This window comes from Saccopteryx bilineata, chromosome 1 (assembly GCF_036850765.1).
Source record: "Saccopteryx bilineata isolate mSacBil1 chromosome 1, mSacBil1_pri_phased_curated, whole genome shotgun sequence".
In the NCBI taxonomy this organism is placed as follows: domain Eukaryota; kingdom Metazoa; phylum Chordata; class Mammalia; order Chiroptera; family Emballonuridae; genus Saccopteryx; species Saccopteryx bilineata.
In genome coordinates, this window is record NC_089490.1 from 352,134,479 (window position 1) to 352,206,567 (window position 72,089).

General features: G+C 37.8%; 2 protein-coding genes and 2 pseudogenes across 2 annotated transcripts; 2 read left to right on the forward strand and 2 right to left on the reverse strand.

The window, feature by feature from the left end:
- Nucleotides 1-15,619: 15,619 nt before the first annotated feature.
- Nucleotides 15,620-16,997, forward strand: LOC136320641 (olfactory receptor 56A4). Its single transcript, XM_066253800.1, has one exon. The coding sequence runs from the start codon at nt 15,632-15,634 to the stop codon at nt 16,571-16,573; it is 942 nt and encodes a 313-aa protein (XP_066109897.1). The 5' UTR covers nt 15,620-15,631; the 3' UTR covers nt 16,574-16,997.
- Nucleotides 16,998-24,364: 7,367 nt separating this feature from the next.
- LOC136319630 (olfactory receptor 56A3-like) lies at nt 24,365-28,531 on the forward strand (annotated as a pseudogene).
- Nucleotides 28,532-32,029: 3,498 nt separating this feature from the next.
- Nucleotides 32,030-32,533, reverse strand: LOC136319631 (olfactory receptor 56A3-like; annotated as a pseudogene).
- Nucleotides 32,534-42,180: 9,647 nt separating this feature from the next.
- On the reverse strand, nt 42,181-43,128 carry LOC136320642 (olfactory receptor 56A3). Its single transcript, XM_066253801.1, has one exon. The coding sequence runs from the start codon at nt 43,126-43,128 to the stop codon at nt 42,181-42,183; it is 948 nt and encodes a 315-aa protein (XP_066109898.1).
- Between the last annotated feature and the right edge of the window lie 28,961 nt (nt 43,129-72,089).

The window sequence follows — 72,089 nt, forward strand, 5'->3', positions numbered from 1 at the left end:
CCCACCTTTTCTTTTTTTTTCTTCTTATTCTTTCTCATTTTTGAATTTCAATTTTTTTTATTTTTATTCTTATTTTCTGTTTAGCTTTGTTTTTATTTTTTTTCTTGCTTTTGATTTTGTTCCTGTGGTCTTTTTTCTTTATAGTCGTAATTTAATAATTTTTTATATATTTGATTGCATTTTTTCAATTTATTTAATTAATTTTTCTTAGGGTTATTTTTTTATTAATTTTAATGGGGTGACATTAATAAATCAGGATAAATATGTTCAGAGAAAACATCTCCAGGTTATTTTGACATTTAATTATGTTGCATACCCATCACCCAAAGTCAAATTGTCTTCCGTCACCTTCTATCTGGTTTCTTTGTGCCCCTCCCCTCCTCCCTCTCCATTCCTCTCCTCCCTCCCCCGCCCTGTAACCATCACACTCTTGTCCATGTCTCTTAGTCTTGTTTTGTTTCTCACCTATGTATGGAATCATGCAGTTCTTAGTTTTTTCTGATTTACTTATTTCACTCTGTATAATGTTATCAAGATCCATCCATGTTGTTGTAAATGATCCGATGGCATCAGTTCTTATGGCTGAGTAGTATTTCATAGTGTATATGTACCACATCTTCTTTGTCCAATCATCAATTGAAGGGCTTTTTAGTTGTTTTCATGTCTTGGCCACTGTGAACAATGCTGCAATGAACATGGGGCTGCATGTATCTTTACGTACCAGTGTGTTTGAATTATGGGTGAATATTCCCAGTAGAAGATTTGCTGGGTCATAAGGTAGTTCTATTTTTAATCTTTTGAGGAACTACCATAATTTCTTCCATAATGGTTGTACTACTTTACATTCCCTCCAACAGTGGATGAAGGTTCCTTTTTCTCCACAACCTCTCCAACACTTGTTATTACCTGTCTTGTTGATGATAGCCAATCTAACAGGTGTGAGGTGGTTGGTATCTCATAGTTTTGATTTGCATTTCTCTAATAACTAATGAAGATGAGCATCTTTTCATATATCTGTTGGCCATTTGTATTTCTTCCTGGGAGAAGTGTCTGTTCATGTCCTCTTCCCATTTTTTTATTGGATTGTTTGCTTGTTTGTTGTTGAGTTTTATGAGTTCTTTGAATATTTTAGATATTAGGACCTTATCTGTGCTGTTGTTTGAAAATATCATTATCCTCTTAGTTGGCTGTCTGTTTTGTTGTCAGTTTCTTTTGCTGTGCAAAAGCTTCTTAGTCTAATGTAGTCCCATTCATTAATTTTTGCCTTTACTTCCCTTGCCTTTAGAGTCAAATTCATAAAGTATTCTTTGTAACTAAGGTCCAGAGTTTAGTACCTATGTTTTCTTCTATGCAATTTACTGTTTCAGGTCTTATATTTAGGTCTTTGATCCATTTTTAGTTAATTTTAGTACAAGGGCACAAACTGTAGTCAAGTTTCATTCTTTTGCATGTGGTTTTCCAGTTTTCCCAGCACCATTTGTTGAAGAGGCTTTTTTTTCTCCATTGTGTATTGTTGGCCCCTTTAGTAAAAATTATTTGACCATATACATGTGGTTTTAATTCTGGGCTTTCTATTCTATTCCATTGGTCTGAGTGTCTATTTTTCTGCCAATACCATGCTGTTTTGATTATCATGGCTCTATAGTATAATTTGAAGTTAGCTATTGTAATGCCCCCAGCTTCGTTCTTTTTCCTTTGGATTGCTCTGGCTATTTGAGAGTTTTTATAGTTTCATATAAACCTGATGAATTTTTGTTCCATTTCTTTAAAAAATGACATTGGAATTTTGATGGGAATTGCATTAAATTTGTATATCACTTTGGGTAATATAGTCATTTTGACTATATTTTTCTTCTTATCCAAGAACAAGAAATACTTTTTCATTTCATTATATCTTTTTCAATTTCCTTTAACAATGCTTTGTAGTTTTCATTTAATAGATTCTTTACATTCTTTGTTATGTTTATTCATAGGTATTTTAATTTTTTTGTTGCAACCATGAAGGGGATTGTTTTTTTGAGCTTGTTTTCTGATGTTTAATTGTTGGCATATAGGAAGCAATGGACTTTTGTATATTAATTTTGTATCTTGTGACCTTACTGTATTTGTTTATTGTTTATGGTAGTCTTTTTGTGGAGTCTTTGAGGTTTTCGATGTATAGGATCATATCATCTGCAGAAAGTGAAACCTTTATTTCATTCCCAATATGAATGCCTTTTATTTCTTTCTCTTGTTTGATTGCTCTAGCTAGAACTTCCAGCACTACGTTGAATAAGAGGGGAGTGAGTGGACAACTTTGTCTTGTTCCTGATTTTAGGAGAATAGTCCTCATTTTTATGCCATTTAATATTATGTTACTGATGGTTTACCATAGATGGCCTTTATTATGTTGAGATATTTTCCTTCTATACCCATTTTGTTAAGTGTTTTAAACATAAAAGATGTTGTATTTTATCTAATGTCTTTTCTGCATCTATTAATAAGATCATATGGTTTTTGTCCTTTGTTTTGTTGATATGGTGTATTATGTTAACTGTTTTATGTATGTTGAATCATCTTTGTGATTCTGGGATGAATCCCATTTGATCATGATGAATTATTTTTTTTAATGTGTTGTTGTATTCGATTTGCTAGTATTTTGTTTAGTATTTTAGCATCTGTATTCATTAGAGATATTGGTCTGTAGTTTTTGTGTGTGTGTGTTGTTCTTGACAAGTTTTGGTATGTGGGTTATGTTGGCCTCAGAAAATGTGTTTGGCAGTATTGCTTCTTCTTCAGTTTTTTGGAAGACTTTGAGTAGAATAAGAACCAAGTCTTCTTTGAATGTTTGATAGAATTCACTAGTATAACCGTCTGGGCCTGGACTTTTATTTTTGGGGAGGTTTTTAATAGTTGTTTCTATTTTCTCCCTGCTTATGGATCTGTTTAGACTTTCTGCTTCTTCATGACTGAATATAGAATGATTGTATTGTTCTAGGAATTTATTCACTTCTTCTATATTGTTAAATTTGGTGGATTATAGTTTTCATTAGTAATCTACAGTAATTCTTTGTATATCTATGATATCTGTGGTGATTTCTCCTCTTTCATTTTGAATTTTGTTTATATTAGTTCTTTCTCTTTTTTTCTTGGTGAGTCTTGCCAAGAGATTGTCAATTTTGTTGATCTTTTCAAAGAACCAGCTCCTTGTTTTATTAATTTTTTAAATAATTTTTCTGTTCTTTATTTTATCTATTTCTGTTCTGATTTATATTATTTCCTTTCTTCTGCTGGTTTTGGGATGTCTTAGTTCTTCTTTTCCTAGTTTCTTAAAATGTGAAGTTAAGTGGTTTACTTGGGCTCTCTCTTGTTTGTTCATATAGGTCTGTAGTAATATGAACTTCCCTCTTGTTTTGTTTTTTTTGTTGTTGTTGTTTTTTACAGAGACAAAGAGTGAGTCAGAGAGAAGGATAGACAGGAACAAACAAACAGGAATGGAGAGAGATGAGAAGCATCAATCATTAGTTTTTCATTGCACCTTGCGACACCTTAGTTGTTCATTGATTGTTTTCTCATATGTGCCTTGACCATGAGTCTTCAGCTGACTGAGTATTCCCTTGCTGGAGCCAGCAACCTTGAGTTCAAGCTGGTGGGCTTTTGCTCAAACCAGATGAGCTCGAGCTCAAGCTGGCAAGCTCGGGGTCTCAAACCTGGGTCCTCTGCATTCCAGTTTGATGCTCTAGCCACTGTGCCTGCACCTGGTCAAGCTGAACTTCCCTCTTATTATTGCTTTTGCTGCATCCCAGAGATTCTGATATGTTGTATTGTTATTTTTGTTTGTCTGTATGTATCTTTTGATGTCTGTTTTTATTGCTTCTTTGACCCACTCATTTTTTAAATGTATGTTGTTTAGTTTTCACATTTTTGTGGGTTTGTTTACCTCTTTTTGCAGTTGAATTCTAGTTTCAAGGCTTTATGATCAGACAATATGCTTGGTAAAATTTCAATCTTTCTAAATTTGTTGATGTTATTTTTGAGGCCCAACATATGGTCAATTCTTGAGAATGTTCCATGTACAGTAGAGAAAAATGTATACTCTGGCCTTTGGGATGAAATGTTCTGTAGATGTCTATCATATCCAATTGCTCTAGTGTTTCATTTAAGACCAATATCTCTTTATTGACTTTCTGTTTGTATGAATGATCTAGAGCCATCATCAGTATATTGAGATCTCCAAGTATGATTGTATTTTTGTTGGATTTTGTTTTTAGGTCAGTCAGTAGCTGTCTTATATATTTTGATGCTCCTTGGTTTGGTGCATATATATTAAGAAGTGTTATGTTGGCCCTGGCTGATTGGCTCAGCGGTAGAGCGTCGGCCTGGCATGCGGGGGACCCGGGTTCGATTCCCGGCCAGGGCACATAGGAGAAGCACCCATTTGCTTCTCCATCCCCCCTCCTTCCTCTCTGTCTCTCTCTTCCCCTCCTGCAGCCAAGGCTCCATTGGAGCAAAGATGGCCCAGGCGCTGGGGATGGCTCCTTGGCCTCTGCCCCTGGCGCTAGAGTGGCTCTGGTCACAACAGAGTGATGCCCCAGAGGGGCAGAGCATCGCTCCCTGGTGGGCAGAGCGTCGCCCCTGGTATGCATGCCGGGTGGATCCCGGTCGGGCACATGCGGGAGTCTGTCTGACTCTCTCTCCCCATTTCCAGCTTCAGGAAAAAAAAAAAAAAAAAAGAAGCGTTATGTCTTAGTTCAGTGTTCCCTTAATCATTATGAAATGACCATTTTTATCTCTGATTACAATTCCTGTCTTGTAGTCAGCATTGCTAGATATGAGTATTGCTACACCTGCTGTTTTGGGGATGTTATTTGCTTAGAGTGTTGTTTTCCAGCCTTTCACTTTGAATTTGTTTTTATCCTTGTTGCTTAGATGTGTTTTATGTAGGCAGCATACAGTTGGATTTTTTTTAATCCATTCTGCTACTCTGTGTCTTTTTATTGGTGAGTTCAATGCATTTACATTTAGTGCAATTATTGACATTTTATATATTGCTTTCTGATAGTTTTGTATCTTGTTTGGTTCTTCTTTTTTATTTTTCTATCAGTTGTTTTTGTTTGGTTGTAATCCATACTTCTTTTCTCTGTTACTTCTTCTTTCAAGTCAAGTGCTTCTGTGGTGGTTTTTTCAGGGGTGGTTACCATTAAGTAATGGAGAGTATACATATCATGTTCATTGTAATACATTATTTCATAAGTGCTTCTGCACTCCATCCTCCTTTGCTACTGTTAATCTTTGTCCTCTCCCCTTTTTTGTTTCTTTGTCACAGATTAATCTTGCTTTTATTGCAATCTTGATGGAGCTTTTATTTGTAGTTTTGTTTTTCTTTACTTTTTGTGTCTGGTTGGAAAACCACCTTTAGTATTGCCTGACATAGGGGTTTTCTGGTGATAAATTTCATCATCTTTTCTCTATCTGTGAATGTTTTTTATTTCTCCTTCATATTTGAAGGATAGCTTTGATGGGTATAGTATTCTTGACTGGAAGTTCCTCTCTTTAAGAACTTTAAATATTGGGGTCCATTCTCTTCTAGCTTGTAGAGTTTCTGCTGAGAAATCTGTAGATAATCTAATGGGTCTTTGTTTATATGTTGTATTCTTCTTTTCCCTGGCTGCCTTGAGAATTTTTTCTTTGTCATTGGTTTTTGCCAATTTCATGATGATGTGCCTTGGAATAGGTCTGTTAAGGTTAAGATAACTTGGTGTTCTGTTTGCTTCTTGAATTTGAGGCTTTAGTTCTTTCAACAGGCTTGGGAACTTCTCATCTATTATTTGTTTGAATATGTTCTCTATTCCATTTTCTCTCTCTTCTCCTGATATACTTATTATTCTTATGTTGCTCTTTCTGATGGAGTCAGACAATTCCTGTATGGCTATCTCATTTTTTTTTAATTCGTGAGTCTCTCTCCTCTTCTCTCTGTAGTGCCTCTAGTTGCCTGTCTTCTATGTCACTAATTCTCTCCTCTATCTGGCCTGTTTTATTGGCTAAATTGTTACCTCATTTTTCAGTTCATGAATTGAGTTTTTCATCTCTGTTTGATTTGTTTTCATAGTTTCAATTTCCTTGGTGATGTATTCTTTCTTTTTATTGAATTGTTTTTTAAGCTCCCTCAATTACCTTTCTGTGCTTTCTTGTATATCCCTGAATATTTTTAGGACTTTAATTTTAAATTCTTTATCATTTAACTCCAAGGTTTCTAAGCTATTGAAATTTTTCTCTATAGATTTTTTTCTCATGTATCTGAGCTACATCTATGTCTTTTCTGCTATCCATGATATTTTTTTTTCTTTAATGGCATTTGAAAGTGGTATTGTTAATAATACTAATAAGAGTTGATAAAAAAATTTTTTGAGAAAATGCAGTGAAAAACTGAAAATTCTATTGTGCTAAGTTGAACAAAAATACATAGACTGGAGGGCCTGGTTTAGGGGGAGTGACAAAGAGGCAAAAAAAACGAGGCAAGAACCCACAAAATGCCACAAGGAAAAAAAATGGATCAACAGTAAAATAATTTGTTTGTAAATGATGGTCAAATGAGAGAAATAATGTAAGAGAAAAGAAAAATAAAGAAAAAAGAGAAATAAAAAAGAAAAAATACAGTGAAATATAAAAATTCTATTATATTAAGTGGCACAAAAACTATAGAATGGAGAGCCAGAGTTGGGGAAAATGCTAAAGAGATATAAAGTGAGGTAAAAAGCAGACAAAATGCCACAAAGAAAATATTTGAATCCAGAATAAAATAATTTGTGGACAAGATTCGATGTGAGAAAAAGTAAAAGAGAAAAGAAGAAACAAAAAGAGAGAGGAAAAAATTGACTTTAGTTTTTTGGAATGTAATACTCAGAGAAAAAAATGGAAAATGTAATACTTATGGGTAATAAAATTCAAAATGCAAAGAAAAGAATAAAATGGAAAGGGGATAAAATGACCAAGGTGGATGGAAAAAGAAACAGATAAAAAATACAAGAAAAAAAGGAAAAAGTTATAAAGACTGTGGATTTTTTTTTTTTTTTTGGTTTTGAGAAGTTATCTTCTTCCTTATTCTTTCTTTTCTCTTTTTGGCTGGTGGTGCTGTACCCCAGGTTCTGCCCCTATGGCACTCGTAGGTAGAGATTTGCTGTTGTGTCGCTATAGTAATGACATGAACTAGGGCTCAGTCCCATTGGTAGGCAGAGATTGTTAGCATTTGCAGGCTCCGACAATGGGAAAGTCCATTTTCCTGGAGCCTCTTCTTAAATCTCTCCTTCCTGAACCAGTAGCCTGGGACCCAGCTGTGAAGTTGCCTGAACCACTGCCTGGAGAGCAAGAGGCTCTAAGAGCTGCCAAATCCCTTCTCTATCTCCACTTAATGCATGGTTCTGGGTAAGGCTTTGCTAGCCAGAGCCGCCAGAATAATCAGGCAGGGCTGGGAGCCAATTGCCTTTCAGATGTCTTTCTATGAGCCTCTGGGCATGTCTAGTATGCCTCAGTACTCCGCAGATCTATTCTCCAGAGGCTGTCTATAAGCTGCCTGTGCACCCTTTTCCCCACTACTTCTGCAGTTATCTTCCCCGGAGTGTGGAGTGTTCTTTGTTAGCCTATATGGCTGACAAGGCACTGAGCCTAGACAGGTCTCATTGTAGGGAAGCTGGCTTTCGTTCTCTTCCTGCACCACTGTTGTTTGGGAAGCCGGGATTATTCAGTAATTCTGGTCATATCCCATGCAGAGGGCCACTACTGACAGTCTCTGACACAGCCCCTCTCTCCAGCACCCACGCCCAAAGCGCCAAGTGGATCCACTCGCACACTGCTTGTGCTTGCTGACTGAGATACTGGGAGTAAACAAGGCAACTGCTCGCCCACCTCAGCTGGGGTCTGCTGTTGGTGTTAGCTCTCCGTGGGCTGAGCCACGGGCATAATCTCTCCTTGGCTTAAACATCTCTGCCCTAGCCCAGCTTTTTCCACTCCCCCAGCCCTCGCTTTCTCTCAGTTCTTGTTCAGGTCAGTAAGGAAACCAGAATACTTCATTCTCCATCTTATTTCCTTCAGAGTGAATTATATATTCAGCACCTTTTCACCCAATCGTACCTTTGTTTGATGTATTTCAGATGCTCCTGAGATTGTTTTTCTGTCTAGTTGTTGAATTTGTTGAAGTTTCAGGGAGAGGTATCGGGAGCACTCCTCATGGTGCCATTTTTGTTATGTCACTCCCCTGGAGTTAAGTTCTTATGGCATATTTCTGGTCACAAAAATATCACCCAACTTCTAATTAAAAACCCCAAACACTTCTTATACTAAACATTGAAATAAATGTGAGCTATATAACATTTTAGAAAGATTAATAGAAACAGATATAGTAATTATTTTCCAAGCCACTTATTTCAGTTCAAGACTGGAGGTGGCTAGAGCTTATCCCAGCAGCTCAGGTTGTACTGTGGAAACCACACTTGACAGGATATCCTTTTATTGTGGGCACACACACACACACACACTCAAAAGGGACAATTTGGACACACCAATTCATCTAACATGCACATCTTTGGCATGTGGGCGGCAGCTGACAAACCTGAGAAAACCTATGCAGACATGGGAGAATGTGCAAACTCCACACACACAATAGCCCAAACCAGAGTCAATTTTTTCTTCATCAACATTATGATGAAACAACATTGAACAAAATGACACTATTTGAGGATCTGATATATGTAATATATATATAATATGTGTGTAATATGTAATGCATAGATATGTATATACACATGTATTTGTATATGTGTGCATATGTATACATAGCTTCACAACTTTCTCATATCTTATGTTGCTGTTGAGAAGTATACTATCAGTAAAATTTCTGTTTCTTTGTAAGTAATGTATCACATCTCTGGATCTAGTCAGAACATTTTGTTTTGGGGGTTTTAGAAATGTGTCTGAATTTAAAAAAATTATTCTGGTTATAATTAGTTAAAGGTTTTTGAATCTGAATATAACTTAACTATTAACCCTTTGAGTATTCCTCCTCCCTTATTTCCTATGTATTTTGTTTTACAAATTCAGTGAGGGGCATAATAGGCCTTCTTATTCACTTTTTATCTTTTCATAGTTACTTCACATTCCATTGTCTTTTAAAATGTACTGCTTTTAGCTCTGGCTAGTTGGTTCAGTGGTAGAGCATCGGCCTGGCATGCAAGAGTCCCAGGTTCGATTCCCGGCCAGGGCACACAGGAGAAGCACCCATCTGCTTCTCCATCCCTCCCCCTTTCCTTCCTCTCCATTTCTCTCTTCACCTCCCGCAGCCAAGGCTCCACTGGAGTAAAGTTGGCCCGGGCACTGAAGATGGCTCTATGGCCTCTGCCTCAGGCACTAGAATGGCTCTGGTTGCAATAGAGCAATGCCCCAGATGGGCAGAGCATTGTCCTCTGGTGGGCATGCCGGGTGGATCCTGCTCAGGCGCATGCGGGAGTCTGTCTGACTGCCTCCCCATTTCCAACTTCAGAAAAATACAAAAAAAAATAAAAAATAATAAAATGTACTCTTTTAGATTAAGCCCTACAACTTTAGTCCATTTGACCAATTTGTCAACTCAGCTTTGTCAAGCTTTTGTAATATGTTATTCTTTTATTTATATCAGTTTCTTGTAACTAAGAAACCTTTGCCTAATTCAAGGTCATGAAGATTTACCACCATGTTTTCTCCTAAAAGTATTATAGTTTCATCTTTTATATTTAGGTTTTTGATACATCTTAAATTAATTTTTCTATGTAGTGTGATTTTATTTTTTTTTACTATAGCAAACACTTTATAGATTTGAACTGTTATTTCCTGTTTCTCATAATTTTGGTGATAGAGTTACTTATTCAAGAGCACCCCTTTCGGGCCATTTTCATGAAGACTAGTTTACTTAAAAATAATAACATTGCAGGGAGAGCAGGGAGGGAGAAGTTGAAAACATAGGTACTAAACTCATGGACCTTGGTTACAAAGAGCACTTTATGAATTTGACTCCAAAGGCAAGGGAAGTAAAGGAAAAGATAAATGAATGGAACTACATCAGACTAAGAAGCTTTGGCACAGCAAGAGAAACTGACAACATAACAGACAGCCAACTAAATGGATAATGATATTTTCAAACAATAGCACAGATAAGGTCTTAATATCCAAAATATTCAAAGAACTCATAAAACTCAACAACAAACAAGCAAACAATCCAATAAAAATATGGGAAGAGGACATGAACAGACACTTCTCCCAGGAAGAAATACAAATGGCCAAAGATATATGAAAAGATACTCATCTTCATTAGTTATTAGAGAAATGCAAATCAAAACTATGAGATACCAACCACCTCACACCTGTTAGATTGGCTATCATCAACAAGACAGGTAATAATAAGTGTTGGGGAAGCAGTCAAGAAAAAGGAACCTTCATCCACTGTTGGTAGGAATGTAAAGTAGTACAACCATTATGGAAGAAATTATGGTGGTTCCTCAAAAGATTAAAAATAGAACTACCAAATGACCCAACAATCCCTCTACTGGGAATATTCCCCCATAACTCAAACACACTGGATGTAAAGATACATGCAGCCTTATGTTCATCGCAGCATTGTTCACAGTGGCCAAGACATGAAAACAACCAAAAAGCCCTTCATAGATGATTGGATAAAGAAGATGTGGTACATATATACTATGAAATACTACTCAGCCATAAGAAATGATGCCATCGGATCATTTACAACAACATGGATGGACCTTGATAACATTATACTGAGCAAAATAAGTAAATCAGAAAAAACTAAGAACTATGTGATTCTATACATAGATGGGACATAAGAATGAGACTCAGGGACATGGACAAGAGTGTGGTGGTTACCAGGGGAGGGAGGAGGGGATAGAAGGTGGTGGAGGGAGGAGAGGGGCACAAAGAAAACCAGATAGAAGATGAAAGAAGACTATATGACTTTGGGTGATGGGTATGCAACATAATCAAATGTCAGAATAACCTGGATATGTTTTCTCTGAACCTATGTACTCTGATTGATCAATGTCACCCCATTAAAATAAAAAAAAAGAACTTAACTCCAGTTTATATCAATTAGTCTATGAAAAAATTAGTTTCATATATGTCATTTTGCTTAAAGTCACAGTTCCCAAGCAACTATCAATGACATTAAGTAAAGACTTACTGTATATTTTATATTATATATTACTCAGTTAATATGCAAAAAAAATTTGTCAATATTAAAATTTCATTCAGCTAAATTGCACTTTAAAAAGCTGACTGAATTAATAGAGAAATATTTTTGAACACCGTAAAGAGTTTAAAACAAAAGATAAAATCTAGGAAAAGGTAAAAATTGAGATAAAAACAGAATTTAAAGCTACTTCTGCTCTGAGGACTTCTGTCAATCAGGCAGAAATCAGTTTAAAAGGGAGCAAACATCTGGCAATCTCTGGGGATAAAATGACAAAAGCTAAAACCTGAGACTCAGCAAGAATAGAGTCTACTAATTATACTCCCTCATACGTATTTTAAACTGAAATCATGAGATATATAATTAGGGTATAGATGACATGGAGTTCTTCAATATTTTTGGTAACTAATAACTCCTAATTTGATTATATTATCAATGACCTTATTTGTAAATATAGTCACATTTACAGGTACCTGGGGTTAGGACTTCAACATAACATTTGGGAGGCACATCTCAACTCATAACATGTATATATTTTATTCTTAATCAAGAGTTTCTAACTATCGTTGGTGACTAAAATAATATATATCTCATTAATTTGCTATAAAAATTAATGAAATATCAAGTAGCAATAGAAATAATGTGACACATTAAGCACTCAATGAAGATGTATTATAATTATTATTATTATTACTGTTATTATTACCAGTGTATAATCCTTGGTGTGATTTAAGGTTTGGTCTCCTTCTCCAGGGTGGCAGAAACCATTCTTTAATGTATGGCATGTATAACCTGTCACACAGTGCTTTGTACAAAATAGGGTCATAATGTTTGTTCAGTGATAAAGTAAATTTTATTCTCTCAAAAAGCCTCTGTCAGAAAATTCAATATTCCCAAACTTAGGATGAGAAAATTGTGGTTCTGAGTGCTCATGAAAGTGTCCAAGGAGAGAGAATCAGGGAATGTGGACAAGTGTTCAAACTTAAGTCTCCAGATGTCTCTTTGACATATCCCCATGATTTGAGAGTGGACAAGGATTATTTATTTATAAGAAACCCTGAGGACCAGGATGTTTTGCCTAGGGTAAACTGCATGCTTTAGCAGCATACTTTCATTGAATTATGATTGACTCGTGTAATAGTTTTTGCCACTGAAAAATAAAGATCAATTTTATTTGATGCTACCAAGGTCTTTACTGCCCCACTCAGGCTTCCAGGTAGGACAGGAGAGGAGTTAGTGTGTAGAGGGAATGGGATTACATTTTCCCTACGTCTCTGCCCTGCAGTTGTCAGTAGGTAAGTGTAAGGCCTAGACACAGACCTTACTTGCTCTACTCTCTCCATGATTCCTGTGCTCAACCTTTAATATCATAGGAAGCCTGAGTACCCCTATCCTAAGAAGCATCTGGAAACCTTAACAGAAAAGGCTACTTTTCAGGTCCTGGTGTGCATCAATTCAGAGTGGTGGCTGTACTGGGGAAAATTTGACTCTTTTCCCAAAGAATTAATGCTAAGTAGAAGGTGAATATTATTAACAGTTGCATTTCCTACAAATATAAATAAGAAACAGAGTAAATAAGGCCACTCTAGGTTTTTTGTTGGGTTTTTTTTTTATTGGTCCAGACCACTAATGTTCCTATTGCAGGAGAAGGGCTCACAGGGAAAGTCCTCCCATTTTCCCCTCAGTTGCCCACGGTTTATGCTTCTTTGAGGTTCATGCTCCTTTTATTTTTGTCCCTTGTCACCTTCATCCACAGGGTTCTAGTGCTGAGAATAGTGTATTTAGCATTTCTCCACAGATGTATCCATACAAATTTTTCCTGAGAAGATTCTTATCAATTCATTTTCTTAATCTCCTTTTCCAAAAGTTTTTCTGTTTGTTTAGACTACCCAAGAAACTTTGATCTCTTCTCCCTCCCTCTTTTAACACCATTAAATTAAGCTTTTTTTTCAATGCACTCCCCTGAGAAGTACATTACAGGGCCTCAGGGTCCAAGTGCCTAATAAAGGCACATGCCCTGTGAACAATGGGGAGGGAAGGGGCATAGTGGAACCAAGGCCATTAAAGCAGCCTCTAGAGCCCCTGGAGGGGCCAGTATAGGTTCTTTCTCCATAGCCAGAAACAGCAGTGGTGCAGCCTTCTGAAGATGGTGAGTCTCCAGTTAGGATCAGGAAAATTTTGATTAAAAAAGTAATTATGAGAGGTAAAACCTCATCTGTTTAGGAAATAAAATTTTCACCAGGTCCTGGTATCGCTGTCAAAGCTACCAAACTGTTTAGAACCTGGTACAAGGGTGAGGGAGATAGACTGACCTAAAGTAGCTATTTCAGTCAGAGGTGAAGCTGACTTATTCTGTGACCATAAAATGTAGTGGCTCAACACTTCTGTAGGCTCAAAGAGTGCCACCCATATCACGGCTAGAAAGTCAAGGCTCTGGTACTGGTTGTGTCAGTATCTTCTCACTGCACTCGTTTAAATTTATCTATGAGCTATGAGCCTAGGTGGTCGTTCCTTTCCTAGGCAATCAGAGCTGGTTTAGACCTTCTGTTCTGATTTGGATTAACTGGGTAATTGTCTGGCCTTCCCAGAGTATCAATCACCCTATGTTATAGACTATACTTTGTTCATTAGCACTTAGAACAAGGAACCTCTATAACAATTCTTTTATGGATATTAGTCTATAAATACAAACAGATAGATTTGAAGTTTTGAAGATTAAAACATGCCCAAATTTCCAACAATTCCTCATTTCTCAGACCAGGAGGCCTGTTTCATTGAGTAGACTATAGAAAGAGTAAAAACAACCCCAGCTATTGAGAAATTTAAAAGCTACTCTAAAACAAAGGAGAAGGCATATTACTACCTCAGAGAATAAATCTGTGCTATAGGAGGTCTGAAAAAATATATTTCTTCCCTGTATCAATTTAAATATCCTCAGTGAAATTCTTGACTTTGGTCCTTACTGTCCCTCAACTTTTCTTACACTAATTTTTGCAGTTCTCCCACCCCTCAAATGCATCCTTTCCTCTCTAGTTGCATGGCCTTTGTTCAGATCTTAATCACTTCTCCTCTGGACTGTTCAGAACTCTCCCAAAAAGAGAGTCCTACCTTCTGTTTGATGCCCTTCTGTCCCATCTATAAGTCATCACTTCCTTGTTTCAAAGTGTCTGTGGTTTCTTACAGTGTACAAAATAGGCTGCTACCAAGTGGACTTCACATACCTGCAGGTATCACTGCATCCCTTAGATCATTGTCTCCTGACACTCTGGTATTCTACCTCCTTCCTCCAAAGAACTCAGGATCTACCAGCCCTACACCTCATCACCTATCATTACTAAACATTCACAAATGCAGGCATTTTTTTTTCTTACCATTGCCTACAAGAACAGTTCTCCTGCCTCAGGTTAATGTTGTCTCTTTTTTCTTTCTCTCTGATTATCTCAGCTTGCTTGATCTCTGGGCCTAACAGGACCTCAAGAAATAATAGCCCCTATCCCTCCCCACAGCAACATCTGAAGTTAAATATCATTTATTTATTTCATAAATGAAAAAACTATGTACCATGGAGTTTAAACAGAACTCAGGGATGTAGAATGAGTTTAAGAGCAAGATTTGGAAATTATCTGAGGCCAACGTTTTAACCATAACAAATGGCTTTATTCGTGTGTGCTTCTGTCCTTTTCCCACTGTTTGTATGTTCACCTTTATTAGAGCCACAACTATACTGCCTTGTAAGTGCTCTTTTTCAATTTTCTTTTATTAATTAAGTTCACAGATTTTTTTCTAAACACACACAGCACATTAATATTCCTACCATGAAGATCAGCTACAGTGAAGGTGCTGACTATTTTCTGGCTTCTTTGATAGATGGGGTCATTCTGAAGCCTCATAAATGAGGTTGGGAAGAAAAAGCCTTTTCAGGAAATATGGATATGTTGTCTATTCTTATTTCTCTGGTTCATACTGAGGGTCATTTCTTAATCACATATGAAACTAAAAGACAGAGCTAATACATAATTGTCCCTATCCAAGTTTTAATTCCTGAATCCTTGGTTTCTTAAAGCCCCACAATGGGTGGAAAGTTGTGAGTGTCTGTGTATTTCTACTGTGTTTGGAAAGTATGAGATATTCAAATCGAAAGTCTTTGGATCTTACCTTCTCTAGCAGCTGGAGTCTGATATCTTCTCACACACATTTCATCTTCCTGAAGGAGACTATCAGATGGGATACTGATCAGGATCAGCAACCCCAACTCTACTGATTATATGTCTCTTGGGCTCTCTATCTTTCCGTCATGATTTCTTGGCTTTTTCCTGCTTCATTGCTGTGACATTCATTACTGTTATCCTTTCTAGCATTTGGACACCATTCTGTTCTATGTTTTAAGGAACTGTGAATACCTAACTTGTCAAGATTCTGTACATGGCATCCCCCAGCAACTATTCCACTGCTCCAGCCTCCGAATTTTTCCTCATCTGCTTTCCTAACTATCAGAGCTGGCAGCACTGGCTCTCCCTGCCCCTCAGCCTCCTCTTCCTCCTGGCCATGGGAGCCAACACCACCCTCCTGATCACCATCCGGCTGGAAGTCTCTCTGCATGAGCCCATGTACTACCTGCTCAGCCTCCTCTCTCTGCTGGACATCGTGCTCTGCCTCACTGTCATCCCCAAGGTCCTGGCCATCTTCTGGTTTGACTTCAGGTCCATCAGCTTCTCTGCCTGCTTTGTTCAGATGTTCATCATGAATTGCTTCCTTGCTATGGAGTCCTGCACATTCATGGTCATGGCCTATGACCGTTATGTGGCCATCTGCCACCCACTACGATACTCATCCATCATCACTGATAAATTTGTGGCTAGGGCTACCATGTTTGTTATATTCAGGAATACTCTTTTCATTCTTCCTGTTCCAATCCTTTCTGCCAGACTCAGGTACTGTGCAAAGAATATCATCAAGAACTGCATCTGCACTAACCTATCTGTGTCCAAACTCTCCTGTGATGATATCACCCTCAATCAGTTCTATCAGCTTGTGACAGCCTGGACCTTACTGGGCTCTGACCTCATTCTTATAATTGTCTCCTACTCCTTCATCCTGAAAGTTGTGTTAAAGATCAAGGCTGAAGGTGCTGCGGCCAAGGCCCTGAGCACGTGTGGTTCCCACTTCATCCTCATCCTCTTCTTCAGCACAGTCCTGCTGGTTCTGGTCATCACTAACCTGGCCAGGAGGAGAATCCCCCCAGATGTCCCTATCCTACTCAACATCCTGCACCATCTAATCCCCCCAGCTCTCAACCCAATTGTTTATGGTGTGAGAACCAATGAGATCAAGCAAGGAATCCTGAAGCTACTTGGGAAGTTGTAAGAGGTAAAACAGACCATGTCCATTTCTGGAATTGTTAATAAAAGTCAGGAGAAAAAATTTCACTTTTAATTGTGGAATGAGTTCTGATTCCCCTTTTTCTTAATAAGTCAGACAACAACGGAAACATCCCTCTGTGAATCTTTGTTTCCTATTGCTTCAAAGCAAACTTCTCCTTCCTGGATTCTGTGGCTACTCAGGAATTTTTCCTGACCAAATCCTTCACCAAGTTCTTGTCAAGCCTTAGCAAAATGGAGTTAGATTAAAGTAGTAGTGTTTGGCTACTAATGAAACAAACTTCATACAATGACTTTAAGATTATTGCCTGTTCCCTGATTTGCAAAAGATATAGATGCCTGTCAGAGCTCTATATGATTTTGTGTTGTAAGAGGTTGATTGTTGGAAATATAGACATTTACCCCATAACATTATCTCTTGGGCTCTAGTGCCTTACCTAAACATCTTTGACTTTCTTCTGGGTACCTGTCTGTGGTAGATATGCTGTCTTCTGGCTCCTCAGATTCTTTCAGTCCCTGTTAAGATTTTCCACCTGTACAAGCTCTTCTCATTGTTTATTGTTGTGTTGAAGAGTGAATAAACTAAGTGTAAAAATTTTGTTCAGTATCTTCAATATATACACATTAAAATACATACACATGAATGTGTCTTCCTTCTCTTTCTCCTCATTCTTTCTTCTCCTCCTCATGCTTCTCATTATTTTTTAAATCATGGTGTTATCCCCATTACCCTCTGAATAGGAACATATTGTAATCTCACATCACATTTGGAGTAAAATGTGTCCCTGACATTTTAGTGTTCTTCCATCCTTAGAGTTTTTTTTATTACTTTGAGAAATTTTTTTACCTGTGTGTAGATTGTCACTTTAGAACCCTACACTCTAGGGTGCCCTATCTCATATAATTGGAGGAGCAAGACAGGCTCTGACACAACAGCTATAAGACAGCAATCTGCTTTCACCACACCACACTTTCTGCAGTTGTCTTAGTAAATTGCCTAATAAATTGTCTAATTAACTTATGACCACATAGTGTGCAGATATTTGACTACTTGGCAACCCTTGTGCAAGGCAGTACAGAGGATATTACTCTTAGTTTACCTGTAAAATATCAAAAGAAATAAATAGAACCCTGAATGCTGCATTACTTATTTTCTTCAGATCCCATGAGAGTCATTATTTTAGCCCATATTTTCCTTCTGAGGCTTGAATAGCTCCTGCAACTTCTCTCAGAACCAGATATGACTTGGCGTTTCACCTGAGAAAACTTGCTAAGCTATTATTTTCTGTTCTTTGAAGGATTTTCAATAGAAAAGAGCAATGATAATTTTTGTTCTCATCACTTTTTTCACCTCTTTCTTGTCCACCACAATTTCCCCTTTCTTTAATTTATTTTCCTTTCCTAAATCTGGGCAGAACACAGGTGGCAGCTAAACATTGCCAGCACCTCCCAAAAGACTGTAGACTCACCTTTCCCAACGCACTCAAATGGGCAGACTTAGTAGGCCCCAGAGCCCTTTAGAATTAAATTCTGCTCCATAGGGTGGACCCCTGCATTTATGATCCTCCATGGTAGTCACAGACAGTTTTTGCAGCTAATTGACCTGGGATGAATTTATCCCATTGACATGCCAACAACAAACAAGGCTCAACTAGAAAGGTGTATGTACACAGCCTATAAGCAAGAGGATGGGAGCACTTAGAATTCCCACCATGGTTGAACATGGAGGCTGTGCCACTGGGTCTTGCAGAACACTTAGGATGGAGAAGCCTGTGTAGTACAATTTTTTAACAACCCCTTCTAAAATGTTCATAAATGACAAATCTAAACACAATTAGACTGCCTAAAGGTGATAGCAATTTTTCCAGTAAGACTTTATTTAAAATTTAAAAAATTTTAAGGCACAATCAGGCAGGACAAGCAAAGGTGGTGGAGGAGAGCCAGGTAAGCTGCAGGCACCAGCAAAGGAGGAATTCCAGGTTTTGCATGGAACTGGCCACTGTAAGTGGTTCAATGTGTGAATGGGTTTTCGATTCATCTCCATTATAAACTATGAGGGAAGCCCTCTGGATATTCCAGTTGATGTATTCATACACCAATATTCTTTTATATACAAAATTCCTGACGATGTCAGGGTAATGGTGGTGTGAGAGATATTCCTGAGCTCTCCCCTTGACATATCAACAAAATAAACAACTGTAATGCAGAAAAGGAACCCCAGCTGGGCTCAAAGGTGTGCCTGAAAGATCTGTGCACCAAATGGACTAAAGCCTGCACTTGGCAGCAACGGAGAAAGCTCAAGTGTTGGCCCCCAGCCTCCCAGATCTTGCCTCTCTCATCTTACGATATGGAAAGTGGCAGAGATACTCCCCCAACTGACTCTCCAGAGCTGCTCTCCCTCTTGAAGAATAGAAGTTCCCCCAGAGGCCTGAAATCGCAATTGCTAGAGCCATAAAGCCATCACAACACTCCCCACCCACCAACGCGACTAAAGCCCTGCCTACATCTCCGACATGACATCTCAGCAGACAGCCCAGGACCTTCACAGTGCTAAGAACTGTAATACAGCAACACCTAACAGAAGAAACCTGTCAAAACCGAAATTTATTTCTCCTTTTCCACTCTTTTTTCTTCTTATTCTTTTTTCTTTTTCATTTTTGAATTTCATTTTTTTTAATTTTTAGCCTTATTTTTGTGAGTGTTTTGTTTTTAATTTTTTTCTTTCTTTTGATCTTTTTTCCTGTGGTATTTCCTCTTTATGTCATAATTTTATAAATTTTTATATATTTTATTGTATTTTTTATTTATTTAATTATTTTTTGTTAGGATTTTTAACAATACCACTCTCAAATGTTATTAAGGAAGAAGAAATCAAATAAAATGGCTACACAAGACAGAGATGTAATTCAGAAAGAAAATAAAAAATCTTCAGAAAAAAAATCTCGATCACATAAAAGCCTTGTAGTTAAACAATAAAGAATTCAAAATTGAAGTTCTGAAAATACTGAATGAGATGTGAGAAGACACCAACAGGCAATTAAATGAGCTCAAGAAACAAATTAATGAACAAAATAAATACCTCATCAAGGAGATTGAAACTTTAAAAACATAGATAAAGAACTCAATACATGAATTCAAGATTGAGGTAGCAAGTTTAGTTAATATAATAAGCCAAATAGAAGAAAAATCAATGACATCAAAGACAAGCAACTAGAGATGCTACAGAGAGAAGAGGAGAAAGACTCATAAATTAAAAACAACTGAGAGACCTCTATAAGAATTGTTTGACTCCATCCGAAAGAACAATATAAGCATAATGGGCTTATCAAAAGAAGAAAAGAAGGAGAAAGGAATGGAGATACTATTCAAACAAATAATTGATGAGAATTTCCCAAACCAATGGAAAGAATTAGAGCCTCGAATCCAGGAAGCAAACAGAATGCCAAGTTGCAGCAACCTAAACAGACCTACTCCAAGGCACATTGTAATAAAATTGCCAAAAATCAATGACAAAGAAAGAATCCTCAAGGAATCTGGGGAAAAGAAGACCATAACATATAAAGGAAAGCCCTTTAGGTTATCAGACTTCTCAGCAGAAATTCTACAAGCCAGAAGAGAGTGGATTCAAACATTCAAAGTACTGAAATGAGGAATTACCATCCAACAATACCTATATCCATAAAAGTTATCCTTTAAATATGAAGGAGAAATAAAATCTCTTACAGAAACACAGAAGCCGAGAGGATTTATCACCAGAAAACCCCACTGCAGGAAATACTCAAGGGAGTTTTTCAACCAGACACAAAGAACAAAACAAATCAAAATTACAAGTAAAAGCTCCAACAAGGTCACAATAAAAACAAGGATAATCTGTGACAACAATAACATAAAAGGGGAGAGAATAAAGATCTGCAGTAGCAAAAAAGGATGGCGTACAGAAGCACTCATATGACAAAGAATATATATATATATATGAACATGTTTTTTAACCTAATGGTAACCACCCACAAAAAAGCCACTACTGAAACACATAGCTTAAAAAAAAACAAACAAACAGGGAAAATAAGTATGGAATACTGCCAAACTAACACAACTGATGGAAACACAAAAGAGAAGAACCAAACAAGACACACAGCTACCAGAAAACAAAACATAAAATGGTTATAGGAAATCCTTAAGTGTCAATAATTACCCTAAATGTAAATGGACTGAATTCACTGATAAAGAGGCACAGAGTTGCAGATTGGATTAAAATACAAAACCCAATCATATGTAGCCTGCAAGAAACACAGCTAAGCTTCAAGGTCAAAAGTAGATGCAAAGTGAAAGATTGGAAAATGATTCTTCAAGCAAATAATATCCAAAGAAAAGCAAAGGTAGCCATATTCATATCTGACAATACTGACTTCAAGACAACAAAAGTAACCCAAGGCAAAGAGGGACATTTTATAATGATAAAGTGGACATTCTATCAAGAAGACATAACACTTCTTAATATATATGTACCGAACCAAGGAACATCAAAATATATAAGACTCTACTAACTGATCTAAAAATAGAAGCAGACAGAAACATGATCTTGCTTGGAGATTTTAACACACCATTGACAGCTTTAGATAGTTCATTCAAACAGAAAATCAATAAAGAAATATCGGTCTTAAATGACACACTGGACCAAATGGACATAATAGACATTTATAGGACATTTTATCCCCAAACATCACATTATACATTCTTCTCCAGTGTACATAGAACATTCTCAAGGATAGACCATAGTTTTGGGCCACAAAACTAACAGCAACAAATTCAAGAAGATTGGCATTATACCAAGCATATTTTCAGATCATAAGGCTTTGAAATTAGAATTCAACTGTAAAAAGGAAGAAAATAAACCCATAAAAATGTGGAAATTAAACATCATTCCATTAAAAAAAATGACTGGGTCAAAAAAGAAATAAAAGCAGAGATCAAAAGATATATACAGACAAATGAAAATGACAACACAACATATCAAAATTTCTGGGATACAGCAAAGGTAGTAATAAGAGGGAAGTTTATATCATTACAGGCTTATATCAAGAAACAAGAGAGATCCCAAGTAAAAACCTAACATCACACCTTAAGGAACTAGAAAAAGAAGAACAAAGGCAACCAAAAGGCAGAAGAAAGGAAATAGTAAAAATTAGGCCAGAACTAAATGAAATAGAGAAGAAAAAAACTATAGAAAAAATAATATAATAAAGAGATGGTTCTTTGAAAAGATCAATAAAATTAACAAACCACTGGATAGACTCATTAAGGAAAAAAGAAGAAGGACTCATATAAACAAAATCCAAAATGAACAAGGAGAAATTACCACAGATACCATAGATATACAAAAGATCATAGTAGACTATTATGAAAGATTATATGCCACCAAATTTAACAACCTAGAGGAAATGGATAAATTTCTAGAACTATACATGCTTCCTATATTGAGCCACGAAAAAGTGAAAATCCTAAATAGACCTATAAGAAAGGAAGAAATAAAAACAACTATCTGAAACCTCACCAAAAACAAAAGTCCAGGAACAGATGATTACACTAGCAAATTTTACCAAACATTCAAAGAATATTTGGTACCTATCCTTCTCAAAGTCTTCAAAACAATAGAAGCAATACTCCCCAACAAATTTTATGAGGCCAACATAGCCCTCATACCAAAACCTGGCTTGGACAACACACACACACACAAAAACAACAGACAAAAATCTCTAATGAATACAGATGCAAAGATCCTAAACATAATACTAGCAAATTATATACAGCACCATATTAAAAAAATAATACATCATGATCAAGTGAGACTTATTCCAGGAGCACAAGGATGGTTCAACATACAAAACTGATCAACATAATACACCACATCAACAAAACAAACAAAAATCATATAATACTCTCAAGAGATGCAGAGAAGGCATTTAATAAAATATAACACAACTTTATGTTTAAAACACTCAATAAAATCAAAATAGAATAAAAGTACCTCAACATAATAAAGGTCATATATGACAAACCATCAGCTAATATTTACTAAATGGTGAAAAAATAAAGGCTTTTACTCTAAAATCAGGAACATGACAAGGCTCCCCACTCTCCACTATTAGTCAACATAGTTCTAAAAATCTTAGCCAGAGCAATCAGGCAAAAGAAATAAATAGGCCTGACCTGTGGTGGTGCAGTGGATAAAATGTCAACCTGGAAATGCTGAGGTCGCCAGTTCGAAACCCTGGGCTTGCCTGGTCAAGGCACATATGGGAGTTGATGCTTCCAGCTCCTCCCTTCTCTCTCTCTCTCTTCTCTCTCTCTCTCTCTCTCTCTCTCTCTCTCTCTCTCTTTCTCCCCCTCTCCTCTCTAAAATGAATAAATTAAAAAATAAATAAATAAATGAATGAATAAAAGGCATCTATATCAGGAAAAAAAAAAAAGCAAACATATCACTTTTCGCAGATGACATGATCCTATATATAGAAAACCCCAAATAATCCATCAAGAAACTTTTAGAAACAATAAATCAATTCAGTAAAGTCAAAGGATACAATATCAATATACAAAAGTCCACTGCTTTCCTATATACACCAACAATAAAACATCAGAAAGTGAACTAAAAACAAAAAACAAAAAAACTCAAACCATTCCTTTTACAATTGCAACAAAAATAAAATAAAATACCTAGGTATAAACTTAACATATTATGTGAAGGACCTATATACTAAAAATTACAAAACGTTATTGAAAGAAATTGAAAGTGATACAATGAAATGGAAAAATATTCCATTTTCATGGATTGGAAAAATCAACGTAGTAAGAATGGCCATATTACCCAGAGCAATATACAAATTTAATGCAATCCCTTCAAAATCCCAATGTCATTTTTTAAAGAAATAGAACAAAAAATTACCAGGTTTGTAAGGAACCATAAAAAAATCCCAAATAGCCAAAGCAACCCTGAAGAAAAAGAATGAAGCCAGAGGTGTCACTGACTTCAAATCATACTGTAGATCCATGATAAACAAAACAGCATGGTATTGACAGAAAAGCAGATATACAAACCAATAGAACAGAATTAGGAGCCCAGAAATAAAAGCACATATGTATGGACAAATAATCTTAAACAAAGGAGCCAAAAACACACATTGTGTGAAAGCAGATGAATATCAAACTGCTGTTTGGAGCAGACTTTCTCTGTAAGTATTTTTGGGAACAGTATAATGGAAAGCCAAGCATAAGTGACACTTTAAGTTTGGTTCTTGACTTAATTCTTTGTTTATTTTATAAAATGTTATTGTACCCTCAGATGTGAGTTTATGAAGACTCTGATGATCACTGATGTCAAAAGAATCTGAGCCAATTTGAATGAGGGCCAGTTGAGCTCACGTTAAATTTGTAACAGGCTTGCTAGCTTATATTTTGCCTAATTGTTGCATTGTATTGGAGTAGTGCCATGTGTGTAAAGTCTATGGAAGGCTGCAGGTACTTGCCCTCAGGGCGGTGGATTGCCTGCCCCCATGGGGAGGGGTGATTGTTTGTTGTTCTTTGCTGGAGAAGGGTTTTTTTCCCCCAGCCTGTTTTGTTGGAGAAGGGAAAGAGAGGGAGAAGTAGTCTGGAGGATAAGCCCAGAGAATGAGTTTGGGTTGTGAGTCTGGAAGGGCTTGGGCTTTGGGGAGCCCTAAGTGAGAGGACAGCAGTCTTCCCTGTCTGTTTGTTCATCCTCTGCTATGAGACTCTAATAAACAGAATGGCCCACCATCCTCCAGCTCCACAGTTCCTTTACCATCTGCCCAAATCCGATGAGAACCTGCATGGCCACAACAGTGGGGGCCCCTGGCCTTACAGTAAGTTAGCTCAGATTTGTTTCCAGCAGGAAGATTGACCAGAGAATATTCCTACTTTGATCAATATTGTACGTGTCTGGATTTGTGCCAACTGTCCCGAAGAAGAATAAATGAAACCTTGTGCTTGACCTTAAGGCTTCTTAATGAGCTTTGGTCCTCCTAGAAGTGGCTAAGAACTGTGGGTTCAGGCAGAGGAATAAAACCATTAAAAAAGGAACCTGCAGAATTTCTAGAGAGTCCATGTGAGAAAGATAACTTTCAAATTAGGACACCAGAGATTGGCCATAATTGTGCTTAAATAACTATAGATCATGGGAGAAGGTACCAATTTGATGTCTGAAGTTGAACAGAGCTATGGCTAGGCCTGGCTGAAAAGTGGCAGCAGGCTTGAATTAGGGTTAGTCTAAATCAGTGGTTAGGTCAGTTATCATGGTTGGGGGTAGCTTTGTCATTCTCAAAGTATTTTTCCTGGAAAAGCAACACCAGCATTATGGGGAATTTGTTAGAAAGCAAATTTTTGGGCTACTCCTTCAAATGTACAAAACTGATAACTGAGGGTTAAGTTCAGCAATCTGTATTTTAACAAGCATTCCAGGTGGTACATACTCACATTTAAGAGTCACTGGTCTAGATAAAGGAAATCCTGATGAGCTGTCCATACGATATATTTGAGAGAGAAAAATAAATAAAACAATTCTAAAATTTGATTGGGACATTCTTTTGTGTCCAGGTTGCCCCAACCATATGTCCAAAACAGCCATCTCGTAAGAGATGATCTTCCCTCTGCTTCACAGGAGAGCACAGCAGAACCTGGCAACTTCTGCACCAGCAGGATCCTAAATGATTAAGATACTCAAGAGAGAACTGAAGTGCCTATCTCTATAGAATCATATCCCGGGGCATGTTTAAATATTCTTGTATTTCTCTATTCTTCCCTTGTCTCAGAATTCTCACTTTATTTTTCCTCCTTTTCCAGGGACATGCAGAGTGAGTTTTATTGTTTTTAAGCAGTTAGTTACCAGATACACTTATAAATGTAAATAAAATCCTGCACAGATTTTTATTGTTCTAGTACAAGGTCACTCTTTTCTCGTTACTAAATTACTTTTTATGTGATTCTGCTTTGTTTGGCTTTTTACGAAGTGTTAAGCAAAAATGCTAAAGGTTTATAGTAGAGCAAGATATGGAGATGCTAAATTAGAGAAGGGCATCATGATACTTTCAACAGTCTATCAGTCCATGTGTCTGAACTATACTTAATGAGTGCCCGTTATGTCACCAGCTGCTCTGTGCTTTTCTCCATGCTATAATATATGGATAAGATTTCATTGCTGGAAGATGGAGCACAGATTTTTTGGAAAACAACTAGGAAATATCAATGAGTATAGAAAAGTTTTATTAATGCTTTGATAGCTGTATGATCAGTATATTTAAGGATCATAAATGGTAGAAAGAAGAGGCATGTAGCTATATATGTAAAAAGAGTTAAAAATTTTTTGTAAGAGGTATAACAACGCAGATTGAATAGGACAAGCAGAAGTTAATTATTTGAGGACAAGAAAGTTGATTCTGTAAGAAGGATATGACACATGCAAAAACAAAAAGAAATGAGACCAAGCAAAGCATGTTTAATAGGTGCCTGGGTCTATGTGTTTGCAGTAGGAACATTTACATGTGAAGGGAGTTATTCTTCATTTATGAAGTTATGAATGCTAAGGAAATTGTTTTGGCAAGAAGTGATGTGGTTCAATTTACATGTATGACAGATTTTATGCCAATAGAATTGTAGAGAAACTTTACAGCCTAGCATGGAGGCAGATAGATTAGTTAAGAGGTTTTTAATGAAACAGTTAAATCCTAAATTTGTATCTCTTTTCTTTCAGCCAGTTCCAGCTCCACCTGCTAGTTATGGTATTATCTCTCAACCAGACAGGAACTAGGTGACTGAATTCCTGATTATCTGCTTCCCAGGAATGCAGGACATGCAGAACTGACTATATGTAGTCCTGGCTCCCATCATGGTTTTGGATCTTGGGGCTAACTTTGTATTATTACTTGCCATCTGGCAGAAGGATCTCTACATGAGTCCAGGTACTACCTGCTTGTCATTTTCTCCTTACTGGGTTCCATCCTCTGACTCACAGTCACTCCCAAGGTCAGTGTCTCGCTGAATTCATTCCCAGGCAACCAGTTATCTTTCTCTAACCAGTACTTTAAAAAAAAAATTATTGCTGCAGTAAATCCTCCTACCACTGAGGGAAAATTCTCAACGAGTAGCCCACATCATCACATTATATCTATCAAACCTAAGCTATGTTTCCTCTTATTCTCACTATCCATTTTTTTAATATTTTATTCTTTCCCAACTGACAGAGTGTTTCTCAATGTCTGAATTAGTGATCTCCCAAGTTGTGCCCTTCTTTTTACTTCTAGGTTGATTCTTCTTAACAATGAATGACCCCACTATTACATCCAAGGCCTCTAGAATTTACTTTCTAAGATATAACTGGTTGTAGGCTCGTGTCATATACAGAGATAGAAAACATAATTGGAAAAAGTTTTTTATGAGTATGGACAAGTTAGGGTGTTTAAATATAAATATTGAATTACTGGACTTCATGTCTCATGATACATTTAGATGGGCAGATATGTCAACTAGAGTTTGGATAAGAACTCTAGACACAAGAAAAAACAGTCTAGAAATAAACATTTTTTTTAAAAGGTTGTCCTATGGAGAGAAAAGAGTATAAATCAGGCTCTGGGCATTGGAATGCCCACAGAAGGTACCTGAAAACAAGGTACTGTCCCAGCTGGGATAATGGGACTGTGGTTTACAGATAAGGATGGTTGAAGCAATCTGAGGGTTTTTCAGAATCAAGTACCCTAGAGTAGGCATGGATGCACAGTTTTTGAGAATAATGATTCTGGCAGGTCCTATTCATCTTCTGGTTCAACATGAAGCTCATCAGTTTTGCCAGCTGCTTCCTGCAGATGTTCATCATGAATACATTTCTATCCATGGAACCCTCCACCTTTCTGGTTATGGCCTATGACCACTATATGGCCATCAGCCACCTGCTATGCTACCCATCCATTCCTGAACAGTTTGTCACTAATGCAGCCATTTTCATGGTCTTGTGAAATTTTCTGGCCACACTGCCCACACCAATTCTGGCTGCCAGGACCAACTACTGTGCCAACGACATGGTAGAGAGAACTGTATCTGTGCCAACATTTCTGTGGCATAGCTCTCCTGTGGGGATATTTACTTAAATAAGCTCTCCAAGTTTATGAGTGTTTGGTGTTACTGGGTTCTGATCTAGTCCTCATCTTGCTGTCCTACTGCTTCATCCTGAGAGCTGCTATGCATCTGCAGTCAAGGGATGCAGCCACCAAAGCCATGAGTACTTGTGGTTCCCATCTCGTTCTTTTTTTTTTATTTATTTATATTTTTTTGTGAGAGAGACAGAGAGAGAGAGAGAAAGAGGGATAGATAGGGACAGACAGGCAGGAATGGAGAGAGATGAGAAACAACAATTCTTCATTGCAGCACTTTGTTTATTGATTGCTTTCTCATATGTGCCTTGACCAGGGGCCAGGGGAACCTACAGCATAGCAAGTGACCCTTTTTCAAGCCAGTAACGTTGGGCTTCAAACCAGAAACCTTTGGGTTCAAGACAGTGACTAAGGGGTCATGTCTATGATCTCATGCTCAAGCGAGCAACCTCACACTCAAGCTGGTGAGCCCACGCACAAACCAGATGAGATCACCCTCAAGCTGGTGACCTCGGGGTTTTGAATGTGGATCCTCTGCATCCCAGTCTGATGCTCTATCCACTGCGCCACCACCTGGTCAGGCATGCCATCTCATTCTTACAGTATTTCTCTATACATTGTTGCTAGTCTTCATTTTCATAAACATGGCAGGAAAGAAGGTGCCCTCAGAAGTTCCTATTACTCTCAATGTCTTCCATCACCTTATCCCATCAGCCCTGAACCCCATTGTTTATGGCGTAAAAACCCAGGAAATCAAACAAGGAATTATCAAACTACTCAAATACCACTATTGAGAGATATGAGACAAAGGTCAGGGATTATGAAAGTCTGGGAATGTGTTAGTGATGGTTTCATCTGAATGCTATAAGAAATGCAATATGACTTCCACGCTGCTACCCTCATCTGGAACTTAAACATTTTCTTAATTATTATCATAATATTTACCTTCATTATCCCAATGGAATATACATCAGCCACATAAAAGAAGAAATCTTGCCATTGCAAAATATTGATGGACTTTGTGGGCATTTTGTTAAGTCAAATAAGTCAGACAAAGACAAATATATAATCTCACTTACATGTGGAATCTAAAAAGTGAAACAAAACAAAAGAAAATAAAAACTGAGCTCACAGCTACAGAGGACAGATTAGATTGATAGTTGCCAAATGCAGGGGGTAGAAGGTGGGCAAAATGGGTGAAGGGGTCAAAAAGTATGAACTTCCAATTAAAAAAATAAGACGGGTATATAATATACAGTATGGTGACTATAGTTAATAATACTGCATTGCATATTTAATAGTTGTTAAGAGAGTAGATCTTAAAAGTTAGCAAGTCAGGTAATAGCAAATGTTGGAGAGGCTGTGGAGAAAAAGGAACCCTCATACACTGTTGGTGGGAATGTAAAGTAGTACAACCATTATGGAAGAAAGTATGGTGGTTCCTCAAAAAACTGAAAATAGAACTACCTTATGACCCAGCAATCCCTCTACTGGGTATATATCCCCAAAACTCAGAAACATTGATACGTAAAGATACATGCAGCCCCATGTTTATTGCAGCATTGTTCACAGTGGCCAGGACATGGAAACAACCAAAAAGCCCATCAATAGATGACTGGATAAAGAAGATGTGGCACATATACACTATGGAATACTACTCAGCCATAAGAAATGATGACATCGGAACATTTACAGCAAAATGGTGGGATCTTGATAACATGATACGAAGCGAAATAAGTAAATCAGAAAAAAACAGGAACTGTATTATTCCATATGTAGGTGGGACATAATAGTGAAAATAAGAGACATTGATAAGAGTGTGGTGGTTACGGGGGGGAGAGGGGAATGGGAGAGGGATAGGGGGTGGGAGGGGCACAAAGAAAACAAGATAGAAGGTGACAGAGGACAATCTGACTTTGGGTGGTGGGTATGCAACATAATTGAACGACAAGATAACCTGGACTTGTTATCTTTGAATATATGTATCCTGATTTATTGATGTCACCCCATTAAAAAAATAAAATTATAAAAAATAAAAATAAATAAAAAAATAAAAAAAATAAAAAAAAAAAGTTCTCATTAAAAGAAAAACAATCATAACTATGTATGATGATGGATGTTAATTAGACTTATTGTGGTGGTCATTTCACAATATATACAAATATAGAATCATGATGTTGCAACCTAAAACAAATTTAATGTTATACATCAGTGGTACCTCAGTAAAAAAATAAAGAAGTAAGTACTGCTAGGTGTTATTAAATACTTAGTCCCACCCTACCCTGCTTCATCCCAGATCCTTGAATCCCCTGTAAAGTACATGGAGAAGGGTAATTGTTTTAGGTCTCTTTTATTTACAAATACCCCAGCCAGATTCAATGATCTTCTACCATTTGGTTCAGATCTGCCTGCAGTAACATCTAGCTTAGGAGTAATGCAATTGCATTTATACAACCAATCAATACTTGAAGAGAATTAATTAATATTGAGCATTATTCCAGTAAAATTCACCCATGATATGAAATGTATTGTATGATTCCCTCTCTGCTAACATTATGCTAATAGGTTCCAAACTTTAAATTGCAGGTTCTTCTTTTGTATATCTCTAGTTTTTAGAATTGATTCCCTGCTTTGGTTCTGACGTGAGTTCTCATTTCTTATTCTAACTTAACCTTCTATCCTCTGCCAGTTCTAAGATGATAGCCAATTCTTTGTCTGTCTGGAACCAGACAAAAAACATGCAATCAGAAAAAACCAGGAACTGCATTATTCCATACGTAGGTGAGACATAAAAGTGAAACTAAGAGACATTGATAAGAGTGTGGTGGTTACGGGGGGGAGGGGGGAATGGGAGAGGGAAAGGGGGAGGGGGAGGGGCACAAAGAAAACAAGATAGAAGGTGACAGAGGATAATCTGACTTTGGGTGATGGGTATGCAACATAATTGAACGACAAGATAACCTGGACTTGTTATCTTTGAATATATGTATCCTGATTTATTGATGTCACCCCATTAAAAAAAATAAAATTATTATAAAAAAAAATACATGCAATCAAATCTTCCCAGTGGCCACTGCGCTGGACTTCTGCCTTTGTCTTCCCATCGTTGTATCCCACCCCCTGCAGAAATGTCCATTACTTCTTGGATTTCTGTTTGTTCTCAACTTAAGCCTCTGTACTTATTTTTCTATCTGGTTGGAAAGTCTTGTCATATATGTTTAAATGATTGACTTTTTAGCATTCATAATCTCCGTTCAAAAATTACTTCTAAATATAATATCTCCTTAATAATTATATCCAAAATGGCTTTCTTCTATTTCAGATCACTCAAACACATTAATTCATTTCTTTGTCTTTCTTTTTTCTTTTTCCTTATTTATCTATTTAATAATTAGATTTTTAAAATTGAGTTTTCTTTAAAAGTTACCTGAATTGCAAGCACCTTGTCTTTTTTACTCATGACCTTATCCTCAATTCCTAGATCCTGATATATCTGGTACATAGCAAGTGTTGAATACATATTAGATAAAAGAAAAAATGGTCCCAAATTTAGTATGCCAAGCCACTGTCACACACTGTGGATGTACTGAAATATGTTCTTAAGTCAATCTTCAGTGTCAGTTGGAATGTCCTCTAAGATACACTTAACAGTAATAAGAGGCATTGTCCCTAATTCCTGGTAATGGTAAAATTACCAACAATTCCATCATTTTGACATGATTTGGATAGTTGTTTCATAGTTCAAAGGGCTAGATTTCTTATTTGTGTTTCTTTTTAAATGTAAAATTAAAAATCATTCTATATATCTTATGTCTCCATAATTTTTTTAATTAACATCAGCAGCCTTGGTGGGTGACCTAGTACACAGAACATTGTCTTGTCATGTCAAGGTCAAGGTCACAGGTTTCATCCCTCCTCAGGGCACATAATGAGAAACAACCAGTGAGTGCACAGCTAAGTGGAGCAGCAAATCGATGCTTCTCTCTCTCTCTCTTCCCTTCCTGCCATCTCTCTCTCCCTTCCTATCTTTCTCAAGTCAGTGGAAAAAATTAACATTAGCAATTTTGAATACTAATATACAATATTATAATATCTGTCTAAAGCAAGATTTAAACTTAAACTCTTAACATGAACAAGCATTGTTTGTGGTACTGTTTTATTATTTATTATTGACCAATCAAAACTAATTAAATAACATTTTCCTGGATTTATTGTTTATCTTCAGCCTCAGTCCTGTCACTGCAGGATTTTGTGTCTTTTAACATGCATAAGGCTAACCAACAAGACTTCTGTTACTTTAATCTTTTCATCTTGTTTCTCAGCACAGTTTGCAGTGTGAGGTTGTAGGAGATGAAGGACAAGGTCAGATCCTAGTAGAGTCTAGCGGCAGTAAAGATGATTGATCATTACAGGAAAGCCTGTGACTGACATATTAGCACAGATGCAGTTCTTATTATTTCTACACAATAATGGAGTTGGGAAGAGAGATTGGGAATGAACACAGAAGTGCATGTCTGGCCATAATAAATATAGCAGCCTTGATTAAAAATTTGTTGGTGATGATAGATGAGTACCTCAGTGGATGGCTGATGGCTACATAGTGAGTAGTCAAAGACCATGGCAGTGGATGGGCAGGACTCCATGGCAAAGAAGAAATTCAAAATGTACATCTGAAGAAAGCAGGCATAGAAGCTGATGGGTCTGTGGTCTATCCAGAAGATGGCCAGGGCCTTGGGAATAACAGTCAAACAGAGCACCCAGTCTAGCAGAAACAAAAGGCTGAACAGGCAGTACATGAACTCATGCAAAGATGCCTCCAACTAGAAAGTGATCAGGAGTATAGTGTTACCTCCCATGGTCAAGAAGAAGAGGAAGCTCAGGGGCAATATCAGCCAGAGGTGTCAACTGGGTGCCCTGACAAAACAATTCAAGAAGAGGAGCTATTTCTGTGAGGTGTCATCTTGATTCTATAGATTTTCTTTCATTTTCTGAAAAGTTAGAATCAAAATTAATCTGTGACTCTACTGACAATGACAGAAAAACTCAGGTTATGGCTTCTAGCAGATTATCTTGCTTTAAATGGAAATTTTACATGTTACATACAGAAAATAATTTCATTTTGATCTTTCACAAATTTTGCTTCCCATTTCTGGACTATTTCTAATTTTTTAATGAAAATGTCTTATAATATAGAATAAGATATAAACAATTAACTATGAGTCAGTGTCTCTGCAACTGAGGACTGGGATAAAATCTGCCTTCTGATCCCAGCACTGTGGCAGTGGTGAAACTAGATGGCAATGATTCCTCTCGGAACCTCTTCGCCCTGTAGCCCAGATATTGTCCTCACTGTCCATACCAGATACTTTTCAGCTGTTGTCACTCTTCTCTTAGTTACCTTTTATTTATTCTTTATATGCAGGGGACACAAAATTAAATTATTATCCCTGTTCTCAAAGGAATTACAATCCCCTGGAGAGTGTCATTTATAAGAGAATCATAAAACAAAATGATAAGAATAATGGCAGAGCAACATGTCAGATATGGATTAATATTATTCACATGAGAGTAAAGTGTTCCCAGGACTCCCTTCTGCTGAATTTTAAAGATAAGTCCCAAAAAGGCTGTGAAAAATGAATTGCTTGCTGCAGTGAGAAATGCCTAAAAATGTTAGAAATCAGAATTTCTGATTGTGGGAGAGCACAGTTGTGGAAACAGCACAGCTCTGAGGCAGCCCTGGGATCAGGCGCCCCTGGGACCAGGCCCTTCTCCCGCTAGACAGTTCTGCTCTACTCCATGACAGCTTGCTTTGTGCTTTGATAGTCTGCTGCACTCTGCTCCTGGGAGATCCCCTCCTCACCCCTCTTTTACCCCCAACCACATGCTTGATTGGTCTGTCCTTATGCAAGTGAAGATTACAAATCCTCACAAGTTAATTGGTTCAAAAAGCACTGTCCTGGTTGGTCAGAATAGAGCCACTCTGGTTGGTCAAAACTGTATAGCTCCAATTAGATGGGGAAAACCCAAGTCCTTTTGGTTGAAACAGGATTCCATGACACCTTTATAAAAAGGCTGACTCAGATATCAGAAACACAGTGCAGGCAAGCCATTCAGCACAGAAGCCAGTTGTTTGTGCAAGAGGCCACTGAGTGCAAACGGGTGCTAGGCTCTGTTTTTTAAAATTTGAGCCCAGTTAGCCACCTTCTTAGAAAGTATCTTCTTAGAGTTCACAATATGGTCCCGATATCTGTCTATCTTAGCCTGATATTCTGCTCAGGAGTCTTCAATGAGTGTGAGTTACTCTGTTTCATTGGTATTTAAACTTCACTATTTATCATCTGTTTACATAGGTGGTAAAATGTAAATATGTTTGCAGTATATTGAACAGACTTACACTTACCAAGCACTGTGCTAAAATATATTAGGAATATTATATCACTCAATTATTAAAATTATCCTGGAGGTTGTATTTTATGACATTATAAATGAGCAAAATGAGATGAAGAAAAGCTGAGAAAGTTCCAAGATCACACAGAAAGGAAAACTAAATCTATATGCAAAATTCTATTTGATTTTTAAACCCAGTCCTTAGTCACCTACGCTGTACTACATATAAGTAGCTAAACAGCATTGGTTTGACAATCTCTCAGGATTCCTCTGAGCCTATAATACTATGATATTGTTTTTGGTTTATCAATCTCTGAAAAAGGAACAAACCTATCCCCACTAAGGTAAAAAAAAATTTTGAAAATTAAGTGCAGTAGTAAAAAGGCATATTTCAAATAGGGGCTGATAGACAAAAAAGGCAGTATGAACTCAGAACTGAAAATATTTTTCAATCATCAGTCTAATTTTATATAACTCTTAAAGTGACACACTTCTTTATATCTCTGAATGTCCTTGATCCATGCTTCCAGTCCTGTTCACTTCGTTTTTTCTTAGATCTGAACCTTCTTACCAAATGGCTCTGGAAATTGCAATGCCCCAAAAGTCGTGGGCATTGGCCCTGGCCGGATGGCTCAGTGGTAGAGCATCAGCCTGGCGTGCAGAAGTCCCGGGTTCGATTCCCGGCCAGGGCACACAGGAGAAGCTCCCATCTGCTTCTCCACCCCTCCCCCTCTCCTTCCCCTCTGTCTCTCTCTTCCCCTCCCGCAGCGAGGCTCCATTGGAACAAGGATGGCCCGGGCGCTGGGGATGGCTCCTTGGCCTCTGCCCCAGGCGCTAGAGTGGCTCTGGTCGCAACAGAGCAACATTCCGGAGGGGCAGAGCATCGCCCCCTGGTGAGCAGAGCGTCGCCCCCTGGTGGGCGTGCCGGGTGGATCCCGGTCGGGCGCATGCGGGAGTCTGTCTGTCTCTCCCCGTTTCCAGCTTCAGAAAAATACAAAAAAAAAGAAAAAAAAAGTCGTGGGCATTACCCACCCTTTCCCCAACTCCTCTCCTCAGTCTTTTTGATGTTCTGCTGTAAATCAAGGAAGTACTTTTTAATTAGTGTCTCCCAGAAATTGTTCCTCTCTCTGAAGACAAAAGTTATTTGAAGATACATGGAGTTTACATTATCTCCAGAACTTTTTCTGTTACTAAGAATAGCATACATTAACAATGTCTTGGCAAATTTCAAAGTGGTTTTAAAGTGGTATCATTTGTGCCAATGACACAGGATAGAAACAGAGTTGTTGTTTGCACCAATTAATTTTGTCATAGCACATGCAAATTTCAATGTCAAATACTAGCACTACTTTCTTCTATTAGGACTTGTCATTTTGTGTTTTATTTTGCATTTTTGCTCTTCCTTTGCTCATACTTTATGTAATAACTTTATTGTACATTTATTCTCAACACAGCCCCAAATCTCACCATAGTTACCTGGGTTAAGGATTCCTGTTTGGGTTTTGGAGGATACGAACCCAGGCAAGTATGTTTACTGTAGAAAACACAGATCCATAAGAAAACCTAGAAGGAGCAGAATAATTTTTTATTTCCTGAGTAGGTTTGGAAAGATTATTTCCATACCTAGGATAGAATTTCTAGCAAGCCAAAGAAAGAATTTTCCTTCTTATTTTTCATTCTTTCTTTTTCTCTTCTTCTGTCTCTTTTTTGGTTAACAAATGATTTATTCAACAAGCAGAGTACCTACTCAGTTCTAGGGCAAAAATACTTGGATATATATACATATAGCATTTTCTCTTCCCTCTGCATTCAGAGACAGTCTATGACAAGGGTAGGACTGAGGCCCCAAAACTAATTATTTCTTACCGTAACAGGGCCAGGCTGAGGAAGCAAGTTGAAGCTGAAGACCAATGCAGGAGACGAACTCAAGCCCATTTTCTAAACTCAAGGATGGAGCTATGTCACAGCTCCCTGGAAGCACAGGCTTTGAAATTTGACAGGAATACAAAGGATCACTTCACCTTCATGGTACTTTAATAAACTGGTGAAATATACATATTTCCACTTGTCTATCTTTTAAACTTATGGACTGGATTCAGAGATGGAAAGGAAATTACTTGTTTTTCTGTCAGATCTTTCTAGTATCATATTAACATTTCAGTTTTAGGCATTTCTTTATTTGAACTGAGATACGTTAGTTTATCTCTCCTCTCCTTTATAAAACTTCTTTTTTTTCTGATCTCTGTCACTACCTAAAGTGAGTTTATTTCTCCCCCTAATGAATCAAGTATTCATACACAGATATTCCCTTGTAGGCTTTCTAGATTTCCAAACTTTAAACTAAAAATACCCAATTTGTTCTATCGGATCCCAATTTTCAACTATCCCAAAACATTAGTTAATTTTCCAAAGACACATTCCAACTTACGTATAGCCCTAGTACATAAAACCCGCAGATGAGCCAAGTCAATTAAGAACAGTCTTCTTATCACATAAGACACAGTTTCTATTACCTCTGTTCAGACTTCTCAAGCACCCTTGACTCAGGAAAGGACAGGGATATACATCTGGACTGAAGACATTTGCCTTCTGGTAAATTTCCGTGCCCATGCCCCTTAGGCTCCTCTCGGGGTTCTCCTTCTCAGACTTACTTTCAGAGGATGCAGAAGCATGTGTTCTGGCTTCGTTGATGTTGGAGTTCTGACCAATACAACTGAGGTTATTATAACTCTAGTGGCCTCAGGGACCCTGCCATGCCTATTCCCTTGAGACGGAAATGGAAATCAAGACTAGTAACCTCATAAAGCTCTCCTAAGACAAATAGGTATATAGTTAGGATAGAAAATGGCTATGTCTCAGAATGACAAAGAGAACTTTGTCTTTAAGACCTGCTGGGTCATTCTCTAAACATCAATAACTTACATATACACCCATGTGTTTACATATTTATGTGCAGCCCAAGACAAGAATGCAATAAATTTATTCACATTTCTTGTGGGATTCAAGCACATTCTCAGTGAAGAGTAGGTATTGTCCATCTATGTTGTTGAGTGGATATAGATAAACACTTATCATAACTATAACAATGACATTATAATGATAAAAGTAAAATGAAATAAACAAAAAAAGTTGATTGAGAAATGAAAAGAGTTTTCCAGAGAGGATACACATGTTAACAGTGTTTTTGCTGAAGTAAAAGATAACAAAGTGTAATTTGATTTTCACTTGATAGAAAATGTTTTCCTTTATTTTCCTTTTGGGACTTCCAGTGCCCAGTGTTGAGGTATCCACATTCTTCACATTATGGCACACTAACCTTGATTTAGACTTACGTTAATGTTTTTATTTACTAATATTAATAATGAAATATTTTGTTTTACTTTCACCCTTCAAACTCAGTTCTAATCTCTGCTCCCTCCAAAAAACCTAGTTCCAATGGAGGGCTTCCCCCAATTTTTCTGTATGTCTTCAATTATAAAACTGTGTTCCTGCTCTGGCTCAAATTCAAGTTCTTATTACAATAGTCTGTCTAAACCTTCAAATCCTCTCCCAGATTTGGGTCCTGACTTCCTGCCAAGTGGCCACTGCTTTGGATAGCTCTCTACCTTAGGCTCTTCTTGACTATGTCCTCTCTTGCTGTTGAAATTTCCCATTGCTTCTTGAACTTCTGCTTCTTCCAAGTTCAGAGCCTTTACACTCAGCGCAAATAATGACTTATTTTCTTAATTTATGATCTTATTTCAAATAGATAAAGCCAAAGAGATTTACCCTAAAAACCACATTTAACTTACTTCCATTTTCTCACCTCAAATTATTCCTTAACTCATAATCCTATTTGATTTTATTCATAGCACTTTCTTTCTGAGATTACTTTGATTTTTTTATTTTTAGTTTACTGTCTGGAATTCCTCATCAGAATATAAACATGGACCTTGCCTATTTTTATTACTGCCAGCCCAACACCATAACAAAGATTTGTCTAGATGAGGTATAAATGCATATTTGATAAATATGATAATATGATATTAGATGTTGGCCTGTCAGGCCATTAACATTTTGTGTATGTGCTCTACATTCTTCTCCTGGCCTAATGTCCTCTGTCAGCAAGGTTTGCTTTGAAATATCTGTCTCACTTTTTCTGGATACAGGAGAAAGTGCCTAATTATAGGTCAGGTGTGAATAAACTACAAATATGACTATTTTGTTGATATATAAAAATACTATTTTATAGATAATGGCTATTTTATCTGAAGGGACAGTTTTTCCATTTATAAGTTTTATTGAATAAGAAATGACAACAATCTCACTAACATTTCATATAAAATATATTTTATTAAAATAACATAGCACAAAATACTAATTTGAAATGTGTAAATAATATAAAAAATAAAAGAATTACAAATTCTGAATTATGTTTATAAATTATGAATTACAAATAATATATTATATAAAATCTCTCATAACATTTTTCCTTAACCTCTGAAACTTCCAAAGTTTATTCATGGCTCTATTTCAGCTCTGTCACTGTAGAATTTGTGGACTATATGTTGTAAAAATCAATTAATAAGTCTTGTTTTTTTAGATTTCTCAAATTGGTCTCTAGGATTTAGCACTCATGTCATGATGCATTTTAAGACAAAAAAAAAGCCAATATTAATCTTCTAAATCTCTGTCTTTCTTTTCTTTATGTTGAAAAACATAAAAAAGAAAGAAAAATTACAGCCAAGAAGAAAAAATATAGACAATTCTTTCCTAAGAAAGACATATTTTTCCCCAATTCAGTTGCTCTCCTACCCATTTTCATTCATCTTTTAAAGCCAAAATGCCTAGTGTTGCATTGCTTAGTACAATAACCACTAGCCACATGTGGCTGTTGACCACTTAAAATGTGAGTGACCCCAACTAAAAAAAAGTAAAATTTCTTATTATTAATTTTTTTATATTTACTATGTGTTGAAATGATATTTTAAATATATCGCATTAAATATAATACATTCTTAAAAATAACTTTTTTCTTGTTTACATTTTCATCTTGCTATCAATATATTTAAATTAAGTACGCATTTCACATCGGACAGCACTGTTCTGAAGGAAATCTTCATTAACATCAACTATTTTAGTGTGATAAAGCCATTGTTAACCTGTTCACCTTATTTATCAAATGAATCTGTTTGTCCTTTGATATGCCACAAACCTACAAAAGTCATATAAAAACAGAACATTGCAAAGCTTGTAAACATATTTTTTTAAATGTAAAGGTTTATTTTGAAAGACAAAGTATATGTAAAATTTGCTTTGTTCTGGGGTGGTATGTTCTCTAAATCCCCCAATGTTTTCTTTTTTTTTACATTCAAGTTTCTTTTTAAGCTACTTGGAGACATCTGGATTTGATGTACAACATGACCCTGCAACAGATTAGTCCCCAAAGGTCTTGTCTCTTGATGAGTAGATGTTAGTATATAATATTGTTTAAACTTGCAGGCTTTTAATATTTCTTAAAAGGAAGTGGTTTAATTTGACTTTAAAAGAATATTATATCTTTATATTTGTAAGACCCTTTGGTATCTAGTTATGCTCATTTTAAACCAAACCATTCTTCTTATGTTGAAATGTCTGAGAGAATGAGATTTTTGGAAAATTTTCAAGTAATAAAGAAAATGTTGTCTATCTAGTTGGATCTTGACAAGTTGTTTTCCACTTTTAAGAAACGTATTACTCCCAATTAAACTGTTGATTATATACTTTCACTTATGTGTCTGCATGCTTATTTTTCAAATTGTAGTTTATGGTACTATCCAGGACAAGGACAGTGAAATACCAATTCATTTTTCTTCACTGAGAGATGGAAAATAGAAATGGACAGAGAACTTTGTAAAATGAAAGCTTATGAAGATTAAGGATGTATCCCAGGTGCTCAATTAAAACTGAAAGACCCAGATTTTTGGTATAATATTAGACTATTGAGAGATTTTTCTTTCCATTGTCAAAGCAAAGTAACACACAGGGTATCATTAAAGCACAAAAGCTTATACCTAGAAATGATTTCTAAAAAAAAAAAGGTTGACTATACTTCAGTAATAGATGAGTAATGAGAAATATGGTGAGACTGCCAAATTTGTTCCTAGGATTGCAGCCCTTTTTTTTCTTATGTAAGGTTTACAATTCAAACTTCTAACTCTATATTCAGTACTTTGTTATTTTGCCAAGTATCTTATTGCCCATACAGGTACCTTATTCCACTCTTTGTCTTCTCTAGTTGAAAAGAATATATTTCTGGAATTCATATTTGTTATCCATCTGACCATATTTTGAGCTTCTAAAACCAACAAAAATGTTCTGTTTATTTTTTATTATTTTTATATTTTTTTGTATTTTTCTGAAGTGAGAAGCAAGGAGGCAGGAGACAGACTCCCTCATGCATGGGACTGGGATCCACATGGCATGCTCACTAGGGTGCGATGCTCTTCCCATCTGGGGCACTGCTCTGTTACAACCAGAGCCATTCTAGCACCTGAGGTGGAGGCCATGGAGCCATCCTCAGCACGCAGGCCAACTTTGCTCCAATGGAGCCTTGGCTGTGGGAGGGGAAGAGAGAGATAGAGAGAAAGAAGAGGGGGAAGGGTGGAGAAGCAAATGGTCAATTCTCCTGTGTGCCCTGGCCAGGCATCGAACGTGGGACATCCACATACCAGGCTGACACTCTACCACTGACCCAACCAGCCAGGTAAAAAATGTTATTTATTTTTGTGCCACGATAGTTAACAGAATTTCCAGGACACAAAATATGCTTAGAAACTGTCCAATTAGTAAGAAAGCAATGTTCATATTGATATATTCTATGTTCTATTTCAGTATAATTACTGTATCTTATATTATCATCCTTACAATCCTTTATTTCATTAACAGAGGTATGTTTGCATACCACATACTGGGACACCCTGGATATGAAAGATAAATGTCTAAACCAGAGACTCATTTGGAAGGAGAATTTGAAGTCTTTTTTTTTTTTTTTTTTTTTTTTTTTGATTTTTTTGAAGCTGGAAACAGGGAGAGACAGTCAGACAGACTCCCGCATGCGCCCGACCGGGATCCACCTGGCACGCCCACCAGGGGCGATGCTCTGCCCATCCTGGGCGTCGCCATGTTGCGACCAGAGCCACTCTAGCGCCTGAGGCAGAGGCCACAGAGCCATCCCCAGCGCCCGGGTCATCTTTGCTCCAATGGAGCCTTGGCTGCGGGAGGGGAAGAGAGAGACAGAGAGGAAAGTGCGGCGGAGGGGTGGAGAAGCAAATGGGCGCTTCTCCTGTGTGCCCTGGCCGGGAATCGAACCCAGGTCCTCCGCACGCTAGGCCGACGCTCTACCGCTGAGCCAACCAGCCAGGGCTTGAAGTCTTTTAAATTCAATAAAACACATTGCTAATTGTCACACACATGAGCCATTCAGGCAAAACCCTAGCCTTCTTTTAATGCACATTACAAAAGATCACCATCCCTTCTGCAGGAGAAGAGAAAGACAGAGAAACAAAGCAGAGACAGAAACAGACAAAGAAAGAGAATAAGGTAGTTGAAGACTGAGAGAAAAAGACCCAATTAGAGACCAGTAGCAACTGCGCATCATTCAGGACTGAAATTTCATGCCTATGTCTTTTCTCCAATATCTGCCCTTCTGTGGAAATATGAATAAGAATACCTTACACATTATACAACACAACCCACAAAATATTTACAGTTGTACACTCAAGAATATAAAATTTATGACATATTAACAGCTGTATATTCAGAAACATAAATTCCTCCCTTTAGAACCTTCCCTAAGGAATCTGAGTACTTTAGGCAAATAGGATTATAAGCATAGAGAAAAGGAGAAAGGGAGAAGGAGATTACTGATTGAGGGATGAGAGAAAGAAAAACTTAAAGTTTGAAGTTTTATTAAAGACACAATATCCGTTTTATCCAGTTTGACATTATAACTCATAGATATAAATTTAAGCCCAATTACTCATTATTAATTCAAAAGACATCCTATTTTAGGAATTTAGAGATCCAGTTGTCCTTATTACCATCCTTTCTTCAGTAACTTCTGGATTCCTTGCTTGATTTCCTGGGTTCGCACTCCATAAACAATAGGGTTGAGGGCTGCAGGGATGACATGGTGAAGGACATTGAGCAAGACTGGCACATCAGGGGAGACCTTCTTCTTAGCCACATGAGTGAGAACAAAGACTAGAAGGATGGTACTGAAGAAAAGGATAAGAATGAAGTGAGAGCCGCATGTGCTTAAGGCTTTGGCCACAGCACCTACTGCCTTGAGTCTCAGCACAGCTCGCAGTATGAAGGTGTAGGAGAGGAAGATGAGAATGAGGTCGGATCCTAGCAGAGTCCAGCCTCCAGCAAATTGGTAGAGACGATTGATGGTGACATCATTACAGGAGAGTCTGGAGACTGACATATTGGCACAGATGCAATTCTCGATGACAGTTCTCCCACAATAATAGAGTCGTGCTGAGAGAATGGGGATGGGCACTGTCACAAGGATATTCCTAGTCAAAATAAAAATGGCAGCCTTAGCTACAAACTGGTCAGTGATAATCGATGGGTAATGCAGAGGTTTACAGATGGCCACATAACGGTCATAGGCCATGACCATGAATGTGCAAGACTCCATGGCAAGGAAGCAATTCATAATGTACATCTGAAGGAAGCAGGCATAGAAACTGATGGGCCTGAGGTCAAACCAGAAGATGACCAGGACCTTGGGGATGACGGTGAGGCACAGCACAATGTCCAGTAGGGAGAGGAGGCTGAGGAGGTAGTACATGGGCTCATGCAGAGAGGCCTCCAGCCAGATGGTGATTAGAAGAATACCATTGGCCCCCATGGCCAGAAGGAAGAGGAAGCTGAGGGGCAGGGACAGCCAGAGCTGCCAGCTGGGTGACCCAACAAAACAACTCAGGAGGAAGTCAGAAACCTCAACGGAGATGGTGTCATTTTGATGTGCCGTCATATTTTGTTACGTATGTCTATAGCTTTGATTTAGTGATCTGCAAAATCAGGATAAAAATTCTACTCAAGACATATGAAGATACAATTTGCTTTACCTCGGTGAAACTTGTGGATCATAGAGGTTATCCAGAGCCAAGTCAATTTATCTGTTTATCTTTTGTGCCATGCTGCTGGGATATTTCTATCATTTCAAACAATATAAAGAGGACTGAGATAATATAATTTGTTTATACATATTTAATTTGTTCAAGGTTTATTTTTAGTAGAATATAATGTCTTTACAAAAAAGAGGATCCCTGGTGGGTAGTGCAGTAGATAGAGCATCATTTGGGAATGCCAAGGTCTCCAGTCTGATCTTGGGGTTGCCTGCTCAGTCCCGAGGTTCGAGCCCAGTTAAGGCACATTTGAGAAGAAATCAATGGGGTCAAAACTAAGTGGAACAACTTCATGCTTCTCTCTCTCTCTCTCTCTCTCTCTCTTGCTCTTCCACTCTCTATTCCTCTCTTTCAAAAAAAGAAAGAGGAGAAAATAACTTAGAAAAGTACTTTGTGACAAGTAAGTCTCTAAATTTATATTTGTAAGTTTCAACCTTTATTTAATGACCAAATAGACAACCCACCTATAATTTAACTGTAACAGTACACCCAAATAAGCCTGGCACAAACTAGGGACTCAGATAAATGTCCCTAGATCTCCATGCCACCCCTGTTCTGACCATTTAGCTGTATTTATTTTGCTTTAATTAGAGGTTTTCCAAATTATACACTGAAAATAAAGTTAATTTGCATTTTGTTTCTAAGTAATTTTAAAATTTTGGAGGTATAGATCTTGCTCAATAATTGGGTTTTTTTATTTCTTAGATCTTCATATCAGTAGAATTCTTAACTTCTGGAAGAAACAACTTTAAAGGGAAATGAGCAATGTCACAAAGCTATGCAAGAGTGATACTTATCATTAAACAAGACGAAATGACTTCTTGTCTGAGAATAAGACTTATTATTGCAAATATACATAAGCAGAGCATTTTTTTAATTCATGCATACATGTTATCTCCTTGCCTCCCACATAGCTTTTCTAAAAATGCTCTCTTGCAATAAATATTGTGAGAGTGATGAAGATCACCTTTAAAGTCCTCCCATCTCCTTTCTATTGTCCTTCCCACCATCAATATAATGGTCCAGCTCCACAATCTCCCCTTCCAGGCACTAGTTCAATATTGCAATTGTGTTCTTATCATTTAACCTCTCCCCCTGGTATTCTTTTAAGTACTAGGGTCACCAAACTAAATAAGAACTTCTCTTTACTCTCTAAAACTAAAGCAATTCTGGGGTCAATGGGTAATAAGTGATGTGGGAAATTGCAGTCTTTTGCCAAGTATTGTAAGAGTATAGTGGAAGGCTGACTAACGCTGACATAGGGAATAGGCTGGAGAAAAGGAATTATAGAATCAAGCAATGTGGTACTCTCATTTACATTAAAGATAAAGGATTCTAGGTTTTCTCCCAAATGTCATTTTAGACATTACTAAGTGCATCCAGCAACAAGTAATCGTTAGGTAGATCAAAGGCAGCTCCAATTTTGCTCCACTTAACTCCCATTTTTATCAGGACTTGGCAGATCACAATGACCACAGTCTAATCCAAGAGGAAGGAACATGCTTGAGAGACCCAAAGGCTGTCAACACCTTTCTGATATTCCTGGTACCAATTGATTACAAACCGACCTTCTTAAATTTCAAGAAGGAGAAGTTTCACCAGTTTCCTAGCAACAACACATGTCAGCAAGAACTTGCAAACCCTATAAAATCTATGAGACTCCCTTCTATTGGAGCTGATGCCTTTTTCGGCCTCAGCGCATTTTGCACCCAGATGCTCTAATAAAGTCCACTGTTTTACCTCCCTAAGCCTCGTGCGATTTCTCTCAGTGAACCTCACAGTAATATTATATTCTGGACATAATTTCCTGTTTTTTAGCAGCAGTAACTTTTAGAAATGTTTTAGACTGAGCGGAAATCTGAGGCACTACTTTCTGACCCCACTTGCCCCTAAATGTGTTCTTTGTTCTCAATCTCTGAAGTTACATAGATTAAATTTAATTGCTATCCTGTGATTTAAGCATTTGTGGACAGACTGTTCTCCTTAAAGCCCCTAAATTTCCATATTCCTAGTTGAAACCCCCAATTTTCAGTGTGATGCACCTTCTAGCTCTCTCACATCCATTAATCTCCTCTGGAAAACCCCAGCTCCTCTGTCACCACCAAGGAAAAGGTTATTAGGAAGAATAGACAGTTATCAGGGCATGAAAGGGGAAAGGGCACAAGGGGAGTTTATATCACCCACTGAATGAGATATTCAGTTGTCCTGAGAGCAGACAGAACAAGATAACCGGGTATCCCAACAATTACAAGATACCTGGAAACCCTGTCCACTACTGAGAAGAGGGGAACAAAGCCTTGACGCTAAGAGTATAAGACTTCTAAGACCCAGCAGACAGGGCACTCAGACTAGCTGTTTGCTGGCTTGTGCTTTATGCCAAGTGTATAGCTTTGCTCCATGAACTGCTTGCTTTGCCTGAACACTACACCCTGTCTCTCACCTAAATTTTTCTTGCAAGTATGACAAGAATTGAGGAAGCCCCAGACACTCAGGATTTATCCAGTGACAAGATCAGAGAGGGCAAAAGGAAGGCAGAAGAGAGGTTTCCAGAGCACAGGGTCTCACCTGTGCCCCTGACCTGAGATAAAATGTAGTCTCTACTATCCTGTTTTTAGACTACTTCAGCTACATTGAAAGGGGCACAGACCTGGAATGAGCTGATGGGTCTCTCTTCTCTGTGGCTAATCTTGGTATAGCTGCCTCTCGGCCACCTTCTACCCAGAGGAGGTGAATCATGGAGTTTGGTCTCGCTGACATTAGAGCTCTGGTTAGTTCCCCAAGTACTAGGGGTAGTTATAACTCTAGAACCTAGGGGACCCTGCCCCCTGGGAACTTCTCCATACATACATCCTTTGGCATGAAAGGCCATCCTGAAACAGGCGGACAGGCAGAGAAAGGAAGAAAATTGTGTGTTTTTTCTTTCAAAAAAAAAGAGCCTCTGGTACTCCAGCCTTACACTGACTCTGTTCTGTAGGCAGTAAATCAGACCCCTGGGTATAAGGTTCTTACAAACAGTCATACATGGACATAATTATTTACACATGTGCATTTGGCACCTTCCACAGATCCAAAAAGCTCACTCAGAAGTTCTCATGGATCTTTGCACATGCTTATTAAATAGGTACACCCCAAAACATGCTATTGAATGGATCAATGCTAACTTATTGTGACATTCTAGTGATAAAAATGCAAAAAAAATGTTTTATTTAAAATACTACTGAGGAAATGCAATGTGTTTCAGAAAGAAAATCCTACAGTAATTCTTGCTCTAGCAAAAGATTTTTAGCCTGACCAAGCAGTAGCACAGTGGACAGAGCATTGGCCTGGGATGCAGAGGACCCAGGTTTGAAACTCCAAGATCACTGACTTGAGTATGGGCTCACCAGCTTGAGTGCAGGGTCACTGGCTTGAGCATGAAATCATAGACATGACCCCATGGTCACTGGTTTGAACCCAAAGGTCGCTGGCTTGAAGCCCAAGGTCACTGGCTTGAGCAAGGGTTTACTCACTCTACTGGAACCCCCTGGTTAAGGCACATATGAGAAAGCAATCAATGAACAACGAAGGTGCCGCAACGAAGAATTGTTGCTTCTCATCTCTCTACCTTCCTGCTTGTCTGTCCCTATCTGTCCCTCTCTGTCTCTGTCTCTCTCATTAAAAAAAAGAAAAGAAAAAAAAAGATTTTTAAACAGGATTCATATACTACTGGTTATTAGGAAACATGATTTGTTCCTTTATGTATTTTTATTTTCATTTTGGACCTTATATAAATTATTCACACTCCTCAAGTTATGAGAATAGCATCAATAGTTAATATTTAATGGATCAAAAATAATTTAAGTAGCAAATATTATTTTAATGAAACATACGAAATCAAAGAGAACATTTCAATTTAAAATTTTAAGATGTATAGATATGCATTTTAAAGGCTATGGCATCTACAATTAAGTTTTTAAGGAAGTAAAAGATGAAAGCATCCAAGGCCTGGCCAGTCTGCTCACTGGTAGAGCATCAGCCCAGCGTGTGGAAGTCCCAGGGTTGATTTTGATCAGGGCATACGGGAGAAGTGCCATCTGCTTCTCCACCCTTCCTCCTCTCTTCTCTCTCTGTCTCTCCCTTCCCCTCCCACAGCCAAGGCTCCATTGGAGTAAAGCTGGCTCCGGCACTGAGGATGGCTCCATGGCCTCCACTCAGGTGCTAGAATGGCTCTAGTTACAACAGAGCAATGCCCCAAATGGGCAGAGCATTGCCCCCTAGTGGGTATGCCGGAAGGATGCCAGTCGGATGCATGCAGGAGTCTGTCTCTCTGCCTCACTGCTTCTCACTTCAGAAAAATACAAAAAAATAAAATAAAAATAAATAAAATAAAATACGTGTTTGTAAGGATTATTTTCAGACTATTCGTGGTGGGTCTTTGACTTTGGATTGGTCTCCTCATGCCTAGAAGTTGCCAAAATTTTACTCCATTTTATACTAATTTCTTAATGATTGGCAAAAGTTTTCAGAGCAAAAGTAATTTTAAACCCTGGATTTACCTCTGAGGATAACCTCTTAGTTTTTGTTTGGTTTTTTATTTAATTTATTGTATTTACATAGATTCTAGTGTCGCCCCCGATTGCATCCCCCCTCCCCTGTATTCCCCTCAGCATCTCCCTTATCCCCCTCCCAACAGCGCCCTCCCTACTTCCCTTCAGGTTTAAATCCATTGTTCCTTGGATTCCTCGAATGAGTGAGGTCATATGATATTTTTCTTTCTCTGCCTGGTTTATTTCACTTAAAATAATAGTTTCCAAGTCCATCCATGTTGTTGCAAAAGGTAATAGTTCCTTCTTCTTCATGGCCCCATAGTATTCCATTGAATATATATACCATAGCTTTTTAATTCACTTGTCCACTGACAGACACTTGGGCTGTTTCCAGATCTTCGCTATTGGGAACAATGCTACCATAAACATGGGGGTGCATTTTTATTTTTGAATCAGTGACATGGTGTTCTTGGGATATATTCCTAAAGGTGAGATGGCTGGGTCAAAAGGCAGTTAGTTCCATTTTTAATTTTTTGAAAAATCTCCGTACTGTTTTCCACAGTGGCTGCACCAGTCTGCATTCCCACCAGAAGTGGAGGAGGGTTCCCCTTTCTCAACATCCTCACCAGCACCAATCGTGTGTTGTTTTGTTAATGAGCACAAATCTGACTGGTGTGAGGTGGTATCTCATTGTGATTTTAATTTACATTTCTCTGATGATTAGTGATGTTGAACATTTTTTTATCTGTCTACTGGCCATCTGTATGTCTTCTTTGGAGAAGTGTCTATTCATTTCTTTTGCCCATTTTTATTGGATTGTTTATCTTCCTGGTTTTGAGCTTTACAAGTTATTTATAAATTTTGGTTATTAACTCCTTATCAGATATATTGTCAAATATGTTCTCCCATTGTGTGGTTTGTCTTTTTATTCTATCATATTGTCTTTAGCTGTACAAAAGCTTTTTAGTTTGATATAGTCCCGTTTATTTATCCTGTCTTTTACTTCACTTGCCCGTGGAGATAAATCAGTAAATATATTGTTGCAAGAGATGTTGGAGAGCTTACTACCTATGTTTTCTTCTAAGATGCGTATTGTTTCATGACTTACATTTAAGTCTTTTACCCATTTTGAGTTTACTTTTGTGACTGGCATAAGTTGATGGTCTAGTTTCATTTTTTTACAGGTAGCTGTCCAATTTTCCCAACAACATCTGTTAAAGAGACTGTCTTTATTCCATTCTATGCTCTTACCTCCTTTGTCAAATATCAGTTGTTCATGAAGGTGTGGGTTTATTTCTGGATTCTCTGTTCTGTTCCATTTATCTATATGCCTGTTCTTATGCCAGTACCAAGTTGTTTTGAATACAATGGCCTTGTAGTATAACTTGATATCAGAAAGTGTGATACCTCCCTTTTTTTTTTCTTTTTCAAGATTGCTGAGGCTAATTATGTTCTTTTTTGGTTCCATATAAATTTTTGGAGTATGTGTCCTATATCTTTGAAGTATATCATTGGTATTTTAATTGGTATTGCATTGAATGTATAAATTGCTTTGGGTAGTATAGACATTTTGATGATATTTATTCTTCCTAACCATGAACATGGTATATGCTTCCACTTGTTTGTATATTCCTTGATTTCTTTTATCAATGTTTTATAATTTTCCAAGTACAAGTCTTTAACCTCCTTGGTTAAATTTACTCTTAGGTATTTTATTTTTTTGGTTGCAATAGTAAAAGGGATTGTTTCCTTAATTTCTATTTCTGACAGTTTATTATTGGTGTTCAAAAATGCCTCTGATTTCTGTGTATTAATTTTATACCCTGCCAACTTGCTGAATTCATTTATCAGGTCTAGTAGCTTTTGGACTGAAACTTTAGGGTTTTCTATATACAGTATCATATCATCTGTAAACACTGATAATTTTACTTCTTCTTTTCTAAATTGGATGCCTTTTATTTCTTCTTCTTGTCTGATTGCTGTAGCTTGGACTTCCAGTACTATGTTGAATAAGAGTGGTGAAAGGGGGCACCCTTGTCTTGTTTCTGATCTTAAGGGGATTGCTTTTAATTTTTGCCCATTGAGTATGATGTTGGCTGTGGGTTTTTCATAGATGACCTTCATTATGTTGAGGTATGTTCCCTGTATTCCCACTTTACTGAGAGTTTTGATCATAAATGGGTGCTGAATTTTATCAAATGCTTTTTCTACATCTTTTGAAACTATCATGTGGTTTTTCTTCTTCCTTTTGTTTATGTGATGAGTCATATTGATTGATTTACGAATATTGTACCATCCTTGCCTCCACAGAATAAATCCCACTTGATCATGGTGTATGATTTTTTTCATGTATTGCTGGATCTGGTTTGATAATATTTTGTTGAGGATTTTAGCATCTATATTCATCAGGGATATTGGCCTATAATTTTCTTTTTATGTGTTGTCTTTGCCTGGTTTTGGAATCAGAATTATGCTCGCCTCATAAGAGGAGTTTGGAAGTCTTCCTTCCTCTTGAATTATTTGAAGTAGCTTGAGAAGGATAGGAGTTAGTTCTTCTCTGAATCTTTGGTAGAATTCACCAGTGAAGCCATCTGGCCCAGAGCTTTTGTTTGCTGGGAGTTTTTTTATAACTGTTTTGATCTCATTTGATAAAATCGGTCTGTTTAGGTTTTCTGATTCTTCCAGATTAATTTTTGAAAGATTATTTTTTTCAAGGAATTTGTCCATTTACCTAGGTTGTTTAATTTTTTTGGCATACAGTTTTTCATAGTATTTTCTTACAATATTTTGTATTTCTGTTGTGTCAGTTGTTATTTCTTCATTCTCATTTCTAATTTTATTTATTTGAGTCTTCTCTCTTTTTTTCTTGGTGAGTCTGCTTAAAGGTTCATCGCTCTTGTTTATCCTTTGAAAGAATCAGCTCTTGGTTTCATTGATCCTCTATATTGTTTCTTTAGCCTCTATGTCATTTATTTCCACACTGATCTTTATTATTTCCTTCCTTCTACTACCTCTGCGCTTTACTTGTTGTTCTTTTTCTAGTTCTTTGAGATGCAGGGTTAGGTTGTTTATTTAAGTTTTTTTTAGCTTTTTAATGTATGCCTATAGTCCTATGAACTTCCCTCTCAGTACTTCTTTTGCTGTGTCCCATAAATTTTGAGTTGTTGTATGCTCATTATTATTTGTTTCTAGAAATTTTTTAATATCTCCTTTTATCTCATTGTTAACCCATTCTTATTTAATATCATGCTATTTAGTTTCCATGTGTTTAAGTATTTTTCAGTTTTTCTGTTGTGGTTGATTTCTTATTTTTCAGTTTTTCTGTTGTGGTTGATTTCTAGTTTCATGCCATTGTGATCAGAGAAAATGCTTGATATGATTTCAATCTTTTTAAATTTGTTAAGACCTCTTTTGTGTCCTAACATGTGATCTATCCTAGAATGTACAATGAGCACTTGAAAAGAATGTATATTCTACTGCTTTAGAGTGAAAGGTTCTGAAGATATCTATTAAATCCAGTTTATCTAGTGTATCATTTAAGTCTACTGTTTCTTTGTTAATTTTCTTTCTTAAGGATCTATCTGGTGATGTTAGTGGGGTATTGAAATTCCCTACTATTATAGTATTGCTGTTGATCTCACCCTTTATATCCATCAAAGTCTGTTTTATATATTTAGGTGCTCCTATATTAGGTGCATAGATATTTATAATGATTATATTCAATGATAAATGGATTGCTCCCTTTGTTATTATGTAGTGACCTTCTTTATCTCATTCTATAGCCTTTGTTTTATTTATTTATTTATTTATTTTTTACAGGGACAGAGAGAGAGTCAGAGAGAGGGATAGATAGGGACAGACTGACAACAACAGAAAGAGATGAGAAGCATGAATCATCAGTTTTTTGTTGCAAAATCTTAGTTGTTCATTGATTGCTCTCTCATATATGCCTTGACCACGGGCCTTCAGCAGACCGAGTAACCCCTTGCTCAAGCCAGTGACCTTGAGTCCAAGTTGGTGAGCTTTATGCTTAAGCCAGATGAGCCCATGCTCAAGCTGCCGACCTTAGGGCTTAAACCTGGGTCCTCCACATCCCAGTCCAACACTCTATCCACTGCACCACTGCCTGGTCAGGCTAGCCTTTGTTTTAAAGTCCACTTTGTCTGATATAAATATTGCTACCCCAGCTTTTTTTATTTTCATTTGCATGAAATATTTTTTTCATCCTTTTACCTTTAGTCTATATGTATCATCTATTTTGAGATGTGTCTGTAGTAGACAGCGTATGTATGAGTCTGTTTTCTTATCCACACAGCTACCCTATGTCTTTTGATTGGATTATTTAATCCATTTACATTTAAGATTATTATTGATATGTAGTTGTTCATTGCCATTTTATTCTTTAAAGCTGTATTCCTCTTTTGCTATATTCTTTTCCCCCTTTGTTCTGTTTCCAACAGGCCACTTAACATTTTTTGCAGTGTTGGTTTGGTTTTAATGAATTCCTTGAGTGTTTTTGTTTGTTTGTTTGTTTTTGTCTTGGAAGCTTTTTATTTCTCTTTCAATTTTAAACAATAACCTTGCTGGATAAAGTAGTCTTGGTTGTAGGCTCTTGTTCTTTGTTACTTTGAATATTTCTTGCCATTCCCTTCTGGCCTCAAGTGTTTCTGTTGAGAAGTTGGATGTTATCCTTATGGAGGCTTCATTTTAGGTGATAGCCTTTTTTTCTCTAGCAGCTTTTAATATTTTCTCTTTATCTCTTAGCTTTGGTATTTTAATTATGATGTGTCTTGGTGTGGATTTTTTGGGGGTTTCTCTTTAATGGAATTCTCTGTGCTTCTTGGACTTGTGAGAGTTTTTCTTGCATCAATTTAAGAAAGTTTTCAGCTATGATTTAATTGAACAAGATTTCTATTCCTTGTTCTTTCTCTTCTTCTTCAGGAACCCCTATGATGTGAATGTTATTTCTCTTCATGTTGTCACAGAGTTCTTTTAGAGTTTCCTCAGACATTTTGAGTCTCTTTTATTTTTTCTGCTCTGCTTCCATGCCTTCATTTATCTTGTCCACTAACTTGCTGATTTGATCCTCAGCTTCATCCATCCTGCTTTTAATTCTTCCACTTTGTTCTTTATTTCTGATATTGTATATGTCATTTCTGACTGATTCTTTTTTATTATTACAATGTCCTTTTTTATATTTCTTATCTCTTTATTTAGGTGCTTGTTATGTCCAACTATTGCTATTCTAAGATCTTTGATCATCCTAACAATCATTATTTTAAATTCTGCATCCAGTATTTTGTTTATATCTGACTCATTCAAGTCCTTTTCTGGGGATTTCTCTTGATTCATTTGGGTTGCATTTCTCTGCCTTTCCATTCTGTCCATGTATAAGAAGGATGTAGTCACAGGAGTCCAATGGGTATGGCCTCTGTGTTCCCTACATGTGGTCTGTCCACAAGCCAACCATCCCATCTGACACTGCCTCCAGCATTTGGGTATGGCCATTGCCAGCACTGGCCCACTGTGGTTTCCGCCTCTCCTCCTGGGTGGGGCTGTGATCACATGCCCATGTTACAAGCCCTGGCAGGCCTCAACCTTGCCTTTCCCCTTTGGGTGGGGTGCGTGCCATGCTGAGGGCACAAGCTTTGGCACTGCAGGCAGGGTGCACTCCCATGCTCAGCCATGGCTATCTGCCCATTCCCAGCTTTCCTCCCACCTCCGATGGTGGGGCTGTGCTCTCACACATCAGTTTGCAAACCCCTGCTCCTGGGCAGGGCTGCAGCCCCTGCTCAGCTGCGGCTCTCCACTGGTTCTCTTTCGCCTGGCTTTCTTCTTGCCCTTGCTGGCGGGATTGCAGATGGAACCACTCTTGCTCACCTGGCCAGCAGCCAGATCGAACCATTTTTGTGTGCCCTTTTGCCCCCACTGGGCAGGACTGAGCTCATGCCTGGCCTCAGTCATAGCTGGCCCAGCTTCCATCTCCACTGACAGGACCAAGCTTCCATGTCCTGCTGCTGCCTTCCCTCAAGCAAGCCCTCAACAGTGTGAATGGCGGCGCTGCAGCTCAGACGTTAGCACTTAATATTGTATTCCTCATGGCTCCTTCCTTCAAAGCGACTCTGCTCTGCGTGCTGTGGGAGAGCTTTTATGGCTGGTGTCCTGCTTCCTTTTGCTGGTATTGCTGATTCCAGGGGAAATATTCACTTTAGATTTGGGAAGTGACTCAACCCAGGGTTAGGGTGGCTGTTCCTCAAAGTGTTTCTGCCTGTGCCTCCTAGATTACTCTTTCTTCCTGCTGCTCTAATCCTCTCATCTCTCCCCATCCCCCAGAGTCTCAGGTGAGTAGTTGTGAAAGAGATTTTCTGCACAGTCCCTTTAAAAAGAATCCTGTGTCTGAGAAATCTATCTCTTTCTCACAAACCTGGCTTGTTTTGCAGCTAAATACTGTCTATATGCCTCTTCTAGGCTCTGGGACCGTAAGCTGGGACTTTGTTCCTGGGCCCCAGGACTCTTCCCTCTCTGCTAAACTCACTTCCTGCCACATGAATCCCTCCGGGCTGCCTTTCACTCTGGGGAGCTGGGCAGCCCTCTCCACATTTCTGCTTTTCCTACCAGTCTCAGTGTGGCTTCTTCAGTGTTTCTTGGTTAAAGAGTCCTCTTAGTTTAGTCCAGAGTTGGTTTTTCCAGATGATGGTTCTTAAAAATAAGTTGTAATTCACTTTGGTTTGGGGAGGTGGAAGTTGGTACATCCACCTACTTCATCGCTATCTTGCTGCCTCAATAACCTCAATAGTTTTGACTTTCATTCTTAACTCTTCAGTGCTTTTAAATGTATATTTCTATTTTACTAATTTAAGCAGACTTTTAGTGACAATTTAACTGGATAAATGTGTGAATATTGACAAGGATTTTTATGCATATATAAATAGGGTTATATTCAGTAGTGGGAGTCAGCCAGTTCACATCAGTTTGGCAGAACTGATACCTAATTTTTTGTTGAGTTCAGCGAAGCGGTTGTTAACATGGCACTTGTAATCATCGTTTTCTCTAAGGTGGGTGCCTGGGCAGCTGCCCAAAGTGGAAATCACAAATTTACATTCTGTACTCTTTTTTTAGCATTCATTTTCATAACAGTGTATTCTAAGTGCCCATAGTAATGTTCATTCCATCCACTAGTGAAAAAAATTCAATGGAACTATGCTTGCAATATTTATTTACTCATTTTATAAAGCTCATTATACCTTTGATGAAATACTACATTTTAATTTCCTCATGTTTGTTACTTCAGTATACAAACATATAATGTAAAGACAAAAAGTGCCAAACAACTAGGGGTGACAACTTGTATTGTTTTTTGGTCAGGTATTATTCAATATTTTTATTACTATTTTAAAACTCTTATTAATAACATAATCTAGTTTTGCATACCTCTTTTTTGTTCTTATTTAAATATTAAATGCATAAAATAATAAACTGCTTTTCACTATATTGTTTTTTTATACTTAAAACAGTCATTAGGGCAGAGAACTGATTGTTAAATTATTTGAATCCCACTACTGGTCATATATAATGCAGATGATATATATATATAATTATATGTTTATATATATATATATGTATGTGTGTGTGTTCATATATATTTTAATAGCTTCCTGACACCTATTGTTATTGAGAATATACCGTCAAGCAAATCATCATTTATTTCTAGGTAATGTATCAGCTCTATGGCTCTCTTAGAACTTTGTCTTTGGTGTTTTAGAATATTAGCAAATTGGTATAGCTTTTTAAAAAATTATTTTGCTCATGACTAATTAAACTACTTGAGTCTGAAGATAATTTAGTCCTTATCCCTTTAAATATTTCTCCTCTCTTTTATTTTAGTTATTCTTTTTTACAAATCCAGCTTGGGGTATATTGAGCCTCCATATTCAATTCTCTTTACCTTTTCACCTCTTATTTCACCATCTATTCTCCCTGGCTCAGAGCTCCCCCTAGCAACACTGTTATGGTGAACACTTAATTCCTAGAGGCAGGGAGGATCAGGGGATGAACTTTATCTGGGAACTGGTGCAGATAAATGAAGTCTGACTTCAAGGGACAGCAACCATTCCTCTGTGTGGAGAACCAGCATCAGATCTAGCTAATCCAAGCCTTGAAGTTCCTAATGAGTTGCTGCTTCTCAGGCTTCCTGCTCACTCAGAATTTGTAGGGGATGATGTAGCTGGAATAAACATGGCACTGAGGACAGGCCTAGAAGACATCCAGCAGGAAGTGTTATCAGCTCCTTTGACAGATGTGCAGGCAGCCCAAGTAGTGGAGATAAGTGCAATGTAGACAAATTGCTGATGATCCACACAGACTCTAGTTTTTCCTATACTTTGTACATGTATGTGCCATACACAGCATCCTGACTGCCCCTCTTAAGGTTTATGCCCTGAAATGGGTCCATGAGCTCCTAGACAGGGTCTAACTTAGCCTGAGGCTCCTATTAGTAGCTGTGATTGCCAGCAGATGATGGCAACAAGGACTGCCAGGAACTACTGCCAAGCTCCTCATTCTTTTTTTTCATTTGTTTGTTTGTATTTTTCTGAAGCTGGAAACGGGGAGGCAGTCAGACAGACTCCCACGTGTGCCTGACCGGGATCCACCTGGCATGCCCACCAGGGGGCAATGCTCTGCCCATCCGGGGCATTGCTCTGTTGCAACCAGAGCCATTCTAGTGCCTGAGGCAGAGGCCATGGAGCCATCCTCAGCTCCCGGGCCAACTTTGTTCCAGTGGAGCCTTGGCTGCAGGAGGGAAAGAGAGAGACAGAGAGGAAGGAGAAGGGGAGGAATAGAGAAGCAGATGGGCGCTTGTCCTGTGTGCCCTGGCCAGGAATTGAACCCAGGACTCCTGCATGCCAGGCCAACACTCTACCACTGAGTCAACCAGCCAGGGCCAAGCTCCTTATTCTTGCTGGCCAGCCCCTACAGGTGAGGCTCCATGCCCCAGCCAACACGTGGCCAGTCCCAGCCCGTAGCCACAGAGTGAGGTAGATGGGCTTGGAGGCCCTGCAGTCAGCACCAGCGGAGATCCTGATAGGATGACAAGTGACTCTGAATGACTGCAGCCTCACTTCAGGAGACCAGGAGGTTATAGGTGCTGATACCTCATCAATCTCTGTGAGACCAGAAGCTTCACTGAAAGTATTTTCAGACCTGAGACACCTTTCCTTTTTGAGAAAGGTTACAACTTGACCCCCAGTGACAAACCACTTTGACAAAGTTCCTGAAAGGCCCCTGCTCTTCACACGGCCATGGCCATCCAGCCCTAATGGTCAATCTCAGCTGCAGCGCCTAGTGAGTGAATCACTTATGTCTGATCATTTTATTTTTCAAAGTTCTTATATCTAATTCTGCTGATTCTGGCTCATGCTTTATCAGTTTAGATTGTGAATTCATACTCAACAAAGCTATATCTGTCAGATTCCTAAATCATCCTGAGGACACTTTATAATAATTTCTCCACTAGGGATATCCCAGGCCACATAGTATAAATTCCAAATCAAACCTACCTGAGAGAAACTTGTCTTATTCTTCTCTAAAGTCTAATTCAAGACAAAACATTGTGTATGTGTGTTTCTTTTTTTGCTACTTCACTGAGATTATAGCACTTTGAGAAACATGGCATGATAAGGATCTGTGTTTCCTAATTTTACTTTCTCCCCTTGTGAGTATCCAAGGCCTTGTGTTCTCTATGATTATTTAAATGAAAACCTTTGTACTGTAGAAACTGATAAAAATTTCCATTAAAGCCATGGATTCATTTTCTACTTATCAAGTAAGACCATTTAAGCATATTGATCAACTCGTTACTCTGTAGAGACAAGGAAGAATGAAGCATAGAGGTCATTACAACATGTTTATTATTTTGGTGAACTATGCAGCCCATTTTGGCTAAGAAAAAAGACCACTGTGCAAAAGGAAAGTGAAGTTGATGATACTAAGCAAGACAGTGTTGACATCACAACAGGAAAATGAAGTGAAGAGAAAAGAAATCTTATAGTCTCAGAAATAGTTCTAGTTGACATATTAATGGGATGAATAAATGTAGTGTACAGTTTGTCAAAGTTCTCTGAAGTCAGCAGTTCATCTGGGCAGTCAAGAAGACTGGTCTCACCTCAGCTGTGAGGAGGCAAAACACATGTACACATAAATGTCCCTCTTTGGGCTCCATATACAAACAAATCAATATTTACTTTTACAACAGTGAGTGCAGGTCTAAGAAAATTCTTCTTTCTGAAAAAGTACACATTGTTCCTATTGTAAACACCCAAGTAAATGTAATAAATACTGTGACTTTGTTGAGAAATTTCATCAAGTTTTGTTCTTCCCTAGAATATTGAATCCTCTTGCCAACCATGTTCTGACAACAGTATCTCCTGACACAACACATATTCTGTAAAACCTCATTGCTCCTCTGAATTAAACACCAGATTCCTGGTGTCATCATAGCATAATGTCAAGGAAGTTTTCAGGAAAATATCTGGACAGCCTTGAGCTAGGCACTGGCTCTAGGTAGGAATTAAAATCCCTGTACTTCACCCATTGAACTTCTACACCTGAGAGCAGCTTACCAATGTTCCACACAGTGATGCTCTCTTCCTCTTACCAAAGATGATGGGGAGGATTGGGAAACATGGAAGGGATCTAAAAGGACCTCTTACCTCTCTCTCTTATAAGTTTAAAATAAAACCTGATGAGCTACTTAATAAGGGCTCTGGATGAGGCAACAAGAATCAGACCAGGCACCATGGCTGACAGTGTCTCAGAGAGACAAGAGAACCTCAAAATTTCCTGCAGTTCTCCTTTCACTTCTCACTCTGCCCTCTCCACAACTTGGATTTCACTATATAAATGACAGAGATAAGGCTAAGATTACCAGAGTTCTTTGTCCTACCAGACACACAGATAAAATTATACTTTCTAAGTTCACTTGCAATTAGATGAGATTACCATATTTTCTCACGTAAATGACACACATTTTTTGAAAAATTTGGGGGTCTAAAAACTGGGTGCGTCTTACACAGTGATTGTAGTGTTTTTACTTGCATTTTCCGCTTTTTCACACTTGCTTTTGAGTTTCTTGTTGAAAACACTGATTGGTCATCAGACAGATGAGGACAAGCTACTGGAAGGGAGTTTTTTTTGTTTTTGTTTTTGTTTTAATTTTTCTGAAGCTGGAAACCGGGAGAGACAGAGTCCCGCATGCGCCCGACCGGGATCCACCCGGCACGCCCACCAGGGGGCGACGCTCTGCCCACCAGGGGGTGATGCTCTGCCCCTCTGGGGCGTCACTCTGTCGTGACCAGAGCCACTTCAGCGCCTGGGGCAGAGGCCAAGGAGCCATCCCCAGCGCCCGGGCCATCTCTACTCCAATGGAGCCTCGCTGCGGGAGGGGAAGAGAGAGACAGAGAGGAAGGAGAGGGGGAGGGGTGGAGAAGCAGATGGACGCTTCTTCTGTGTGCCCTGGTCAGGAATCGAACCCAGGACTTCTGCACGCCAAGCCGACGCTCTACCACTGAGCCAACCGGCCAGGGCCTGGATGGGAGTTTTGACAGTGATGAGGAGTTATACAAATTTTATGATGAATAAAACTTGAATTCAATAACTTTATGTAATACAGTTTATTTCAAATTTTGGGCTCCAAAATTAAAGTGTGGCTTATACATAAAAGTGTCTTATACATGGGGAAATACAGTATAAGACTAAGCCTGGCCAAGAAAATTGTATTTATCACTTTCAGGTAAATTATCTTCATGACCTCCTTGATACTCAATACACTATCTCTCTTTCCTCACTTTTGGGTAATTGCAGATAATCCACTGGAAGATATAAAGCCTGTAAAATGGTGGAACCACACAATAAAGGTGACCAAGTCCCTGAATAACCATGAAGGAGAGCTTGCCCCTTCCACATGCATTGGACTGGATGTCATTAAAAAATAAAATTGTATTGTGTTAAACGACTGACAAATGAAGTTTTCCACTACCCATCCCTCTAAGTTTGGGAGATCTCAGGAATTTTCTCTATACATAGTTGTCTTGTCCCTTTCAAACAATAAACAGAGGTTGAGAACTGAGTTCCCACCAGTATTGCTATTGTCATTGATAGCCACAAGGGGACACTGTTGATTTGTCAGCAATAAAGTTTTAATTACCATATGTCCCCATGTATAAGAGGCACTCTTTTTTGAAAAATTTTGGGTCTAAAAATGGGTGCATATTATACAGTGGTTGTAGATTGTTTTTTACTTGCATTTCCAGCTTGTTTTTGCACTCATTGTTGAAGACAATGATTCATAATCAGACACAGATGAGGACAAGCTAATGGATGGGAGTTTTGACAGTGATGAGGAGTTGTATGAATTTTATGATGAATAAAACTTAAGTTCAATAACTTTATGTAATTTTTTTTCAAATTTCGAGCCCCAAAATTAAAGTGCGTCTTACAGGAGAGCATCTTACACATGGAGAAATACAGTAACTCCTGGCAGTAAAGCCGTGCTATGTAGACTCCATGGCTGCCCATCCTTGATATCCCACATTGAGCATCTCCTGCCCACATACTTAGAATGTATGCCAAAGCACAATCAAGTTTCAGAAGGACTATGCACTAAGAGGCTCTTCTATTTTATAATATAAATACATAGAAAGCATAGTTTTGTTTGCTCAACAATATGCAGGTCTTTGTTTTGAGCAATGATCACTAACACAGACTCCTATTTTCCTCCAAATATTTAATTCCAGGGGACTCACTCTCTCTTGCCACTGGGTCTTGAATTAAATCTTCTCTTTTCCTGCAGAGCAGCATATGGTGGTTTCATATATTCTTTCAAAAAGCTCTATGTTTATTGCAAACTACTTGTGCAAATGTGACTAACCTGCTAATCAGCCAGTAAAGTGAGTGACTATTAGTGGGACACTCCCTTCTGGTTCCTCATGTTCTTAATACACCCCCCTTTCCAGTGCAATTGGACCAAAGCCTATATTGGCAAAGTGACTCTTCACAGATTTTCTTGGTTACAGTGACAAAACATCTGTACTCCATCAATCTTTTTTCTTTAAGTTTTATTGAGATATAACTGATACACAGTATAAGTTTAAGGTGTATAGCATAGTGACTTGACTTAGGTTTATTGTGAAATGATTACTGCAATTAGTTTAGTTAATATCCAACATCTCATATAGATACATAAAAGAAAAATGTTTTTTTCCTTGTGATAAGAACTTTTAAAATTTACTCAACTTGCAAATATACCATACAGCAGTGCTAACTAGTCATCATGTTGTAAATTACATTTCCAATATTTATTTATCTTATTCTCGAAGTTTGTATCTTTTATACCCTATGAATTTACATGCCTGTAGTTTATAATAGTTCATTAAATCCCCTCAAGACAGTGTTCAAAATTTTTTTAATTTATTTGTAATTTATTTGGATGATACAGTTCACCAAACCATACAGGATTCAAGAGTATGACTCAAAATAACACCATCTACACATTTTTACTAAGCTCATTTTTTTAATGCTATGAGAAATTTATGGCAAAGTTCTGTTTGTCCTTTGATATCTGGCTCTTTAAGTAATCCTGTTCCCCTATCACATTTACCTGGCATGGACTTACCCCAAAACCTGTCTTAAGATCATTGTGATCAGTTTCTTGAGCCACTCACAGTGGGCAAACCATTCTGTGAGAAACTGGTCATCTTAACCTCTTTTCTTAGAAACAGAGCAGAATCAACCTTAAGTATGTGACTTGTCAGTTCCTTATATTTAGGGCTTTACCAGTATGGAGCAAAAGCCCCATTGCAAACACTATTTGTCAAGTCTTCACTTAGCCATTTCACTATCATAAAGGAGTATTTACTGAGTTTCTCAATGGGCTACAGTAGTGTCAGTTACTATGAAGAATGACAATTGACATGTTGGTTTCTACACCTTTTACAAATCCCTACCAGTTGGTAGCTTCTATTCTTGCATATACCCAGTCTGAGCAAACTTCTCATAATTATGTAGGCTATTTGTATTACCTGGTTCAAGAATTAAGATCTGGATTTGACCAACAGATTTCTCCTTGGGTCCCTTCTGGGTTTGCACCTGGGTGAAAACATAGCATAGTTAGAGAGACCAACAGAGTGGACCAAATGTTTGAAAATACCATCTGACCAAAGGTATCACATTTCTATGAGTTCTATACTTTCTGCTAGATATTTTTTAAACTCATTTTTTAATCATCCAGAGAAGGCTCTTATGAAAATTAAAAATTATTGTGCACAGACACTGATAGTTTGCAAGTGCTAAAAGCATTGGACTCATTTATTTCATTATGATTATTACTATTGTTATCATCAGCATATGAGGACACTGAGATTATTAGTATCATTTTAGGCAATCAGTGTTGAAGTTGGTCATTCTGTACTCTGAGGGACAATAGGAAGATGGTGGTGGATAAAATTATTCTAGCAGCCAGGAAATGGAGAAAAGCCCTACTATAAAATTCTCTTCTTTAAAACAATGGCAAACACTGAGTTGGTGGCTCTGGCTTGAGGAAATAAGAACCAAGCTACAGAGTGTAAGAGTATTAAGAGCTCATTCTTGTAAGCAAATGGGTGTCATTTTCTTTCCTACTGTTATCAAGTGTGGTTTTGGAGAACCTGGAGCCCACACCAGCAGTGAGTTGCCATTAGTCTAATTGCTCATGTTGGGCAGTAAATCTCTATTCCTCCTGCCAATTTATCTTTTTTTTTCTTTTTCCTTTGTATTTTTCTGAAGCTGGAAACGGGGAGAGACAGTCAGACAGACTCCTGCATGAGTCCCACCGGGATCCACCCGGCACGCCCACCAGGGGGTGATGCTCTGCCCCTCCGGGGCGTCACCCTGTTGCGACCAGAGCCACTCCAGCGCCTGGAACAGAGTCCAAGGAGCCATCCCCAGCGCCCGGGCCATCTTCGCTCCAATGGAGCCCTGGCTGCGAGAGGGGAAGAGAGAGACAGAGAGGAAAGGGGGGGTGGAGAAGCAAATGGGCGCTTCTCCTATGGGCCCTGGCCGGGAATCGAACCCGGGTCACCTGCACGCCAGGTCGATGCCCCACCGCTGAGCCAACCGGCCAGGGCCATCCTCCTGCCAATTTAAAGCTAAATTTTTTCATAGCATTGAAAGCTGCCCCATGATATTATGGCATGTGTCTGCCTACCTGCACTGGAGGACTCGATTCCATCTCTAGTTCCCTGGGAGGTATTGTGCACAGCAGGGTACTATTAGAGTTGTCCCTCATATTGTTATAAGCTTTCAAACTCAGACCAGAGAAGTTGTGCATTCATTAAATCTTGTATCCCAGCCCTAAACCGTCCCATTCAAACTCTGCTTTGTGATGCTCAGGCTTAACTCTGGAACTCATATCCATCAGTTGACTCCCTCTTAGTTTGCACTACAGAGAGCAACAGGAAAACACTAGAAAGTTGAAGCAAGAGAGAAGATACTTGTTCTTTCATTTCTTGTCAGTATCCCTTAGCAATGACTCATCATGTTGGTAGTGGAGTAGATTCTAGTCTCCAGAATTTTTTTCGATTGGTTCCTTGGTTAGTTGAATGGGTTTGGGGTTTGGTTTCAGTTTGCGTTTGAGTTTTAGAACTCCCAGGATCAAATCACCCTCATGGAACTCCTTCAGAAATACCTAGAGCAGCAGGATAGAGTCCGCTCCTCAGAGATCTTAGCCTCAGCTCTAAGGATACCTCCTCTGAGTTCCTGTGACAATAGTACCAGTTAGAGTCAGAACCCTTCCTCAGGGTAATAATGAGACCCAGTTAGTTCAGTGGGTTCTATGTCCTAATGATGCAACCTCTTCTTAAGTGTAAGATTCTTCCTGCAGGTACTACCTCTGTGTTACTTTATCCTTTTTATGGTTTCAAGTCTTTAATACCCCTTTAACCAATTGCTTACATTAAATTTTCTAAAAATAATAGGTGTAGTATCTTTTCCTCTTACTTGCTCACTGTTATCCAGAAACCTGTCACCGTGTTATGTCCTCCCTTCTTCAGCTAAAGCTCTTGGGCAAAGTCAAAAGATAAAATGAGACTTGGTTTTCAGCTCACTGCATGTGTAGTTAAAACATATAGGGAAGGAGGTCAACCCACTATTCTGGTCAGTTTCTTCATTTTCGACTCCATTGGTATCCTCTCTCTACACCTAGATCATTTTTAAGACTCCCTAAAGTTAATAAGGTTATGTAACAGAGAAAAGAAAGCTGGCATTGCTTTGTATTATTAAGAATACCCTTTATGACCCTGGCCAGTTGGCTCAGTGGTGGAGCATCGGCCTGGCGTGCAGAGGTCCCAGGTTCGATTCCCGGCCAGGGCACACAGGAGAGGCGCCCATCTGCCTCTCCACCCCTCCCCCTCTCCTTCCTTTCTGTCTCTCTCTTCCCCTCCCACAGCCAAGGCTCCATGGGAGCAAGGATGGCCCGAGCGCTGGGGATGGCTCCTTGGCCTCTACCCCAGGTGCTAGAGTGGCTCTGGTCTTGGCAGAGCATCGCCCCCTGGTGGGCAGAGCATCGCCCCCTGGTGGGTGTGCCGGGTGGATCCCGGTCGGGCGCACGTGGGAGTCTGTCTGACTGTCTCTCCCTGTTTCCAGCTTCAGAAAAATACAAAAAAAAAAAAAAAAAGAATACCCTTTTGGTGAGGTTCTGCAGATGCTTTTTTGGGCAAGATTCTGTCTTCTCTAAGAACACCCTGACTCTAAAGGAAGTAGGAACAGGTAGAAAATACATATTGACAGCTACAAAGACAATCAGAAGCCAAAGGAGAGTATGGTGGAACCCTGGCCTCCAGCTTCAACCTAACCTAAAAGAGCATTTCTAAAATTGTAACCTAAAAGAGCATTTCTGTACAAAAAGCCTAGACTCTATAGCCTGGATTTTTATCTCTACTTTTATCACTTTCTGGAAATCTGATCTTTGCTGTTTACTTCTCTTAAAAGCATTTTTTACTACATCAAAGGTAAATAATGATATCTGCAGGGATATCGTGTAAGATAATGTTACATTTACTTAAGTTAAGGTGACCAATTGTCCTCATTTAGGGAGGACAGCCCTTCTTTTGTAAGTTCTGTCCTCCCTCAAAAAGTGTTCTCCTACATGTCCTCCTTTTTGATATTGGAAGACTAATATGTAAATGTCTGTATTCAATCAATGCAGATTTGATCCATTGCATGTGATGTGACGTATTTGTATTTGACATGACAATTCATCAAGGATCAGTACAGTGTGGCGAGACACAATTATGAGATGCATGCGCTCCACACAGGAGACCTTGTGAGAACACATGATATACCGAACATGAAAATGGCTTTGTGTACTTCTTACTAAAACACAATACAGCACATACGACATTGTAGACTCATGATTATTTCTTTCTCAGTAGATATTCAATCATAGACAGGTAAGCACAATTCATGTTCTATTAATTTATTATCTATTTAATAATTTCCAAATATGTATAATTTTATTTACAAGTATTTTCCCAAAATTTGAGTTTTAAAGTGGAAATCTAACCTCAAACCAAATCTATTAATAACACATTTTGATTAAATAGTTGCATAAAACAGATGTTTTTTCATTAGAAAATGATAAGTATTTCCAAATATGACTACAAATTAGTGGTTTTGTTTGATATTTAGTTTTATTAATTTAGCTTCTGGAAAATTTGCCTACCATGATGTAACGTTTTCAGTTCCTAATGTGCTTGCAGCATTCATGTAACTCTATATTTTTTTTTTAATTTGAAATTTCATTTAAGGGATAAAAAAATCAAAAAAGAAAAAATGCTATTTTAACAATAAATTGAAAAAGGAGTTTCCATTCTTCATATCAAAGAAAGATACCATTGTTTTCTGTAATATTTGCAGCAGTGAATTTGGTATTGCTGTTGGGGTCAGAGCAGTGATAATGAAACACTTGGCCACCAACAATCATAAGCAATCATAAGATGCATGAGCTTCCAGTTGTAAAGTAACAAGTTATTTTAAAGATGAAAAACAGTTGGCTGCAATGGAGGGAACATTTGCATTTCATACAATTATTTACAATCAAAGTTTTTGTAGTATGGATTGTACAACTAAATTATTAAAAAAGTTTCACAATGCAAAATTTTCATGTGCCAGGACAAAATGCAAGCCTATTTTGAAATCAGTATTTAAAAATTACTGTGACAAAATACTTACAGAGGACTTGGAAATTGCAGCATTGGTAATGATTTTATCTGATGCATCAAATCATAATGAAATTAAACTGTATACAATAATAGTAAGATATTTTCATGTTACCAGGAACATTTAAGGAAAAATTTTAAATTTAGAATCCATTGAAGGCAAAACTTCTGAAATTTTGTTAAACCATCTATACAGAGTAATAAAAGAAAACTAATGGCTGATAATACAAATACAAATTTTGGTGGGCAAAAATGCAAAGGGGTGAATAATGTGTATGTATGTAAAATGTCAAGAGTTACTTTAAAAGAAAATACCAGGAATAGGTTGTAATGCACATATTTTATCAAATGCAATCAACACAGCATCATGTGCCATGCCAATTGATGCAGAAGTAATAATAACTACAATTTATTTGGATTTGAGTTGTTTTACTGTTTGTGTTGCTACTTTAAAATAATTTTGTGAAGAAGCAAATATTAAATACAAAAAATATTTTGTATGACTTATTTTGAATGACTTTATCCTTCAATATAAATCTTGTTTTGAAGAAAAATTTCTTCCTTTAATTATAAAAAGAAAATTATCACACTTAGAGAAATAAAATTTGGGCATAACAGAAAAGTTTATCAAAGAAGTGCAGAATTTTTACCAGACATGTTTTCAATGTATCAAAGAATGGTCTGAGGCCCTGGCCGGTTGGCTCAGCGGTAGAGCGTCAGCCTAGCGTGCGGAGGACCCGGGTTCGATTCCCGGCCAGGGCACACAGGAGAAGCGCCCATTTGCTTCTCCACCCCTCCGCCGCACTTTCCTTTCTGTCTCTCTCTTCCCCTCCCGCAGCCAAGGCTCCATTGGAGCAAAGATGGCCCGGGCGCTGGGGATGGCTCTGTGGCCTCTGCCTCAGGCGCTAGAGCGGCTCTGGTCGCAATATGGCGACGCCCAGGATGGGCAGAGTATCGCCCCCTGGTGGGCAGAGCGTCGCCCCTGGTGGGCGTGCCGGGTGGATCCCGGTCGGGCGCATGCGGGAGTCTGTCTGACTGTCTCTCCCTGTTTCCAGCTTCAGAAAAAATGGAAAAAAAAAAAAAATTAAAAAAAAAAAAAAAAAAAGAATGGTCTGAAATAAACATCACGGGAAACAAGTTTTCAACAGTGTTTTTTTACTTCGTCGCAAGTATATTGGACAGATATTGAATCTTATCTTGAGTTTTTATCTAAAGAAATGCCAGAAATCAAAATAGATGACAACTGTCTTTTTGAAGAAATTAGAAGACTGAAAAATTAATACAATGGGAAAATGAACATGTCAAAATTGATAAAAGATGGAAATATTCAGCCATTTCAAAAATGAACATATTCCATGTGAACATTTATTTATTCTTATTCAATTTTCATTGTGCTGTCCTGGAACTAATGCAGCAGTTGAAAGAGTTTTTTCAAGAGCTAATGATTTTTGGACAAGTGAGAAATCGAGATTGAATGTTGATACTCTAGCTGCGGCACTTGCCGTAAAATTCAATCTGAAGGATATTTCCAATATATTGTTACAAGATGATACATTGACAATAAATATTCATTTAATGGAATTTTTTACAACTACTATTAAAAATTAATAAGCGTGTAAGCATAATTACAATATAAAATATTACAAATCTTTTATTATGCATTTATCATATAATAGTGTATTATTGTTGCAATAAATAAAATGTTTCTTTTATTTATGATATTATCTTCTTCAATTTATCTTTGTCCTTCTTTTCATTGTAAAAAAGTTGGTCACCTTACTTAAGTATAATTGCCAAGGCTCAAAGCAGTTACTCAAGAAATATAAGTTTCTCTCTCTTGCTTACCTCCACCTGAACCAGGCAGACTAAAGAAAGGCACCTGTGTCAGTTATGAAATGAGCCTCCATATATGTAATAAATGCCCACTCACAGGCATATTTCTACATTGAAGCTTAGGCAAAATCACTGAGAAGGAAGGGGATAAGAAATAACCTTGGCCCTGGCCGGTTGGCTCAATGGTAGAGCATCGGCCTGGCGTGTGAAAGTCCTGGGTTTGATTCCCAGCCAGAGCACATAGGAGAGGCACCCATCTGCTTCTCCACCCCTCCCCCTCTCCTTCCTCTCTGTCTCTCTCTTCCCCTCCCGCAGTCGAGGCTCCATTGGAGCAAAAGATGGCCAGGCGCTGGGGATGGCTCCTTGGCCTCTGCCCCAGGCGCTAGAGTGGCTCTGGTCACAACAGAGCGACGCCCCGGATGGGCAGAGCATCGTCCCCTGGTGGGCGTGCTGGGTGAATCCCGGTCAGGTGCATGTAGGAGTCTGTCTGACTGCCTCCCGGTTTCCAGCTTCAGAAAAATACAAAAAAAAAAAAATAATAAAAAAAAAAAAAAGAAACCTTTCTACATATTCACATCCTTCTGTGCAGCAATTTCTGAATTCCTTGTTCTATTTTCCAAACCCCAAAAATCATGTTGGATGCAATGTTATGGATTGATTTTGGTTAAAAGGAAAAGTAGATAGAAAGGATGATACAATAGCCCAGATGAGAAGTAGTAAGCATCTGAACACTGAGAATGAAAAGAAGACACATATTCCAGTGGTTAGGTAGACAGAATTTAGTGGCATATTAGTTATGAAAGTGACAGTAGGTGACAAGTCTAGTGTGTTTTCTGACTTAAGTGAACAAATGGAATCACTAAGATGAAACACAGGCAAATGAGTATGTGTAGTGTGCTTGGGTATATGTCAAAACTGAGATGCTTATTATCTCCACAAAGATATTCATCTTAGAGTGTTAGAAATGAGTTGAACAAATTAATAGAAACCTGATATAAGATAAAAATTCAGAGAGCAGCAGTACATAGTTGATGTAGTCAGAAAAGCATAAGGCTAAGATTGAAACCCTGGAAAATAGCAACCTTGGAAGTGTTAAAAGAAAGAAAGAGAAATTGAGGATCTGGAAAAGCATGAAAAAAATACGATGAAAGTCAGATTGTTAGCATCATACAGCAGAAAGAGAGGCACTGCAGGAGATCTTGTTTTAATGCTGGATGTTCACCTCTGCAACTCTTTTACATGGAAAGAAAAAAATTTTAATTTATTTAAGCCATCATTATTTGGATTTTCTATTATATGTAGTCAGAAGTAATACTGATTGAACCATATGCATATCTTATTTAACTTTATATAACCTCATATTTTATTATCTAATTTTACATAATTTTAAATCTATTAAAATAGAAATAAAATATAGAACAAATAAATGCAGCCTTGATACTTTTATAAAAGAAAATATACACAATCCTGTCATGTGCCATCATCGGGCATTGCCATGGGAACGTTGCTTTAAATAAGGTGGATCAAAAAGGCTTTCATGAAGAGAGGTATAAACAGAAGGGAAAATAAGAGTACAAGCAGAGAAGCCAGTCATAAGACTATTACACTATAAAAGATGATTGAGGCCTGAACCAAACTGGTGGCAGAGGAAATTAATTGGAGTAAACAAATTTTGGGATAATAAGCCAGTAGATATCCTGATGAATTATAAATGTGGTGTTAAATGTAAAAATCAAATATAATTCTTAGGATTCTGTCTTGGATAACTTAGAACGGGCTTATTTACTATGATGAATCACAGTAAGATTTCTGGGGACAGTTGAGTTTACATTTGAGGCATATAATAATAAATTCAATGTGAAATCTGTAAATTTATGTGGGAGATGTTTTTCTAACAAATTCTGATCTTTTAACAGAGGAGACAGGCAGTTATATTTCAATAGAGTTTGAGTTTTTTCAAGTAACTGCAATGGAAGGAGAAAACAAAGGAGGTTATATTGTTTCCAAGAGAGTAATTAAACGATACATTATAAAATCTAAGCCAGCCATGAATAAAGTCAGAACAAGAGAAATGAATAATAGTATTGAGTGAATTCTATCAATGGCTTTGTGGTCTCAATGTCCAACAATTGTAACTGTACTAGGTACAGTTGAAATTTTGAACCTGAAATTAGTAAAAAAGTAGAATGTTTCAAATCTAAATTTTAGAATTGTAAAGAACTCGCAAAACTCAGCAACAAACAAACAATCCGATTTAAAAATAGGGAAAAGACCTGAACATTTTTCCTAAGAAGATGTAGAAATGGCCAACAGATATACAAAAAGATGCTCATCTTCACCAGTTATTAGAGAAATGCAAACCAAAACTACAGTGAGATACACCTCACACCTGTTAGATTAGCTATTACCAACAAGATAGGTAATAGCAAATATTGGAGAGGCTGTGGAGAAAAAGGAACCCTCATTCACTGTTGGTGGAAATGTATACTGGTATAGCAATTATGGAAAACAGTATGGATGGTCCTCAAAATTTAAGAATAGAATTACAATATGATGTAATAATTCCACTTCTGGATATCTATTCAAAAAATTTTTATGATAATTTTATAAATTTTTTAATTTATTGTGTTAACATGAATTTAAGTGTCCCACTCAATATAATACACTCACCTGCAACAACATGCCCTCATTACACCCCTTTTACCCCCCTCTGCTGATTACCTCCCCCACCCCATACCTCTGGGATTTGCTGTCTTGTTGTCTGTGTATGTGTGTTATGTATATATAATTTCACTAATTCCTTCACCTTCTCTGATCCCATCCCCTCATCCCCCTTCCCTCTGACAGCTGTCCCTCTGCTCCCTGTGACCCTGCCTCTGCCTTTATTCTGATCCTCAGTTCACCATGTTCATTAGATTCCACATGTAAGTGAGATCATATGATATTTGTCTTTCTCTGCCTGGATTATATCACTTAGCATAATAATCTCCAGGTCCATCCATGCCATCGCAAAAGGTAAGATTTTTTCTTTTTCATGGCCATGTAGTATTCCATTGTCCATAGGCACCATGGCTCTTTTTTTCACTCATCCACTGATGGACACTTGGGCTGTTTCTAGATCTTTGCTATTGTAAACAATGCTGCAATAAACATGGGGGTGCATATCCTCTTTTGAATCAATGTTTTGGGGTTCTCAGGATATATTCCAAAAAGTGGGAAAGCTGGGTCAAAGGCAGTTCCATTTTTAATTTTTTGAGGAAATGCATACTGTTTTCCACAGTGGCTGCACAAGTCTGCATTCCCAACAGCATTGCAGGAGGGTTCCCTTTTCCCCACACCCTCACCAGCACTTGTTGTGTGTTGATTTGTTAATGAGCATCATTCTAACAGGTGTGAGGTGATATCTCATTGCGGTTTTAATTTGCATTTCTTTGATGATTAGTGATGTTGAACATTTTTTATATTGCCTATTGGCCATCTGTATGTCCTCTTTGAAGAAGTGTCTATTCAGTTCTTTCGTCCATTTTTTAATTGAATTGTTTACCTTCCTGGTGTTGAGTTTTAGAAGTTCTTTATAAATTTTGGTTATTAAACCCTTATCAGACATATCTGTGAATATGTTCTTTCATTATGTGTGTTGTCTTTTTATTTTGTTAGTGGTGTCTTTTGCTGTAAAAAGCTATTTAATTTGACATAGTCCCATTTGTTTATTTTGTCCTTTATTTCACTTTCCTATGGAGACATATCAGCAAAAATATTACAAGAGATATCAGAGAGTTTACTGCCTATGTTTTCTTCCATGATTTTTATGGTTTCACAACTTACATTTAAGTCTTTTATCCATTTTGAATTGATTTTTGTAAATGGTGTAAGTTGGTGGTCTAGTTTCATTGTTTTGCATGTACCTGTCCAATTTTCCCAACACTATTTATTACAGAAACTATCTTTACTCCATTGTATACTCTTGCTTTCTTTGTTTAATATCAATTAAAATTAAAGGTGTGAGTTTATTTTTCAGTTCTCTGTTCTGTTCCATTGACCTGTACTGGTATTCTTATACCAATACCAAGCTGTTTTGATTACAATGGCCTTATAGTATAACTTTGATATGAGGAAAGTGATATCTCTCACTTTGTTTTTTCTTCTCAAGATTGCTGAGACCATTCAAGTTTTTTATTTAGTTTTATATAAATTTTTGGA

Coding starts and splice junctions, on each gene's coding strand:
- LOC136320641 (XM_066253800.1), top strand. CDS start 15,632: ATGGCATCCCCCAGCAACTATTCCACTGCTCCAGCCTCCGAATTTTTC.
- LOC136320642 (XM_066253801.1), bottom strand. CDS start 43,128: ATGACGGCACATCAAAATGACACCATCTCCGTTGAGGTTTCTGACTTC.